The sequence below is a fragment of the Mercenaria mercenaria genome, unplaced genomic scaffold (assembly GCF_021730395.1).
Source record: "Mercenaria mercenaria strain notata unplaced genomic scaffold, MADL_Memer_1 contig_2167, whole genome shotgun sequence".
NCBI classification, from domain to species: Eukaryota; Metazoa; Mollusca; class Bivalvia; order Venerida; family Veneridae; genus Mercenaria; species Mercenaria mercenaria.
Window position 1 is genome coordinate 1 of NW_026460208.1, and position 66596 is coordinate 66596.

At 34.2% G+C, this 66596-nt stretch overlaps 1 protein-coding gene across 1 annotated transcript; it reads left to right on the top strand.

Annotated features, from left to right (window-relative positions):
- Positions 1–1140: 1140 nt before the first annotated feature.
- LOC128552216 (uncharacterized) lies at positions 1141–31126 on the top strand. The gene is made up of 2 exons (XM_053533247.1): positions 1141–1252; positions 27649–31126. The coding sequence occupies exon 2, from the start codon at positions 27722–27724 to the stop codon at positions 28571–28573; it is 852 nt and encodes a 283-aa protein (XP_053389222.1). The 5' UTR covers positions 1141–1252; positions 27649–27721; the 3' UTR covers positions 28574–31126.
- Positions 31127–66596: the final 35470 nt, after the last annotated feature.

A 66596-nucleotide genomic window follows, 5' to 3' on the forward strand; every position in this document is an offset into this window, starting at 1 on the left:
ATTCTAACACGAAATACTAGTATCAACAGTGTTAGAAAAAGTGGTAACGCTACGCACCTGGATCGGATGACGTTAATGCACGCGAGTGGTTTATTGCAGAATAACCCGACATAGATTTTGTTTTACATGTATGTAGTTTATTTGCTGGTCGTGTTAGAATGTTTTATAAATGCTATACCCGTAGTAAAATTTATCTTATCTTATATCAGTTCTATTTTACATACTATACTACATATACAATGCTTGAAGAGTTTGGACTGTTGTCAGTCCGTCAAAACTAAAACGAAATGACATAAAATCATCAGAACTGTTGATAAAATCTCTCAAAACAAGTTTCAGGCCTGTGTTTCAAAGAAATGTTGTGAAATACACAAGTTTTGAAAAAAAAGGGAAATATCTTGACATGGTAGCCATCTTGAATTTCTTCGTTAAGTCTTAACGAACATTTCAAAGTACCTCCTGAGGTGAATTAAAATTTGCGTTAAACTTATCGTTAAACTGCATAGAACTTTTGTACTAACATTTCACCAGCAACAGAATTTTTTAACGAAAAAAATTAACGAAATATTTAATGAAGCTGCGTTAAATTAACAAACTTTTTATTGTTAAAAGTTCTGAACAACCGAACAGTTTGACAGCAAAATTTAACAAAATAATTAACGAGCCTTCAGCTATTTAACGAAAATATCATCGTTAAATATTTAACGAACGTATTAAACAACTGGGCCACAGATTGCTAAAATATTACATATCTGGCAAAGACAGCGGTTTTCCCAATTTCTTGTGTTTCTTAGTGCCGCTGAAGATCTATTCTTCTTCGTCCAGAGTGGATACTAAGTCTAGATGTAAATGCTTGATGCTTGCGGTAAGAAAAGAGATTACAAACAGCAAAACAAGCATCTGATCATTACGATTTGACAGTTAGGAAAACAATACGCTGAGAAAAGGATACGAATGTGAATTACATGTTGATAAATTATACATCATTAGAGGAAACGAATAACGATGATATTGCTGTTGCTGTACGTTTAGGTTTATTAAACAAAATTCTGAAAATATCTGTCATTTTAATTTTCACTTTATCTAATGTTGTCAGTGGCGAGGAACATTGATATATTTACAATTATTTTACAGATGACCGTCGTCTAACCGCTGACTTCATTTGTAGTAGCCATACAGGTACGCAGTGCACGTGGTATTGTTCTGACCATGACATTTTTTGCTGCTCGACATGTAAAGATTCAGATCATAGGTAATATTTTTTACTCAAAATGTAGTACGCATCAAAAGAAAATAACTCTGTTTTTGCTTATTTGTTTGATTAGTTAACAAATGATGTGAGACTTTCTCAGTCTACAATCTATAATTAGGTATTAAGTATCTACATCAACAAAATAATTTATGACAAAACAAATGTTCAAAACAGTTATGAATAGAATTATAGGATTAAACACTTTCAGTAATCTTCCTAGTCGGAAACTTCGCGGCAAATCCTAGATATATATGCATAGATCTATACAAGATGTAAGGAAATGCAACTGCGTCCCACTGTTGACTAATATTATATCAAAATATACGCTATGCATATCTATTGCTATTAAAAATAAAATATTAATAATTATAAAATCTATACTACGTAGGAACATATGAAACTTTTCAATTAATCGCTTAACATTAATTTTGGGCCATGTCATTTTGACAATGTAAACTTCTATTGTCAAACTGAGTTCGTCGGAACAACAATGGAAACGATAGATCAAAAAGAAATAAATAACGTTGTGAATGTATCTCTTAGACTAAATAAATTATAAAGTATCAAAAACACACAAAAGCGTGTCCCCACAGTGCACTAGAAGAAAATGCAAAGACATTTTCGAGACATGTATTTGCTACTATACGTACTAGCTAGTATTTATATAAAATACATATTTATCAATCCAGGTTATATCAGTGTAAATGGGCATGGCGTTATTGGTCTTAAATATCGTTAAACTGTCTGACATAAATCACACTAGACTGGCATCAGTCGTTAGAGTCTTTAGATGTAAAGCACTTGGCCATGAAATCTATCCTCTCTAATAGCACTTTCTGAAAAAATATACAATAACTCTTACCTCTGTCTCTAACGACTTGACAAATGCGATCTAAGCTGGGCAGCTATAGAACCCAACTAAAATAATCACCATCTCATTAGAGATCACTGCAAATGTGTTCATGATGTAACATAACTCTTGATTGACTCCAGTACCCTGGATCATAGGATCATTAATGGTCTTCACAGTCTGTAAGTCACGGAGGGGGAACCAATATTCCCAAGTGGGCACCGCTTAAAATCATATTTTGTGCTTCCGGTAGTACATATGTGGTTAACATTTCACAGGAAAACAGTTGAGATTTTTATTTGTGAGTGAATTTTGTGAAAATGACATTGTTGTGCCAAAATATCGCGATGCAGAGCAACCGATTAACATTAGCATTAACAAGTACGTAAGTGCATTTACCTTACCTCTATTTGTAGAAATGACGGAGAAAAACTTATCCCCCGTGAAGGGGTATTACTGAAAACTAGCAGCATTTTTATCAACAGATGGAAATCTGTTGTAATTGCCCTTTGCCTGCATAAATTCTGCCCTGGAAACCTGCCGTATGCTAACCTCCACCCAGACGAAAAATTATATGGCAATTACTTTGCTAGAAAATATAGTTACTGGCGAAAAACCGGATGGGATACACACATGTGCATGGTCTCCATATGTGGTGCATTAAATTCTTTAAAACTCCGCAGATCTTGTGTTAAATGAAGGCCTTGTTGTCTTCAATTCGTTTCTTACACTCACATTCTCCTCTGCATCAGGCTAATGTCAATATTGATTGACAACTTCGAAACAATAATTTCATGGTTTAAGATTATGTTTTGATGAGATACTGGTCCCTTATCAAAATTAGTCTGTTCAAGGCATAACATCAATAAAAGAAATCATTCACTAGCATTTTAAATGAACGGACTATATTTTTGATAAAATACAGCAACTCTCTTAGTTATGAACCCCGGTACAAGAGAGTGCCTTGTTAATGTTGCATTATGTCAATATTTTCATATTTGTTAACGTTTTCCTTTTTTGTTACGGGTTTGCGATGTTTTAGCAAGTCATTTGAAACGTCAAAATATACAGCAAGGAGATCTACAAGTATAGTTATGCTTATGCTCCCACAAAATGGCTAGCATACATGTATAGTTACGACTTTGTCCGTCCTTCTGTCCGTCACAAATTTTGTCATAAGCATAAATGTTGTCATAGAACCCATTAAGACAAAGTGTTGTGTCAAAAAACATGACTCTATCTTTCCTAGTTTTGAGCTCACCTGAGCACGAATTTGTGACCGCCTTGTGTCCGTCGTTGTCCGTCGCCCGTCCGTCGTCAACAATTTGACTGTTAACACTCAAGAGGCCACAATTTTGATCTAATCTTAACTTAATGAAACTTGGTCAGAATGTTACTCTCAATTAAATATTGAAGGAGTTCGATATTGTTTTATCTGGGGTCAAAAACTAGGTCACCAGGTCAAACCTAAAGAAAAGCTTATTAACACTCTAGAGGCCACATTTAAGACTCTATCTTCATGAAAAATTGCCAGAATGTTAATCTTATCTTAAGGTCAAGTTTGAATCTTGGTTATGTGGGATCAAAAACTAGGTCACCAGGTCAAATCAAAGGAAAAGCTTATTAACACCATAGAGGCCACATTTATGACTTATCTTCATGAAACTTACTCAGAATGTTAACCTTAATTACCTATAGGTCAAGTTGGAATCTGAGTCACGTGGGCTCAAAAACTAATTCACTAGGTCAAATCAAAGGAAAAGATTGTTAACAATCTAGAGGCCACATCTATGACCGTATCTTAATGAAACTTGGTCAGAATGTCAATCTTGAGACTCTACCGGCCAAGTTTAAATCTGGGTCAGATGGGATCAAACACTAGGTCACCAGGTCAAAACAAAAGAAAAGCTAGTTACCACACTGTAAGCCACATTTATGACTATATCTTCATGAAACTTGGTCAGAATGTTGATCTTGATGATCTTTAGGTCAAGTTCAAATCTAGGTTAGGTGGGGTAAAAAAACAAGGTTAACACTCTAGAGGCCACATTTGTGACTGTATCTTACTGAAACTTGGTCAAAATGTTAACCTTGATGATTATAAGGCCAAGCTCGTATCTGGGTTATGTGGGTTCAAAAACAAGGTCACTAGTTCAAATCAAAGGAAAAGCTAACACTCTAGAGGCCACATTTATAAAAATATCTAAGACTTTATGAATCTTGATCAGAATGTGAATCTTGAAAATCTTTATGTCAAGTTTCAATCTTGGTCAGGTGGAGTCATAAACTAGGTCGCCAGGTCAAATAAAGGTTAAAGCTTGTTAACACTCTAGAGACTTAATTTTAAGTTTGAAACTAATGGGAACTGATTGTCTTGATGACCTCTAGATCAGGTTCGAATCTGGGTTATGTGATGTCAAACACTAGGTCACCAGGTCAAATCAAATGTTAAGCTTGTTAACACTCTAGATACCATATTATGACCATATGTTTATGAAACTAGGTCAGAATATTAATCTTAATGATCATAAGGTTAAGTTCTATTCTGGGTCAAGTGGGGTCAAAAACTAGGTCACAAGGTCAAATCAAAAGCAAATCTTGTTAACAATCTAGAAGCAACATTTATGACTATCTTTATGAAATTTGGTCAGAATGTTAATCTTACTGATCTTTAGTCAGGTTCTGTTCTAGGTTACGTGGGGTCAAAAACTAGGTCACAAGGTCAAATTGAAAATAAAGCTTGTTAACAATCTAGAAGCCACATTTATGACTGTATCTTCATGAAACTTGGTCAGAATATTAATCTTGATGATTTTTAGGTCAGGTTTGATTCTGGGTCATGTGGAGTCAAAAACTAGGTCACAAGGTCAGATAAAAGGAAAAACTAGTTAACACTCTACAGGCCACATTTATGACCATATCTTAATGAAACTTGGTCAGAATGTTAATCTTTAGGTCAATAGTTCAGGTGAGCGATACACGGCCTTCATGGCCCTCTTGTTTAATTACCTCTTTCTATTATATAAAATAATGCTTGTCGGGAGCATTGATTTCGAATTAAATGTATTGGACTGAAACTTCACAGAATGATAGAGACCATTGACAGTGCAGTGTCAAAAAACGATAACCATGCCGTACCTAGTTTTTTAATTATGTCCCTTTATTATGAAATAAGGCTTTCGGAGCATAACTTGAAAAGTATAAAAGGCATTTGGTTAAAACTTCACAGACATTGATAGCAAGTGAATTGTCATAGAACTATAACTATTCTACATTTTCTTTTTAATTGACACAGATATTTGGTCCTGTAACTCAGTTCACGTACATGATTTATGGACTGACAATTTCCACAGGTAATGGTACAAAATACCGCCGAAGATATATATAGATGCGCACATGAACGGGTAACACAAACATGAAAAGAACACTTGGTTCAAGAACATATTTCGCGGACCAATTTTACATGTATATTTTCGCCTTTAACAGGTCAACACACCTAAATGCCTTCGGATTTAGGAGAGACGCATTGACTCCTAACTGGAATGTCAAATTTAAGCTTAAGCTATGTTCGTTTCTAATTGTCCCGAGGTCCCAGGGTAACCCTTTATTACATATTTATATAATATTTGGAATGATGTGACATATACTTGATAAGTATTTCCAACTCGTTACTTAATCCAGGTACCATTTAGGCTCATTATCGGCGGAGTTTTAAAAATATTAATACACCACATATGAAGCCCATGCACAACATGTATCCCATTCGTTTTTTCTCCTATAAATATTTTTCTAGCAAAGTGATTTCCATATAATATTTTTTCTTGGTGGAGTTTAGCATATGAAAGTTTTCAAGGGCAAAATTTAAGCAGGCGCAAGACAATTTCAACATATTTCCATCTGTTGATAAAAAGGTTGCTCGTTTTCAGTCATACCCCTTCAAAGAGGATAAGTTTTTCTCCGTCATTTCTATAAATACAGGTAAAGTAAATGCACTTACGTGTTTGGTAATGTTTACTCGGTTGCAATAAATCGCGATATTTTAGCAAAACAATGTCATTGTTTCAAAATTCACTCACAAATAAAAATCTCAACTGTTTTAAGGTGAAGCACAGTATATGATCTTAAACAGTGCCCATTTGGAAATACATATCTTTTATTACCAGATAAATGAGAGAACTTTACTTTATTAGGCCAGACCAAATTGATTAATAGTTCTTCGGAAAATTTTCCAAAAAAATTGGAGCGAGCGAGCGAAAATTTTTTTCTCAATTTTGATTTTTTCAGAGGCGGGTAGATTTTACATGGAGCGAGCGGGTAATTTTTTTTCCTGCTTGGACGCTAAAAGGAGGCATAACCAGTTATGCTTTTACATGAAGTTAACATTTCTTTAAGAATAACACAGAAATCAAACATTTACAGGGTGATTAACACAGTAGATAGCTTTTTAAAGACTACATGACAGGTTTTGCAAATAAATTCTTGCCAAAACTCACCGAATCAGTTTGTTTTTATTTTGTATTTATAATTACTAAGGGATGAGTGTCTTAATTTTAATTTTGATTGTTCTACATTAATCTGAAGGCGTGCCCATTTAACGGCAGAGGATGAGGAATATTTAAGACAAAACGGGCACCAAAGTGGAATAACATATCTTCTGAAACCCAGTTAGATGGCTTCGACACATGAGCAACTTTGTGCCCCTATTGAAACTCCAAACGGTAGAGGTGAGGGGAAAGTAATAAATCACTTGACCAATGAGACCAAACGGAGTTGGGCACACAAATGCTTCGACATTGCTCAAATCCCATTGGAATAATTTCTTAACAGATCAGGCTAGCTTAAGTTTTTGTGGTAGAGGTTCATTTCAGTCAAAAATTATAACAGACGGACAAGAAAATGATCCCAATATGGCCACTCTTAAAAGTGTTATTTGTGTTGCTTTGATTGACCAAGAAATTTTGATTTGGTCTGTTTTTTCAGTTTCTTTCTTTCAATCAATTCACAGTCAATTAATATACAAACAGGGAAAATTGGAGTTACAATACAACAGAAATTGAATATATGCATTTTGATAGAATATCTGACTGTCGTACTAAAGAAGTTACGTTCAAAATGGATTGGGAGCCGAGACAATTAAATTTAATGCGATGGATCAGTCAGGATCTGTGAACAAACTTTTTTTTAAAAGAAAGCACTTTGCTTTGGCTCTAGATCTAACATATTGGACTAAACAACTGATAACAAATAGTTTGAAAACTTTATCTGAACAATATTTCTATGTTTAATCCAAATATTTTTAATTGAAACCCCGTGCACGTCTCCAAGTCGGGCTCTGTTCTTTTCACTGTATTCTGTATTGAACAACCGACGAACGACAAATCAATTACGTTTTATAAATGTATAATCGTTAAATATATTAATTACGATGTTGTATAAGTTAATTTTGTTCTGTTTAAAATGTAAGTTAAGTAGAAATGAGTACTTAAAACTAAAAAAGAGAGAAAATTGTATGGTATGCTTTACCTCTTAAGAAAGCTTTGAAACTTTAAAAATTACTGCCAGACTATAATTATGTTATTGAAACACATGCTCAGAGACTTAGTTGTTTTTTTAAATTACATGTTTTTACTAAAATTTACATTGGAATTTGAAAAACGTTTGTAACGTTTTACTTGGGGTATTCTGCCTAATTATATGATGTATTGTTAAAGACAGCATTGCAGTGACGACCCGGGTTCAATTTCCGACTTTGGAATATTTTCTTTTGAAAGAACATTTTAAAGACAGTTCAGAGACAACAACTCATATTCTAATGTTCATAACATAACCAGACTTCAGTTGTAAGATCATCTTAGCCAAAATTTGTAGGTCAGTGCCTTTAACAGGAGAAAGTTTACTAATGAAAGCACACAATAACTGGCGTTCATTATATTTAGTAGTTTGGTTTTGTGGTTTACAAACTTCGTATGATCTAGGGCATTGGTAAGTGTATTGATTTTGGTAATTTAGAATTAAAAAAAAACTTTTATTAAAAGAGGTTACGACCCAACTGTTTTGAGACATACCGCATGTTTAGTGTTCAGCCCGTTTAAAGTTGGACACTACGCTTCCCTCTTTGATTGTTTCTGACCAAAAAGGTTTAGGACTCTATGATAAGGAGTTTTTAAATCCAACAATGACTGGCCTGTTTCGTCTGGCCCTAAAGTGTGTTTCTCTTGTTGCTCTGTCATCTGAAAAGGCATTGAGTACGTACGTTTTGGTTCTTTAGATTTGTTTTTTATATATGTCTATACAGGAGCAATTATGTGTTTTACATGCCATGCCATCTCAGTGTTGTTATATTTTCTGGTCCTTCAGGATCATTAATTTCAACTCTTCTAGATTTGAAAATTTAATACTGCTTAAGCCGGTGCAAGGGGGCGTGGGCAGTGTTGCATTTTCCATTACTGCTCATGAAAAGACTCAATCAAACCGAGTCTGCAATTTTCACTGTTTGCATTGTTCTCGGTATTTCCGAGGGATCTACTTTTCGGATTATATTTACTTCACAACATCGGGTGTTAAGTGCTGTGTGGCGGCCGTAAAGAGTCGCCCCGACTTCATCTCAGTGATGTTATATTTTCTGGTCCTTCGGGATAATTGATTTCAACTCATTTAGATTTGAAAACCGAGTCTGCAATTTTCACTGTTTGCATTGTTCTCGATGTTTCCGAGGGATCTACATTCCGAATTATATTTTTGTTTCCATTACGTGTGTTAGAGATTCACCTGGAAGAAATTACTTTTATTTACACTGTCCCGTGTCTTTGGAACCAGTGGTGTTTTGGTTACTGACCGTTCCACGGCGGTGCCTCACCGTGTACCTTTGTTTGTTCGTTTTGTCCTCGTGTGTTGGATTTGTGTACGAGTGCGTGAGTGTGTGCGTGTGTTTGTGGTGTGCACATCTGCATGCTTTGGGATTTGTGGAGGCTGCGTTTTTGGTACTTGGTATTCCCTGTTTGATATTTATTTTGGTTTTAGCTTACCAGAGCACAAAGTGCTCAATGTGAGCTATTGTGACCGGTCATTGTCTGGCGTCCGTCGGCATTTTTCGTCTGTCGTCCGTCGTGCGTCGCCCGTCAACATTTTCCTTGTGAATACTCTAGAGACCACATTTGTGACCCAATCTTTATGAAACTCGGTCAAAATGTTAGTCTTGACGATTTCTAAATAACGTTAGAATCTGGATTATGTGGGGTCAAAAACTTGGTCACCCGGTCAAATCAAAGAAAAGCTTGTGAACACTTTAAAGGCCACAATTTTAAATCAATCTTTATGAAACTTGATCAGAATGTTTGTTCTGATGATCTTTAGATTTTGTATGAAACTGGGTCATGTGGGGTCAAAAACTTGGTCACCACAAATCTTGTCAACACTCTAGAGACCACAATTTAAGTTTGAAACTCATGAGAATTTATCAGAATATTTATCTTGATAATCTATATGTCATGCTTTAATCTGGGCCATGTGGGGTCAAAAAACAAAAGAAAGATCGCCCGGTCAAATCAAATGAAAAGCTTATGAACGCTCTAGAGGCCACAGTTGTAAATAAATCTTTATGAAATTTGGTCAGAATGTTTGTCTTGATGATTTCTAGTTGTAGTTCGAATCTTGATCATGTGGGGGTCAAAAACTAGATCAGTAGGCCAATCCAAAGGAAAAGCTTGTGAACACTCTATAGACCACGGTTGTGACTCAATCATTATATAACTTGGTCGGAATGTTTTTTTTGATGATCCCTAAGTCAAATTTAATCTTGGTCATTTGGGATCAAAAACTAAGTCACATGGTCAAATCAAAGGAAAAGTTTGTGAACACTCTAGAGGCAACATTTGTGACTCAATCTATATGAAACTTGGTCCGAATGTTTGTCTTGATGATCTTTATGTCAAATTCTAAACTGGGTAATCATGGCCCTCTTTTTTATCATACTTTTGCACTGTCTATATAATTTAAAGAGAGGTCTCCATGAATGAATGGTAAAGGCTCGAAATCTCACATGAGATGTTTGAATAAACCGTCCAGGCGGCTCATGGAATGTCGGCGGTTGTAACCTGATGTCTGTCCATGCCTTGGACAATGCCTTGAGGTGCACTTGATGTCTCCCTCTACCATTAAATGCCACCGCATGACCAAACTGTGACAGACTCTACTCCAAATACCGCCCATCCCCCCTCTAAAAAAAAAAAAAAATGAAAATAAAAAGTTCAAATATATCTAATAAAACAATACCGAATTATTAACTACTTCATCTGTCAAATTCAGAACTTTGTCAAATGTGTCTTTATTTTATACTTATGAAGTTTGTGTGGGATTTTGAAAGAAGGAATGTTTATTTATTTACAATTTATTAGATAATCAGGAATTTCTAATGAAACCATAAAAGTTCTATCTATTATTGGTTCTGTAAAACTCACATTACTAGTATTTTCATCTGAGGATTTTTAAAAGCAATTTTAAGGGAAACGAATCGCAAATATTAGAATGAATATTGAAGTTTCTAAGGACCTCGGACATTTTCCTATTCAGATTGCCTATCCGATTTAGGAAAAAGTGACATAGGGATAGACTTCTGAAATTGCATAGTTATGATAGTTGAAGACCATTTCTTGATAAATGCGACTTCATTTTACAAGTTTATGAACAAAAAAGAAGACTTTGTAGACATGTCTCATTCTCTTTTCTATTAAAATATGAACATAAATCATTTTTACGTTTTAAACATAATTCCCTCCAGTGACGCAACAAAACAGTTCACATGCCTTTTTAAAAAAATATTATATACGTATGCTGCAAAAATGGCACTTGGTCACGGGTGGGAAAGTGTTTAGAATTGAAAAAAACTGTGTACAGGGTGTCAGCAAATAAATTTTTACATAAATATTTGACACTTATTGCATGTGTTTCCTAAACCTTACATATATACAGCTTTATTCATTTTTGTAAATATTTCAAGCACAGAAAACACTAAACTAAATAAAAAGGGGACATAGAAAGTGAAGGTAGAAAGCAGACAGATCCTTATAAGTATATCTTATGAATTTTTCAATCAGATCTGTTACCTCTTGACAGTCTAAGTCCGTCGATGAGTGTCATCAGGATTGAGACAACTGCATCTGTCGTAAGTCAAGAACAAAGCAAGTGGCTTCGACATATTACACATGTGTCTTCAACGTAAACATGACAAAGAAATACAGACGAACTTCTATGGAATAGTGCCACTTAGGTGCAATTTTTTACCTTTTGTAGGACACAGCTGAAGCGAACCTAGAATGCATTTTAAGAGCAACATTTGCTTTTATTCGATCCAGCATCCTATACCCTAACAGAACTACACCAGACACCATCTCATTAACTAACCTAGTTGCATCCAGAACTTACACTGACACCGATAGAACTAATACTGACCCGCCCATAACTAACACTGACACCCCAGACTTAACATCAATTCGCTCACACGTCTGAAAGGTATTTCGAAGCCAACCGAAATACTAGTAAGGACCCCAAAGAACTAACACAGACACCCCAAGAATATCTATATAAATGTTGATACTAGCTAGTGAAGTTCTGTTCCACTGATATAAAATGCTAAAAGTAAGGCATCCCTGAACCCGCAGTGGAATAGGCAGTCTCCTGCACCCCTCCGTTTCAACTGAAAAAGGCCAACTACGCCAATGTATGGCCAGCTACACCACTGCCTGTATTCAATAATAATCCTCCACATAATGCCCGGTCAGTATTGTACATGTGTATAAATACAGTATAGCAATAGATGTAAAGAAAACAAACAATAGGATATGATCAATGCATCAGTGTTATCATGGGCACTCGGGTGGAAATAACTGAAGTACAGTTAGGGACCAAATGTTTTGTTCCACTTTTATTTTTTCCTTTTCGTTTATTTTCAAAAATGTCAATAAAACTGATAATCTGCGTGGTATCAGTTTATTTATTGTGTTAAAATATTTCATAGTAGACATACCTCAAATACCAATGCTTATTGTAACTAAAAATACACATTTTAAATTTTTCAAAAATATGACCCTTTGTTACAAACTGTTCAAATTTCAAGAAAACGAATATAAAATAAAACTATTTTTTGTGACAGTTTGATAGGAATATAACTTATTTATCAGTATTTGAAGCTGTTATATAAAACTATCAGCTACTGAAGTCAAGAAGTAGCATTGGACTTAGGGCAAAATCCCTAACATAATGTCCGATGTCTTTTTGTAATTTGCATAAGAAAAAAAAAAAGAAAGAAATACAACAAAAACGGAAATTAAACTGATCATTTTACATCTTTCCATGTAACAAGACTTTTCTAACGTTCACCTATTACAGTTTGCTACAATAGAATTATAGGAAATGTGTTTGCCGATGATTTTAATGTTATCTACAAGATGTTTCATTTGACGACTCGTACACTAAGGCTGATTACTAGCAGTTTTGAAAATCAGTGTGCAATTTTCCGAACTGTAATGAATTCAAACGTTGCTTCAGTAGCTGCCTCCGTGGCCGAGAGATTAAGGTCCCCGACTTTGAATGTCTTGCCATTTACCGACGTGGGATAAAAATCTCACTTGATGTGTAATATTCTACATGTAAGGTAGCCAACCAGCTTATCTATCGATGGTCGGAGTTCTCGCCTAAGACGGAAAAATGCTTGGATTGTTCCCACCAACAAATGCTCGCAAAAAACCATACGACGTTAATTGTGTGTTTTCAGTGTTACTCTTAACCCAATGAAATAAAATAGATAAACATTGTTGATGTTGTTTTGTTTCTTTTTATTTAGATAAATATTCAAAGGGATTTGAGCGTGAAAATAAATCACATCGACGATGAACGCAACATGCAATATTTTCACGAGATGTTTAGTGCTTTAAACCAACATGTAAAACAAATATATTTCCTTTATATCTATTTATTTCAGTGGCTTTAACTAGAAATTCCGATTTTTTATACCTCCTAATGTCAATAAAATATATATTCAATACGTAGATTGTCCTTGTGAAATTAGTGAAATTACAAGCTATATGTTCCAGTTTTATTATTCGAATGTTTCAATGAAAAAACGCTCTTCATTGTTTTGTGTATATGTACTATATTACAGTACAAACGCATTTATGCTAAACAATTCGTACGAGATCACTGTTCAACATGTCAACGTTGCGAATTAGTACATATACTCTTTCACTTGAATAATTGTCTGCAGTATACTCGGGTTTTATCATAGACACCTGTAGTTTAATTTACACTTCAGTTGACGGCGAAAGTACTTTATCAATAAATATAAACCTGGTATAGTCTGAAGAATCCTCTCATAAGATCTGTAAAACGATCCTTTGGAAGCAAAGAATGCAACTAAGAAGAATAATTATTTTAGCAGACTCGGTTTGATTGAGTCTGTTCATGAGAGGTAATGAAATGTGCAACACCTCTGTAAGACAAGCATAGTTAACAATGTGAATTTAGTGCCCTTATTGCCATGATATTCCATCTGTCTTTATGTATTGTAAAATTGCTTTTTTAACAAAATTGGAAAAGACAGGTACTTAGAATTGCAGCTTTCGGAATGATCAGTTAGTATTTTCAATATCATATGTCAGGAATACGCCTGCACGTGTAATTAAAAATATTATTAAAATTAATACTGCTATTTCTTTTGTTGTACTTCGCGGAATCATGGTAAATCTACGTGTATTATTCATCTGACAGTGTAAACCGTGCAAATGCGCTCTGCGTAAGCGCTTAGACCCTTGTCACATAATATACAAAAAAAACCGTACATATTGTTGACTTCTTTTTATGTGTAAAGGCATGTGTACAAAAAATGGCATTTTTTCCGACACCTTGTTTTTTTAGAAAAGTAACAATTTGAAATAGAAAATAGCGCTCAACCCATTTACACTTAAATAATCAACTTTATGATGCATGTTATAGTTTTTTTCTCCCTTTTATGACTAATGATACAGAATACTTGTATCGAAAATTGCGACACTAAAATACTAATAAATATTTCCCCTAGTCTTTTAATTCAGTTCAATACTTCATGGTCTTAACGTATTGTCACACTGTAATAAAGTTTGTTTTGCAGCGACTTTGAACTTCCTCAGAAATATTAGCCCACATGATTTATATATTTCCAAACGACATAAGGCCTTAAGAAAGGTACATCTTTAAAATTGACATGTTCAGTCTTAAAATTGATTTGTTCAGTTTTCTTATGTTTTAACATTTGCCTTAAAATGAAATTAGAAAGTATTCTTGCTCTTAAGAGAGACTGAATTTTTTGACGGTCAAGAAATGCATATAAAGACAGAAGCACAATTTATCAGGTATGGACATTGGTTTGTTTAGGACGTGCACTAGAGACAAGATGCCGTGCCATCGAGATAAGAAGTTGAACGAACAACATATATGATAAAATGTAGTGCGCCTACGTTAAGATGGCATTGACTCGAAATAATGATTATGCTGTATGCTAAAAATAATATGTCTTGCGCTCGAGATAAATTTCCTAAAACAAAATGTCCATTATGTTTCTAGATCAGTTACCTTAATTACCTAGGTTTTACTGCTTAGACAGATTTATACGTATTGATGTCAGTTTCAACCACAACCTGTCACGACTTTTCACAAATAAAATAGTGCAATATCTCTTAAAGTGTCCCATTAAGTATCTTTTGCAACATATTTTGTTGATAAGAAATAAAAACTACATTCATGGCGACTATGCTCTTAAAAGTATCAACGTTGTTGAGGATTACCAAATTAACAAGTGTGTGTTTGTATGAAATCGAACATGTGGTTTAAGACAAGACTAAATCAAATATGTTTGGTATTATCCGTTTTTTGAGATAGATAAATGTTTTTAAAATTTTATACAGTTTTATTCTCATTGGGAATAATGTAAAATTTGTACTTATTGAACTGGCATTACATATATAAGAAACCTACTTCTTTATTTGTAACGTATCTTTAAAATACAGCTTGTGTTCGGTTTACGCATCTTTTTTGCCGAATTCGTTATATGAAGACACATGTATTAACTTTTTCTAAAGTGTCATTAAAACAGCCTTTCTGTTTTAGGCATCTTTTTGACCAAATTGTAATATGACCATTTTGAACAGTTTTTAACTTTAACTTTGTACCTCTTATCTGAAAAATAACTATGAAAATCTGCAGTGTTTCACAGGGCAGGTTGGTTGTGTGTTTCTGAGGAGGAATTAACTATGTACTTGGGAAGTTCAGAGTACATGTGTTAATTTACATTTTCATTTAGCGAATGTAATGACATCAGTCATCCTTGTCCATAGTACGATGAGTCAAAAGGTGTCCAAATAGTCATTGGCATAAGCCTGCCTGTGTGTAAAGCAGAGAGCCTGCTTATGCATCAAAAACTGGTTTGCAGAGATACCGCCAGTGCCCCAACATGATCGAAAGTAAGGGGTTTTTGAAAAAAAATCATTTACATTCCGGCCTATTTGTCAGTATTTTCTGGACGAATATTGAAAAATGAATACAAATAGTGCGCTTGATATGTCTTACACTATCGACTAATTTCGTCGAGTTAGCGAACATAATCGCTTATAATTAAAAAGTAAACACTACAATACATAGTAAAAGCATTGAAATGTTCCGTGCTCTACTTATTTTTGAGCAGCACATATATAATCATGGATGGCAGCTCGATTTTTCGCTTCCTCTACCGACCTGGACAATGTTCATAGCAAAGAATAATCGGTGTCGACGCAAAGAAACCGCCAATATAGCACATTTGCCGATATGGATATGCACCGTGGAAGTCATACTATAATTGTGTGGGCTGTGTTCTACCAAAATTGTTGATACAAAAAATGTATATGAGTAACGCATGTTTTTCTTGTTTTTTTTTATGTCTGAGTTATTGCTTGGTTCCCGTTCGCAAATGTGTGTTATAGACCGTGAGCATTTACTCTTCTGTTAAATCACCCCCTTCAAAACGAAGAAAAAGAGTAGTTTTATACTAGAATATGGCTTTTTTTCTGCTGTATGTATTAACAGGCTGTAAATTGTTGTGTGTGGAAAATCCTTCAATTATAACAGATCGTCATAAAACATTAAAAGTACCATCCTCTTTGTCAAAGTAGTATGATTCTCAAGATTCGTTATGAAGGCTTTGTTAAAACGTTTTTAACTTAATTTTACTTTTGAGAAACAAGACTTCTAGTGGTCGGGACTTTCGTATGTCTGCATTCCACATTATACTTTTAGCATTTTAACTCGGGTACACGTTCTAGAACAATAATGACAATCTTGTTTTAATTGATAATTCAAGTTATCTCAAGTGAACGGCATTTATTCAAATACGCATGGCATCTTATCTTATTTGATCTACATCTTGTGTCGAGATCACATGACATCTTATCTCGACTGCACAATATTGTAACTTGAGAGCACGACATCATATCTCGAGCCCATGACATCGTATCTCGAGAACACGTCACCCTATCTCGAACGCAAGACATAATATTCTGAGCTCATGAATCTTTACTAGAGCGTGCGACATATTATCTCTAAAGCATGACATCTTATCTCGAACGCACGACATATTATCTTAAGCGCTCGATATCTTATACCAAGCGCTAGAAATAATTCATTTAAACGGGAGACGAAAACGAGGCCCCCTGATTTGATTTGTTCCAAAACCGAAGAAACCAGTACGGGGAATACGCTTCGACAGTTTAGAGGAACTAGAGCGTGCCGTGCAAGGGAATGTTCGACGGATCAACTTAGGTTGCCTAGCATCCGGCATCGAAGCGTTGCCAAGGAGATTGAATTCTGTCATTTAATTCAAGAGATAATACTTTTAGGGAATATAAACAATTAGATTGTTTATCATACAGTTGTAATAAGTTATTAGCAGTAATCAGCTATTTCAATGACACTCGTAATTACAATAACAAGTCTATATTTCTAAAATTAATGTTATAATATCCATTTTATTATTTGCTATATAATCATTGTTACTATTCGTAGGTGTGCAGTGTATTAAGTGCGCGGGTCTTTTTCTTTCATGGATTCCATTTTAACTTTTTGCTTATAGGACAGAATTTCAATAATAATAATAATAATAACTTTATTTTAAGAAGGTGACATATTAAGAGTACATAGTATACATACAACTTATTTCCAATATATGGCCTTCTACATAAATGTTAAAACACAGTATCTACAACAATAAGAGTATCAGTAGCACAATTTTAACGACAAACACACTTTAAAAACAAACTCGATTTGAAATGATTTTACCAGGAGAATAAATCAGTGTAATTCATTTTGCATACATGTACATTCATCCATCAATATCATAAAGTTTAAAAGCTACCCTATACGACATAAAATGCATGATAATTGATAAAGATTTGAGAAAAAAAATGAATAAATAAATAAATCAAAAAAACATAATCTCAGAATTAGTAACGTTGTTCTTGTAAGTTTGATGTTTGATGGAATGGAATTCAATAAATGTGTGGCTTTGTATGAGAATGTTTGTTTCAAGTAGTTTGTTCGGGGCTTTAACAAAGAAAGATCTTTACGAGTCGGGGAACGAAGATTATATCTATTGTTATGGGCAAAATATAATGATTCAGACATATATTTTGGTACAAGGTTATGGTCACATTTAAAAACCAGTACAGCCATGTGGTAATTGCATCTGTTTTCAAAAGTGAGCAGATTCAGATTTTTAAACACGCTACCTGCGATACGATTTTTGTTATTACACGAATTGCCCTCTTTTGTATATTATATATCTTATCAGTATCTGATTTACGGGCAAGCCCCCATACAGAACTGCATTAGTCCATGATTGATATAATATATGCATTATAATATAACATCTTCATTTCATCGGTCAAAAAGTACGAAATTCTTTTTAAAAGTGCAACCTTTGAGTTAAGTTTATTCACAACATTGCAAACTTGTGCATGCCACGTTATATTATTATCTATAAAAATTCCAAGAATATTTTGACTTGTAACGTTTTCAATTATCGTTCCATTGATAAACAGTTCAAGATTCCTTGCTTGTTTCGTTTTATAATTTGTACTTAGAAGCATACATTTTGTTTTTTTTTCCGGATGTAATGACATATTATTAATTTTGCACCATGTGTTAATGAGGCTAAGATTACTTCGGAGCTCTTGCTCTATAACTGAAATGTCAGTGTCGGATTTATGCACAGTGGAATCGTCAGCATACATGTCAATATTAATAGTGTCTGAAATAAATGTCATATCATTTATATATAATATAAATAGTAAGGGTCCTAAAATCGAGCCTTGTAGAACTGCAGACTTTTCAAACAGTTTTTTAGAATATAAATGTCTAATTTTAACTAGCTGAGTTCTTTTCGGCAGATATGATTCAAATAATTTCAGTGAGTTATCTGTAAAGTGATAAAGCTTTAGTATATGCAGTAATATTTCATGGTCGACAAGATCGAATGCTTTTCGAAGATCAAGAAATACGGACCCTACATATTTACCACTGTCAACATCTTTCAACCAAATATCAATTAAAAGTGTTAAAGCAGTATGGCATGAATGTGTAGGACGAAAACCTGATTGTTTTGTGTGTAATATATTTGTCTTTTTGAAAAACAATTGCAACTGTGAAGCAATATGCCTTTCAAATATGTTAGATATGGTAGGTAAAATTGAGATAGGTCTATAATTACTTGGATTCTGCTTATTCCCTTTTTTAAAAATTGGAATAACGTAAGCATCTTTTAATTTATCGGGAAAAACACCACTGTGTATGTTTTTATTTATTATAGATGAGATGGCTGGAGTTATGACATCTCCGCAGTCATGTAGCATCTTTGGGCTTATTCCGTCTATCCCAGTAGCCTTTTTAAGATCAATTTTAGATATGATATTTTTTACTTCCAAAGGAGTAATGAAATCAATCTCAAATTTGTGAAATGATAATATTTCATCCAGATAATGTTTTAAATTTGAAAAATTGTCACTGATAAATTTTGTTTTTTCAATTATATTTGAAATATTTATAAAATGTTCGTTTAGGGCATTTATTATATCAAGTTCTCCGTCTACTACTTCATTGTTTTCTGTTACAAGTGTATTTGGAATAATTATTCCCTGATTAGATTTATCCGTATTGGATATATCTTTTAGACTTTTCAATAGGAAACTTGGGCTTTTGTTGTTTTTTACTGCATAATTGTAAAATGTTTTCTTACTTTTCCGTTTTAAATATGACACTCTATTTCTGGTTTTCTTGTAATTGTCGAGGTCTTTACTTTTGTAAAAATAATCTCTTAGATAAATTGCCTCTTTTATTTCATCTGTGAACCAGTCAGGTTGAGTTTCTTTCTTAATTCTTTTTTCCTTAATCGGTGCATGCTTTAGAAGTATGTTATTCAATATGTGATATAGTAACTCTAAGGCATCATTTGGGTCTGTTATTGTATCAATTGTTTCAAGCGATGGGTTTGCCAAATCTTTTTGAAATAAATATATGTCAAATTTATCGAAACATCTATAAATTATTGTATCATGTCTATTCTTTTTCAAAAGATTACTTTTAGTTGATCTCGTACACGACACTGGATAGTGATCACTGATTGCATACTCGGGCACTATTATGTCAGTAATCAAATATTTCCTTGTGGTATAGATGTGATCAATGATTGACGAACTATTTCTACCATACCTTGTCGGAGTATTAATGACAGTCCAAATTTAGAAATAAATGATTCCCAACCTTTGTTACTGAATTTATTTATTTTATTATTAGGACTATATATAATGTTAATAACTCCGAGTGCATGAATTTCATATTTATTTTGATCTGTTTTACTGAACTGGCGCTCATACAAATCTGTCCATGTCTGAGTAGAGTTAGGAGGTCTGTATGCCAAGTTTAGCAAAAATGGCTTGTTTCTGCATAAATTTACTTGTATCCAAATGGATTTCATATTTTCCGTCTCTAAATCATAGCGTCGTATATATGGGATTTTATTCGATATATAAACTAGAACATCACCGCCTTTTTTCAACAAACGATCTTTTCGCTCAAAGACGTAGCCTTTAATATGTAAATTGCAATCGATTTTGTCTGATAAGAATGTTTCGCAAAGTCCTAATATATCAACTGGACATTGTTTTAATAAATATTGCCTAATTTCGTCCAGTTTATTAAGGATATGTTGTATATTTAGATTTACTACATGTAATCCCTTACTTGTATAAAAAAACGGCTTTTTATCATTTCTATTATCATCATCCCTCGTATTTGCATAATTATTTTCATGAGAAGAAGTGATGACAAACTGTGTACTTACTTGTTGAACAGAGTTCAAATTATTGTTATGTTGACACCGGAGTGTTTTAATGATATCATTTAAACACTCAGAAAATATGAATTTGAGATTATATAAATTTACAGTACTGTTTGAATCAGAACCTTTCGTTTCATCATTCTCAAGTATATCTAACCGACTGTGATATCGGTTCATGTAAATATAAGACTGTGAATAAATACATTTAGATGCAGACGAGAATAAATCAAACATTCTTATAAACAATTGTAATAATTGTGACCATTGAAATAATATTAAGTGGTTATACATCCTCCGATAATTATTTATATATATATTTTTTTCAAAATTACGCATATATCTTTACCCTGTGGAATATCAGAAGTACGTTTACAACTTACATTATTACAACATGAGTACAGCTGAGCTACATGTTCGTAAATGTTTTCATCTTTGACGCAGTAAGTGTGTTTGTCGTCTTTGTCCTATTGATTTCGGTGCAACATAGGTGTCGAACAACTATTGCCTCCCCATCCTGTTTTACATCGCATTTCAGGACTGTAATAGTCATAACGCGAGTTATTTTTGTTCCATGTGGTCCGTCCACACTCACTAGTGTGATGGTTATTCATTTTGCAGTGTACACACCACAACGGATTTCCCCGGGTATCTCGATTCGTACTTCTTGGGGGACGCTGATATTGTCTGTACCACATACTCTGGTTCTGGTAATTATTTCGGTTGCTATGCATAGGTTGATTCCGTCGTGGGGTACGGGTCTGTTTTCTACGTAGCATTACGTCTGAATGACGGGAATCTCCATATTGGTGTTCCTCGTAGACACGTGTATGTTGTTGCATTGCTGGCGGCCTTTTAGTAATGTTTACTGACTTGTCGATGTTATTAATGAGAGCGCTTGTACCCTTCCGAATTATGTATCAGGTCAGCACTATAATATTCTCCAACAACTGAGTCATCACCGTAAACGAATTTGCTGTAAGTGTTTATCAGTTTTAGCCCCAGTTCCTCACTTAATTCTTCTAACATCTGATTAGCGGGAATTACATCGCAGTCTGTAGAATCTAGGACATAATGTACAGAGAGAGATAGTGCACTGTGGATGACTCTTCTATACCGATAATATCCCTTCTTTTAGATCTTTTTACATGTCATTATTGTTACCACCACTAGCAATGTCATTACCTCCAATATGTATTACTATGTCGTTCAAGTCGTCAATAATCCTAGTCCTTAGCCTTACACCTACATGACAAACTTTACCTCCAGAAATTGTTCTTATCTCAACATTTTCATTCAAACCGTCTGGATTGATGTCTCTGAAGATAGAATCACCAAGCAACAATATTTTACCTGGTAAAGTGCCTTCTGTTAGATGATTTGCTTCATTGTGTATCGTTTTATTTGATTTCAAGCTTTTGTCAGAACCTGAAGACTGTTGATACGGACCGCGTTGATTATTTATGATTGTTCTTGATTTAATTTGATCAACAATTGTCTGAAGTCTATTTTGTATACTTTCGTTGAACGATTTTATGTCATAATGCGCTTCTTGCACGTTTGCTTGTGCTGTTTCTATTTTCCTATCTGTAGTATCGGTTCGCTGGGAAGACTGCCTTTTGATACTTACAACCTCATCGCGCAATCGTTCGAAGTTAGCACTTATACTTTCAATGTGATCGAATAGTGTATTTTTGATATCCGAAATATCCAACTGCACCTTCTTAAGTATTTGTAGAATCTCAATATCATATTGACATGCTCCAACACTGTCTTCTTTTTTCTTGTTTGTGCATTGAAAGATTTCATTATCACTCTCATCTTCGTGACTTTCAACACAGTCATTATTTTGATTATAAATGAAGCCAGAATTTTCTTCATTCGATTGCTCTTGTGCACGATCTGATGTAGTCGACGCTTCACTCACTGGTTCTTCTTCGGAGATGGATTCAGATGTCAAACATGTTATAATATTCTGTTTGATTTGTTCATTGAAAGGGCTAAGTGAACAGTCCTGCTCAAGAAGTTTATTCTCTAGTATTTCCAAGATTTCATTTATGTCAACACTCAAAAAGTGTTGAATTCCTTTTCCATTTATCAAAAGACAACACTTTGTGTGATAAAGATTGATAGTATAGTGAGCTGAATTTTCCGTTGATACTTCATATTTGGTTTCTACATTGTTTTGATTTTTTGTCAATAACGGACGTGCATACTGACTTATTTTTCATGACATCTGAGGTAAAATAATCATGTGCCGCGAATTTATACGTACCGATGTTTATACATATTTTCACTCCTCCTCCGGTGTGCATGATGGAAAAATCTTCATTTTCAGTTGTGTTCAGCTTTTTCCTTAAAGATCAGTTTTTGTTTAGCACATAATTTCTTTTTTCCGTATCATCCGTAAGATTTTTTTGAACTTCCGGTGCAGGCGCCGCAACATCGATTACTTTATTCTCCATTTTTTCTGCCTTTTTCCATTCAGTCTCAATGATATGTATACCATTCGAACGAGATTTCTGTTTTCTAACGACTTATAAACGTTCCAATAAAAACCAACGTTGCTGATTAAAGATTTTATTTTTTTAACGTTTTTAACGTAACGCTGTTAAAACACTTGTTATGACGGAAATGACGTCACTTTCCAAGAAGTCAAATAAACACATACAGGATTCAGCAGTTACATGTCTACATGCATTTAGTATCATTAGTAAGAAATCAATAAGAAACTTTAAAATTTAAGGGATTTTCAAACATACAGACAGTTTTACCTCAAGTGTGAATCGACCTTAGACCTAGACACTTAGAATTTGCATGATGCGCGTTCTTGTTTCAGTAGAAACAACTCAGTCTCTAACAAGTTATTGCAAGAAAAGTGTTTTAAGGGTATGACAACCATGTAAAGCAGACCACAAAGGATATTGCAGTCATGATGGACATTAGGTGCACACTTAGTACCAGTATGTGCTGCACTACAGGCCTGAAAACGTATTTTATAGAGTGCATAGCTATAAAGCGCATCTTGCTATATATAAACTAAAAGATGCGCTTGATAGACGGCAAAATGCGCGTTTTATACACTTAAACGGCTTGTAAGGTTTGTTATCTTCCGTTTCCGCTGTTGATTAGCCAACCAAAATGCCTTTTACATTTCTATAGCGTCGATAAACATTTCAGTAAAGGTTGCACATCACTAAAAAAAAGTTTTGCTGGTATTTAGTGAAGTCGTGAGCTCAATCCCCACACTAATTTAAACTATAATGTCTCATATAATTCAACTATGGTAAAGGTCTCAAATTAGCATTATTGTGTAACATCCGTTCCCGTGACTACCTCCAAATTAACCACATCTACCTGATGTTAAACAAGAGAGCCGTGAAGGCCCTGTATCGCTCACCTGACCTATTGACCTAAAGATCATCAAGATTAACATACTGACCAAGTTTCATTAAGATGTATTCATAAATGTGGCCTCTAAAGTGTTAAATAGCTTTTCCTTCAATTTGAGCCAGTGACCTAGTTTTTGACCAGACATGACCCAGATTCAAACTTGACATAAAGATCACCAAGACTGACATTCTGACTAAGTATTGTGAAGATACAATCATAAATGTGGCCTCTAGAATGTTAAGAAGCTTTTCCTTTGATTTGACCTAGTGACCTCGTTTATGACCTCACCTAATCCAGATCTAAATTTGACTTATAGATTATCACGATTAACATTCTGACTAAGTTTCATAAAGATATGGTCATAAATGTTGACTCTACAGTGTAAACTAGCTTTTACTTTGATTTGACTTGGTGACCTAGTTTTTGATTCTACATGACCCAGATTCAAATCGGACCTTAAGATCATCAAGATTAACAATCTTTCTAAGTTTCATGAGGATACAGTCATAAATCTGGCCTCTACAGTGTTAACAAGCTTTTCCTTTGTGACCTAGTTTTTGATCCTGGATAGCCCAATATCGAACTCGTCCAAGACTTTATTAAGGATAGCATTCTCATTAAGTTTCATTAAGATTAGGCTCAAATTGTGATCTCTAGAGTGTTAACAAGCTTTTCCTTTGATTTGACCTGGTGACCTCGTTTTTGACCTCAGATGACCCATTATCAAACTCGTCCAAGATTTAATTGAAAGTAACATTCTGACCAAGTTTCATTAAGATTGGGCCAAAATTGTGACCTCTAGAGTGTTAACAGTCAAATTGTTGACGACGGACGACGGACGACGACGGACACAGGGTGATCACTAAAGCTCACCATTGAGCACTTCGTGCTCAGGTGAGCTAAAAAATGACTGCATCAGAAGAAAAAAACATACACGACAAAGTTACAAGTCTTAATAAAGCCAGTGTGTTGATAGCTATGTAACTGAATAGCGTGTTTTAGTGGACATATTACTTCACACGTACGCACGCACGCAATGTTTCAGTTTCAAATCAAATACCTACTGACTCCTAATTGAATTTATATATTATACAGACAAGTCTAATTGAGGCTAATTGAATTGACAAGTTTCTTAAGAGACACGTGGAATATATAGCATCGTTTCACTGAACAAACAATTTATTTGTGTAATCCTTTCCTTTAAGTATTTTTTGCAGTTAGTTGCTGTTCTTAACGTGAAACTCACGATATTTAGTTCAGTCTGAACAGTTATAAGATTTTACTATAAAAAAAACATTTTTATTCTGTCTATCGCTAAATTATTTCGGTCTGTCATTGTCTAAAGTGTTATAAAGTTAGTGTTAGTATTAATAACTAATTGCTTAAAGTAAAGTACTTTTACTTCAGTTATCTGGAACCAGGCTTTGAGCGTTTGATTTAATTCTGTGACTGAAATAAGAATTTATATTAAAAATACTCGTTCACAGTTTGAAAATTGGGTGACAATTTTCAACATTTTCATGTCCAACAAGTTTGCCATAAATGTATATGTGACACTGAAATAATAATAAAGTTGGTGAAAATAAAAGTTAGATATTGGTAAGAATACAGGAAGAATGAAAAAATTCTGAATTATTTCGAAAGCGATTCTACCTTTTGCACAATAGTTTTTGTTTTTTATAAACCTATCTCTCAACATCGTATGTCAATAAGTTTGTACCACTGGTAACCTTTAGACTACTCACTGTGTATGGATTTCTTGAGAGAAACAGTTAGACCCAGAGCGTGGACAGTCGGCATCATTCGAAAAGTACGGACCTGAAAAAATGCCAAGTTTTCAGGAGACACAGGCAAAAACGAAAATTCGAAAACAGTGTATCTGCAAATAGAAATATATAATTTGAAAACAGTACTGGCGTCAAAAAGGCGTATATGCAAAACTTATCTTAAAACCCACACCATTCCGCGGCATGAATATGATTTAAATGACTTCCAAAAAGCTTCATTTATTGTATTTTTTTTTTTATTAACTAACACCCAAAAGTATGTAATTTGTGTAAAATTGCAATTTCATTGCAAATACGTCTTTTTCGCATGTCGATGAAATTTTATTAATTTCATGATTATACGTTCTTTCCTTACGTGACAATTTATGACCTTTGCGATTGGCTATTCTATACATTCTATCCGATGTCTTTGCAAAAGATGCGGGAACACTACGTTTTCGAAAATGAATTAAAAAAAAAATAGAAGGTCCGTCCTTTTCGAATAAGGCCAACTATACATTTGTCAAAGCATGCGCCTTGGACTTCCTTGAGAAAAAACACCTTGTAATTATAAATTGCGTGCACTAAGGTGACGTGACATAGTTATGGCACTATTATGACGTTATAAACTATATACCAATTTTATCACATATCTATTGTCGGGTGAGTGAAATAATGCCCATTACATGATAATTTTGAATAACGATAGTGTATTCAAGTTTCGACGTTATGTTATTCTAACAACTGAAGACGTTGGTCCAATTGACATATCTGTAGTATGTAAATAAAGACATAGTAGGAAAATTTAACCTGTGATAAAAGAATAATGCTTTTGTGTCTTTCCACCTTGAAGCTATCAAATTCGTTGAATAGAATTGATGAAATGTTTGGCAGAGCTTCATATTTTTCTTTTTATTCAACTCGTTTGATAACTTCAATATCAAAATACAGTCCTGTGATATACTCTACATATGTTTACGGTATAATAAATGTTCACCCTCGAGCTAACGCATCGGTCTATATTCATATATTTCGAGGTGAACACACTTCATATTACCTTCACAGGAATGCAACTATTATGTAATATATTAAGATCTCTATATTTATGTTTCTTAAAACTATATATAGAATGTTCATATTATCTAACTCAACATATATGGAAAAGAAGACATACATTTATAGGAAATAAGAACAATTACACCAATGTTTAGTTTATCTTAAAATGAAACACTTACTGACTTTCGAACAGTTGATGTTTCATATAAGTGGGACACGTATACATTCGATACTATAGATTTTTGTACATAAGATAACAGTTACACATTTGAACATGACTAAAAAAATATATTGCTTTCAAGCCCGTGCTTTAGCAACTGGCTATAGCTCTAAATCAACTACCAAGTTTCAACCTCGTGTCTTTTGAGTTTTCCTTCTATTTCTATGTGACCGCAACACACAAATATTCTGGACCTGTAAAAATAGTCCCATATTTATTTTTATAAATTTGGTATTGTGTGTGTATGTGAGCAACTGGAGACTACTGTTTTAAACAACTAAAAGAAGCAACAAATTCTAGAATAATTATGAACTTTATATTCACATTCAAAATACATGTATTCGGAAGCATACCGCTCTAGGGTTATGGTTACTTTTTCTGTTTAGGGTTAGGGTCTGGGTCAAACGTAGTTTTACATAGAGTTGTATAGGGAAAACATTTAAGAATGAGAGAGCTTATACATTTAGCATGTAGCATTGTCTTGTGGACCTCTACCAACATTGTTCAAACCATGGCCGTTCCATGCACAATGAAGTTGTAACGATTGAAATATCACTCAATAAGCACTGGCTATCAGTCCTTTCAGGGCTTTGATTAAGTATAAGTATTTAAAATATTTCTTTATGAATTAAAATGTGTATGTGTATACTAATATATGCAGGAGTATTGCTTATATTAGACAATTGTGTATTTACCTAACCTCATTTTTTATCATACTTTCAGATCATGTGTTGGATTAAAGCAAGTGATATCGGAAACGTCTTATGGGAAACGGAGCAGTCTTGCCGTTAATCGTATGATAGGAGAGTATAATTTACAGATAAAGAATCGTTTGATTAACAGAGGCGAAAATGATAAAGACGACTGTAGAATAAGGAGTATTCGTATGCTTCCTGATGGTAACATTCTTCTACTTGATGAGAGTAACTTGAAGCTGAAAAAACTGGACATTTCGTACAACGTGGTCAGTCACTGTGATATTTTCCCTTTGTCTGATTCTAGTAGTTGGATTGACGTGTGCTATATAGGTAACGATAGAGCTGTTGTCTGTTGTGACAATGGTAGAATTCAATATGTGAATGTATTGGGTAAGATGAAGCTTGATCATGATGTAAAGCTTGACCACAACTGTTTAGCTCTGGCTTGCCATGGTGATACTCTCTATGCCAGCGGTGGTGACGCAATATATACCTATACCATACACTGTCAGGGAAAACATCTTCTTTACAACATAAAAGTAACAGACCCGTTGTTCTCGTCCCGTATTGCTATCAGTGATGACGGTGAACGAATTTATATTGCAAACGGTACAGAAGGTCTTATAACAATAGATAACAAAGGAAACTGTCTGTTCACTTTAAAGCCTGACACGTGGTACCTAATATCAGATGTATGCGTTGTTGGTGATGGTACTTTACTTCTATTAGACGGTCTAGCAAGTGTGCATCAGGTTGAATATAGCGGTAAACAAGTTCTGGGAACAGTTGTTGATCAGTCATATATTTTATCTGTGCCAACCTCGTTGTGCTTTGATAGACAACGCTGTAGACTAATTGTTTCGACAAAAGGGAGGAACATTGTATATGTCTTTATGCTACAGCATCACAACAGCGAATTAACGTACTGGATGTCAGAAATAAATAATTAATTTTTTCCCCTCTGTTTAAACTACAACTAATGCATTCATTGCCTTTAGAGTGAAGAATGTGTTTAAGATGAACAACTTAACACCTCGCCTCTCTGAAATCCACGAAAAAAACAACAACAAAGTTTAACTCAGTTATAAAAAGACTTTATAGATTATTAATGATATTCATGCACTTATTATTACCAACCAGCCATTTATTATTACCAACCTCGCTGTTTTGTTCCCAAGGCTAAAAAAATACCTTTTTGGTCGAAAATTTGTGCTGCGCAAACACCTCGGTTCTGCAATATTCCAGTCTCTTCATAGTATACCTAGAAAAGACTATGAAAATGCCTTTAAAGATTGGATTAGAAGACTGAAACTTTGCATATCTCTGTTGGAGGTGAATACTTCGAGGGGACCAAATAAAATTTTCAATGAAATCTATCAAGGATACATTTTTATGTGCTTAGATGCATTCACATTTGAACAATCCTCGTAGGACATGCAATTACTTTCTATAAGATTAAGTTGTTTCGTTCGCAAGAGATAAGATGTCGAGCCAAATCGCATACAATCAGATCTCGTGTGCACGACATCCTATCTCATGGTAACACAATTTTATCTCGAGTACTTCACATATTATCTAAAGTACAGGAAATCTTATCTCGTACGCGCAACATATTATCTCGTGCATTCGATAAGTCACCTCAATCGCACAGCATCTTTATTATATCTTATCTCATATGCACGACATCTCATCTCGAGCGCACATCATTTTAGCATTTGTAAATTAGCATTGCTCACCGGCCTTCAATAGGCTCATTTAAATACTACAGTGATTTATTTCTATAATTTTAATTGTTAAAAAATTAAAATTGTCTGGCAAAAATGGTTACAAAATGCGTTTTATGATCGTCACCTATGCTCAGTACAACTGAGTGAGTTGGGTGGGGGTCCTGTTCCCAAGTGTCTGTGTACGAGTTTGCTCTACATTCATGTAAGATGTCGTAACCGCGAGATAATATGTCGTGCAACCGAGATAAAATGTCATGACCACGAGATATGATGCCATGCTCTCGAAGATGATGTGGTCACGCGCGATAATGTTAGATGACTCACGTGCAGTAAGTTATGACTAAATGCGTAAATTCATACGTTACTAGAGTGAAACAGTGCTTAAAGAAAAGCCCCGTTTTACTCTTTGTCTTCTACTAGCTGAAAAATATATCATGCAAGAAAAAGAATGTAACACTAGCTTAAGGTGCAGATATCAATTATATCTGACCCTCGGGTACCCTGTTTTTCGGTAACTCGGCAGCGTTACTACCTAAACAGTTCCTCACTTTCAACAGATGAAAGATTCTATAATCTGTTGGATGTTTTAACGATTTAACATTTATTTATTTACCTGTTCTGGGTCTCGCATGCAGAATTGATAATTTGGACGTGGGGGCCTGGAGTGATGATGATGATGCACTTTGTTGTTGGTGCTGTTGCTGTTGCTGTTTATGAAAATAAATACATGTCCTAAATAAAACTCCATACATACATATATTATGATAGAATATATTTTGTACAGACCTTGATATAGATTTGGGCAAAATACAGCTCTCGTGTTATTTCGTAGAAAGCAAAATAATCTATACATTTGACATAATTGCCTAGTAATACGAATACCTACTAAATGGTGCTTTCCTTGTAACAGTGTGAGGATCGTGCTGATCTGGTGTTAGACCGACAAGTAAGCAACGACAGAGATCAATCGAATAGTCTGTTTTAAGAGTAAGGTCAAGGCTTAAAAAAATCGAACATCACCAAATCAGAGAAAGAAAATGTTGTTTACCATTAAAATTGAACAGCATATAAATATATATTACATTGGTCTACAACAGCATCATCATTTTACACACATATATATTGAATTTTGGACAGGGACTGCATGAAGGCGTCATATGTCTGGACAGTTCACCGCCTTTAAAAGCTCACCAGTTTTAAAGAACTGTTACATGTCTTCTCTTCGTTATACAATAATGTTCTAGTGGTTAAACTTCACATAGCTAGGTTGAACATCGTTACTTTCACTTCTTTACAAATGGCTTTATTTTATTAAAGGATGTTGGTAAAAATGTTGCTCCGTTTAACAAATATTTCTGTAATATTGGTGATATACTGCTAAACCTTAAAACGTGAACCTAAAACAATTACAACTGTCGTCATTGTCAAGTGGAAAACGTTTAGGTGAAATGACGTGCTTGCCCTATTCGTTCTACGCTTTATAAATGTATGCTGTTCAATAAATCAATGGCTTTTAAAAATTGTGTTAAACGTAAATACACGTAGTCGTGGGATAGAATTCTTGTTATTTATGTTCTTTAGTGTATTTGGTTTATATATGTATTAGTTATTCCAGTTTTATATTTCTGTCGTACGAACTCTATTGATATCCAATAACATGGAGTCAATTTTAAATGATACTTTAGACGTAGTCAACTAAATTTACCTCCATGTCATATGTTTGCACTGATCTTATAATGTTGCAAGTTAGCCTGTATTGTTACATAATAAACTAACACAAAAGCCACACATTTTGTTTTTGCTCCAGTTTTTCCCAATACAACGTTGCAGTTGTTTATGAAATATAGACGGATACACGACTGTTTTGCAATTGGCCATTTATTACTTTCTAGAGGTATTATATAATTTTCTTCGGTTGAAAAGTCGTGAATTAGAATAACATTATTTCCAATATGTATATGCGCGAAGTTTAGACGCTGAACTTTAGTTGTCATTTAGCTTTGGGCGAGCGTAGGAACATTATTAATATCTTAACTTAGAGTTTATATTTGAGATGGAAGTAATTTTGTCACGTAACCAACTTAAAGAGGGGATTTATCAATTACCGAACAAACGAAACTTGTTTTAGACGAATTGAGAAATCAGCGACAAGAATTTGTAGATCTCTAACAAGAAAATCAGGATAATACGAGAATTGTTGTGAGTGAATCTAAGGACTTCCCCTATCTTGAGTTTTGAATGACCTAAATCTTGGGTGAACCAAAACTGTCTAGTAGCTGTCCCAAGACAGCGCAATTTGCAAGACCCCGAATAGCTGAATAAGGAATTAAATCTTAAATTTGGAAAAAAAATCAAAGTATATATTTTACATGCAATTTATCAAATTTTACCTAACATTTATACTATATTTTGCAATTACTATTTTGAAAATTCATTTATGGCAAATGTCAGTTCAAAGTTTCAATTCATGACTACGAGAATTTTCTTACTGAATAGGACTAAACTTCTCTCAAAATCTTTTTCAAATTTGACCACATTATCAAATGAAAAGAACATTTATGTTGCCATTGATAGCATACATTTAAGTACCGTTTTGCGAGATGAGGACACAGTTTTTTTCTATGTATGGTGTATTAAACTTCCTCAATGTTTAATACAAGTCTAAGACACAGAAGGGACAATATTTAGCGAAGATTCGAAATTTTATTCAGCGTTTGTCCAATTTAAGTAAAAGTTTATTATCCTTAGGACGGCCGGCACATTTTCATACAATACCGCCAGGCATACGTATGTTTTTGACAACACAGAAAGCGACGTCAGACGACCTTCAGCTTTTTTTAATGTTTAAGACAAGTCTAAGAAGCAGAAGGCATTAGATTTGGCAATCATTCGAATTTCAATTCAAAGTTTGTCCAGTTTGAATCAAATCTTATTATCCATAGGACGGCCAACACATTTTCATACAATCCCGCCATGTATACGTATGTTTTTGACAACACAGAAAATGTCAGACGTCCTTCAGCTTTTTCGGAAGTAAAGAAAATGAAAGTACACACTTGAAAACGAAAGTTGCAATTGCATTGATCTTTTGTCGTCAGGGTTTACATGAACGCGCATGGGTCATCACGTCTAAATGTTTGTGCGTGGATTTTTGGTTTTGTTTTTTGCCAATGGTGAGTCAAGTTTTCAGCATATAAGGCGTATAGTTCTCTGAATAATTCTAAAATGACCTATTTTATATTTTGTTTGTATCAAAGCCTTTTTATGTTTCCAAAAGCTCCCAGGCACTTTTAAGGCGTTGTTTCTTTTGTTCCTAAGTGAGCAAATGCGATACCCACCTAGCGCAAACCATTTAAGGTCCAAACGGTTTTTCAGAATTGTTTGCATACTGCTTTCTTATATGCAAGTACAGCTTGCTATATCGTTCATTGTCAATCCCGTACCCTGTACGGCAACAACTTTAATTTATTTACAGATGCAATGTTTGCTTTGTAAACAGAGGTTTTAGGCCAGAACGGATATCATCTTCGACAGATAATTTCCTAGCTTTAACCCAACTTAAAAGCTGCGCACTGAAATGGCCTGAGATCCAAATAAACCAAACAATTCATTAAATATCTGCTTTAAATCTATATCAAGCCTACAGCGGTATTCAATATAGCTTCGAATTTCAATCGTTTTCGTTCATTTGAAAAGTAATTTGCACGAAATAAAGGGATATCGTTAGGTATTGGACGCACCATTCAAGTGCAATGTTTCACAAAATTCCTGGGATAAAACTACGGAAGCCCATTAGTGACAGAACGTTTTGCAGGACCCTCGTACTCTGATGATTTAAACAGATTTACAGTTATTTGTACCAAAAATAATTTAAGCTGTGTTAAGTTTCTAAACTGACAGGTAGCAAATCGACATTTTAATGTAGACCCGGGACTGCAATCATAGATCATCATCAAATGTAGACCCGGGCCTGCAATCGAAGATTGGCTTTCAGTATAGACCAGGATCTGCAATCGTAGATCCACGTTCAACGTAGATCCAGGTAAGACGCAGACATTGCATATTGACATGAATAAAGTTTAATTCGTAGATCAACATATGAAAAATCGGCATTAACTAAATTCCAGGTTCGAAAAAATGTCGTAAATTTACATTTAAAAAGAACCTTTCGAATAAGTCTAGATCGTAGATTGACATTACAAAAATTTTGAGGTCGTAGATCAACATTGATGTAGACTGACCCAGGTCTGCAACTAGACGAGTGTCTAGGTCATAGATCGACATTCGGGAAAGTCCAAGATGTTCATGTCGCAGATCGACATTCAGTATAGTCCCTAGTCTGCAGTCACAGATCTAAATCAAATCAGAAAGAAGGTCTTTTATCCGTAATTGAAAAAGTCCAGTCCAGATCGTAGGTTGACATTCGAAATAAATCAGGTTGTAGATCTAAATAAGTTATTTGCTAGGTCCTAACTAGTCATCCAATATATACCTAAAACTGCAATCGTAGATTGACTTTCAATGTAGACCCGGGTCTGCAACCATAGATCTACATTCAATGTAGGACGTAGATCGACATTTGAAACTAATCAGGTCGGCGATCGACTTTCACTTCAGGTTTCAAAGTTGTTCATGTCGTAGGTCGATATTCAGTGTAGACCTAAGTCGAATATAAACATTGAAGAATGGTCTAGTTCTAAGATCGACATCCGAAACGATCAAGGTCGAATATCAATAGTCAATGTAACCCCAGATTTGAAATTGCAATTCAACATCCAGAAAAATTATACCTGACATTCGAAAAAGTCTAGAATGTAGATCAACATTTAAAATTAATCAGGTCATAGATCAATATACGAATTAATTCAGGTTGTAGTTCAACATTCAATGCAATCGTAGAACCTGTTAAATTTGCCCGTATGCATCGCCTTTGGGAGTCTGAAATTAAGAATGCTTAATTTTCATTTTGTTATGTCTTTGACAAAGTAATACATTTTGCATGAATATGCATTCTTAAAATACAAACCACTCAGCAAAAGTACATCTGTATGTGTTTTCTAAGAATGAAGTAATGAAAAATCCAAGAGTTGTCATGCTTCCGTTTGTTGCACGTCGTCGATGCATACATGTGTTAAAGACACTATATTCTGCATTGAATGAGACCGGTCTCGTCTTTCTGTGCCTATCTGTTCCTAGATGCAAGATGAAGGCTGAGTTACCCCGTACTTCAGCGGTCACGAGCCCCGGTGCGGCCAATACCTGTCTCGTATTCGTGTATTCACTTCTACCGGAGAAACCGTCGTCGGTACGTCCTCTAGATCATTGTTGACTGGTAAGTAGCCGGTCAGCGAGTTGCGTCGAAACCGGCCCTATTTGATATGAGCTCCTTATCTTTACAAGTCCATTTCTGTATTTGAACTGTGTTCCCCTATCATGAAAGTAGCTTACATGTAGCTCAATAGGGACAGTGCAGAAATACGGATCACAGGGTAGTGAGTTCGATCCTCTGTCTAGACTTATGTTCTCTGTGACGATTTGATCAAAGACATTGTGTCTGAAATCATTCATTCTCTTTCTCCATCTCTAATGTATTTGTAGAACTTGGCAGTCAGTAGCAAAGAACAGGTAAGTACTGGTACAGAATCAAGGAACACTGGTTAGGTTGAATGCCCGCATATAATGCTCCAACGATAACTTTATGTTTACAAACCTTACTATAAAATACTTTAAGTAGGAAAGCCATGTCTTCCCCAAAGCATAGTTATAATAGACAAGAAGTCAAAAGAGAATAGGAGCGAAAAACAAAAAGACACTGATGGAGGGATCAGTGACTCAGTAACTAAAATGTAATGGGGATCATCTACTCGGCATGTCCTATCATCCTTGATGTATCAACGGTCTTAAAGTTTGTCAAATGTTTCTCAAGTTACGGACTGAAAACAGTTTTGCATGTTTGCTTGACCTTTAATAGATCGATCCCAAAATCAAAAGAGGTCATTTACTCTGTATGTCTAATCATCTTAGGAAGTTTCAACTTTCTGGGTCAGGTGGCTCACAAGTCACTGACCGGAAACTGTTTCCATATTCAGGCCTTTGTGACCTTGAACATACATCAGGTGATCCTTATGTGTTATCAGCTCTGCATGCCCAGTTATCCCATGAAGTTTCAACATTCTGGGTCAAGTTGTTCTCAATTTACAGATCGGAAACGGTTTACTATGTTCAGGCCCCTGTGACCTTAAGCTTGGTGGACTAAAGTCTTATCACTGTCTTTTGAAGGTTTTAAATCAGATGGTTAATATTCAGTTATTGATTGGAAATGAAGTGTGACGGATGGTTTGACGGGCAGGACAAAAACAATATGTCTCCCAAATTCGGGGATACATAGTTACATTTAAATAAAGCACTAGGGGCTTCAACATTTTCTAATAATTATTAAAATCTAAATACTTTTTTATTCTAATAAGTAACACATTAGTTCGAATGTAAAGACTACTAACTAACATTAGTGCGCGTAAGTGTGTGTTGGCGTGTATGTGTGTGTGTGTACGTACGTGCGTGTATGCGTGCGTTTGTTTGTGTTAAGAGTGTGTTTGTGTGTGTGTGAGGAGGCGGGGGGAGTATGCCCAATTCAATCGTTGATCCTTGACAGTTGATCATTAACAGTATATAATAACAGTAAAAAAAACATGATACATCAATTACATCAAATGATACCGAGAGTTGGTGCGATTTCTATTGCTTATAGGGGGAAGAATTTTTTTCGGGGGTGGGGTGGGGAGGGGTATAAAAAAAAATCCGGGAAAATATGTGTAGGTTTTTCTAGCCTGTCCCCATCGGCCCCTAAATAATGTTATTAAATGCAATAGAATCAGCATACACTATTTGCTTAGGCCAGAAATAAAATTGTATTTGCCTATCGTCTTATAGAAGAAATTTGAGGATCTAGGTTTTAGGGAATTATTGTGCGATTTGCGAGCCTTAAAACCAGTTAAGAGTGTGAATTTAAATTAGATACGACAAAAGAAAACTGACATTGGCTAAAGCAAGGTATAAGGCATAATATTATCCTAAGTCGACGGACAGCATTTATGTAGAAATACTGACACATTATTTACTATGTACTGACACGACACTAATCACTTGTAATAGATACGTTTGGGACCGAACTTGCGGAGAACAGGTTTGTACTGGTACAGAATCCAAGAACACTGTTCAGGTTAACTGCCGACCGTTACATACTGTTGAAAAACGGCGTTAAAGCCAACACAAACAAAACGTCTGGGACCGCAGATTCGGAAATATTCGCGATGGTTATAATTTACGTAATATTAGCGGAAAGAGCGACACGCAAATTGAAAATACGGTTCGATTTTAAGCAGCATAAATATTACAAAAAATAAATAAACCAAAATAGGCGCACACTGTTTTATAACTTGAATATTCTTTTGGTTTAGTATATATCAAAAAATATATCAAAATATATACAAGGGAATAGGTCCAACAAGAAATGTCACATTCAAATAACGCAGCCGCCCATACAGCAATCTACATGAATGTGTATACACGTACACAGTGGCTGAGAACATGACCAGAGTAACAAAAACGAATGCAGTAATAACAAGGAAGTAAGAAACAGTATGGTACCGTTTAGTAACAATCTGTGTGTACAAATAACATCACTGGGGAGCTAATAAATTAGTCTTATTGCGCCAATCCTCACTCTTTTACCCCTACCATGTTTCTATGTTTCTTTATAACAAGAAGGCTACATGAAACACAAGCGAGGTCTTGGACCTGGTCTCACACATACAAGAGACTCTCATAATGGCCTGTACTGGTTCTTCCCAGAAAATAGTGGCTTTGCGTGTATCGGTGATATACACTCGGCACGTAAAACAACCATACGCCCTTTGTTTATCCTGCGAAAACCGAAATCATTGGAAAGTGGAATGTTACGAGAATAAAGCTTCTGAATAATAACAAGATAAGTCCTTGTATTAGTTCTGTTATATATACATACGATGTTTTAACGTATAAATTAGACACTTGTTTATCTTAAACTATACTGAGTAGCGCAAAAGTTCACAGCTAGAGCATGGATCAGATTGCAGTAACACACATATCGCACCGAAAGCAAATCCAACCGCTGCATCGGTTTGCAGATTACAAAGTTGTATTCATAAGTGGAAAGTAATTTTACATGACAAATATATACTTTATGTTATAGAAAATGGATCATAAACTTCATTTTGATTCCGTACCACCGCCGCAAGTACAATTGCAAAATAACAAAGTAGCGAGAGAAATTCAAGAAAATATAAATTCCACTTAAGAGCGTAAAATCAAAGTTATTAAACACAATTTACAATATGAATGAAAATAAGTTCAATGTTCAATTAATACATAAAAAGCCTTGTATAGTCGGCAGGACATGTGATGCAACCAACCACGCGGGCACTCAAATTTAAGCTTATTATTTTCATGAACATACAATAATTTCGTTTGCAAGTATGTAACAGATATAAGACGAAACGATCTGGTGGAATACTGGACTGTCCGAAGCGTAACGGCTCTTGGGTTTAAGCTGTAAATATTTATACTCTGAAATGAACATGGAAAACTCCAATTTTTAAGGAATATAAAACATTTAAGAAAGAACAGTTAAATGCCATCATGACGGACATATGAGAGTATAACACAATAGTTTGGTTTCGGCAAAAGGTACGAGGACACAGAATAGGCACTAGAGTTTTTAAATTATAATTTAGTGTTTTGAAACGCGTAGTTGTCTGATATTCTCTAAAACCCTTACTATATTTTTCCTTTCTACGGCAGTTTATCTGGTAGGTACATCGAATAAAATAAAGCATACATATTAAACAAACTTAATCGTTTATTCCACACAGTACTCAGAAATAAAACAAAAGAAAAACAATAAAAAATAATAAATAATTTGCAGGCATTAATTTAAAAATGTATCGTAAGCACGATTCGTCCATGAATGCCATTAAAGCTACATTGCACATGTACAGATAAGTTTCCCAACATATATAACATGAAATTTGATAAATTGTATTTTCGGATATGTGGACTGAGACATAAAAGCAAAGGGATGAAATGTTGTGCACCCGGTTTTTGTGAATTAAGTTATCGTTTTCTTGTCGATGTTACGTGTTTTGCAACCATTTATGTGATTGAAAGTATGTCGAAAAATTGTGTAGGTTGTAAAAAATCATTCCATCTGTTGATTTATCTGCAAGTATTCTTATTAACATGTACTTTTATATGTGCTTTTATATGTGGATGTTGTTTGGTTGACTTCGTTGTCATGGTTATTGGCTTTTGTTCTAAGACTTTGTCTTCGTTACTGTTATTTTTGTCCAGGTATTTTAGAACCATTTTATGTTATAAAAGGTAACTCGTAATTATTATATAATATTCACATACAGTATTATCAAAATTTTGTTTATCAAGACGGACTATTATCTTTTGATTGCCATGCATTTATTATTATGTTATCTATTTTATCAAATACAATGTAGAAATATGAATGCATACTTATGATAAAAACGCCTTAACATTTCAATATTCTGCCGATGTTTGCGTAATTACATGAATTTTTCGTCGTCGTAGGATTTTGCAATAAAATGGTATGTAACTTTTGAAAGAAAGTGTTTACATATCTTTATGTTTAGAGTTGTAATTTATCTTAACATTGTGAATAAATAGGCAGATTGACAATAAATGAAGCGAGAATGTTAATAAATTAGCTCAAAATCTGAAAATCTCTATATTAGTCTAGTATCTGGGGAATTTTGTGTGCAAGAAAAAGTCCCCCTCGTAATTTCACCAAAAATGTTTAGAGGAATGACTGAAATGTTAGAATATACCAGGTGATTGGCTGAAATCATGGTACGTTTTTCACATCCAAGATGGCCACCAAGATGGCCGCCAAAATTTAGAATTTCGCTTGAGACACATTATTCGCTGCGGTTGTTGGTTTCTTTTACCTTATATACGTTTTTCATTTAAATAAACACAAAAAAGCCAAGTTCCATTTTTGATAGCAAAATATTAATAAAAATGTGTTTTTATAAGAAGAAATGTTAATTTTAGCCTTAGCCTAAAAATGGCTAAAAATGTTGGGATAGGGGTCGTATTTGAATTTTTTATTCAGATCCGTGGTACCCAGCTGCTCTTATTTTTGTATTATAATAATTGTACACATTTGGGAAAGACGATCACACCATTTATACAACGAACGTTGCACTATTTTTACTTTACAAGCCAAAAATGTGGGTATGGTAAATTAGAATGTATTTAGAATTTCGCTTGAGAACAAATATTCGCAAGTGTTCTTGGTATTTTTTGTCTTATATATGTGTTCAATAACCTCAGATCCCCTTCCTAAATTCCAGTTTTCTCTTTTGGGGCAAACCCATTATTTTATCTGGGGACCAAACGCCGCTCTTCATGGAATTACACGCCTCAACACGTGTATCATTGAATGTTCCATGTTCACCGCCGTTTGAATACATCTGCGGATGTCTCTAAATTGCTTTTTGTACTTTTAGCATGTGTAAATGTTGAGTTTTGCTCAACCCGGGGCTAGAGGGCGTAGACGGTAGCATCCATTTCCTCTACCGTCCGTGAACAGGCTCAATCAAACCGAGCCTGCAACATTTTTGTTTTTGTCGTGTTGAGCGACCTGTGAAGTTTCCAATTTTCTCTATTTTATTATCACAGCAGCGTTGTTTGTGCCGGGTGGCGGCCGTAAAATGTCTCCCCGTACATTCAATCAGGGCTGCTGTATTTTGATCCTCTCAGATCGTTCAGCACGACTTTTATGTGGTGTTATTGGTACTGTTTAGTTTCTCAACATGACCATTTCGGCCTGGGCGGTTCCAATACTCCAGCTTTCATAGCCTTGGGTATTGTATAATCACCTCTTGGATATGGTGCCTGCTTTTTAATTTTGTCTTTTGACAGTGCCTGTGATACGCAGGCTCCATAACCTCAGATCCCCTTCCTAAATTCCAGTTTGTTTAGTTCTGCCCATTGTTTTCTCGTTTGGGTCAAGCCCATTATTTTATCTGGGGACCAAACGCCGCTCTTCATGGAAGTACACGCCTCAACACGTGTATCATTGAATGTTCCATGTTCACCGCCGTTTGAATACATCTGCGGATGTCTCTAAATTGCTTTTTGTACTTTTGTTCTGCTCAACCCGGGGCTAGAGGGCGTGGACGGTAGCATCCATTTCCTCTACCGTCCATGAACAGGCTCAATCAAATCGAGCCTGCAACATTTTCGTTTTTGTCGTGTTGAGCGACCTGTGAAGTTTCCGCTTTTCTCTATTTTGTAATTGTAACTACAACAAGCAAGACAAATTTTACTACTAGAAGCAAAACATACCAAACATTGTGGTTTTAAAATTAAAAAAAAAGCTATTTTTTTAGCCTCAAAATGCCCCAAAACTTACTCAATTTTCTTTTTCAGATTTGTCGTTTCTTAGTGTTCTCATTTTGTAATTATAATAATTTTACACATTTAGATAATGTAATTACACAATTTATACATTTAATAATGAAATTATTTTTAATTTACTAGCGACAAAAGTGGGTGGGGTATATCAACATACATTTCGCGCCTCTTTTTTACATAGCTTGTGTTTTCTCAATACACAATTTTGTATGATAAAATAAAATGATACGTAAATGTTCGTATTTTGATAGACGTATAACTGATATGTTTTTTATTTGTGATTTAAGATTTAAAATGGAGGCCATTTTCCAATATGGCCACCAAAATGGCCGATATTAACAGTTTTGTTAACTTGAATGTATGTGCTTAGTGAAATCACTATAAAACATTTCATAGTATAGTTGCATGTATATGGTGATAGGTTTATTTAGTCAATAGAAATGCACAAAAATTTAGAACAAAATCTTTTTATTGAAATCAGTCTCAATATATGTGGTTTAAAACAGTCAATAATAACAATTGAAATGTATTAAACAAATCTTCAATATTTCGTTCTTACACAGCTTAGAATAATGACCTCTCAAAGAACTGTTTATTCCATAAAATTACAATACAATCCTCACGCAAAACATTCTGAATTGACAACATAAAATACAAACATTTGGATTGTTTTACAATACTATTGTAACTGCAGGAACCACATTCGGGTTGCCGCAGATGTTCGTTCGGTGGAGGTTTTCTTTGCATTTACAAAAAAATCACAGTATCTAATGCCAGCTCAGCTTTCACTAAACAGTTTATTATTAGAAACTAACTTAAAATGTAGAAAATCTTCATAAAAAATATCAACTTGACAAAATAATACTAACAGTGTTTGTGGAACTACATTAACAATTAAGGTATTAGACCGCTTATATTAATGTTTAAAAATGGCATTTGCTTGGTATATTCTTGTAGTTGACCTTATTTCGCACTGTGTTGAATGTTTTAAACAACTTTTACTGAGCCGTGTTATATACATTTTGCATAGGTTAAGCTATTTCTTCTTACTCAAGTGGAGATAAATTTCAAAACGATGACCACTGTCCAAAACGTCTGCAGATAACTCATTATCCCATTATTTTTTATAAAAGAAACGTCAAAGCTATTGGTAAACAATTATAGAACACAAACTTAAACTGTCGGTATCATTCTTTTCTAGATTATCTTAAGAAAAAGGATTTAATGGGACAGAATTCTCACTCCAACATTGAAAAATTAAAGTCAAGTCAGGTCATCTAAAGAGTAAAAGCAAACTAGAGAACTTGTACCGCATGTAATTCAGTATTTCTAAAAATTTGTAACTCTGCCCCTTCTGGTTCAGAGGTACTTTCACTTTGAACAGCAAAACATCTCTTATTAGATGGAAAAAAATTCCACTATTGTCCAATAAATCAATAATAATTATTTTAAAAGGTAAAAACGTACTTGAAAAAAAATATAAAGGGAAAAAATGGTCTCACTAGGGCTCGAACCTATGTCCACTTGAAAAATTTAGTTAAAGTAGGTTTATGGTAGGAATCGAATACTCTTTAAAGTAGGTACACTATAACGGGCCTAATATCTTCTTTTGTTACAGTACACAGAAACCAGTTATCTGGTATATACTGGTACTGATGCTTGAGTGGTGTAAGAAATTTTTACTGGTGCATATCTTGATAAAATAATTTTTATACTATATTACAGCATATCTAAAAACCATCCAGTATGAGTTTAGCGCAGCTCTAAAGACTGCACTTTCCTCCTCAAGCTGTCTAACTTATCACTGTTTGGGGAAGGATGTTCCATAAACTGATAGTTTCCGGGAAAAACGACTTCTGGTAGTTGAGGGTCCGAGGAAAAGGCACCAGAAATCTCATGTATAGTTAATTGGCACATCCACTAATCCATTGACAACCCAGTACATCATGGTGACCTTTGCTTTTGCTCTCCGCCCAATGAATGAAGGCCATTGAAGATGATGTAGTATAGGTGTGACGCTGCTGGTTCGTCTGTAGTCAGAGAAAACCATGTGTGCTGTCCTTCGCTGCACCATCTCCAGTTTCCGTATATGTTCCTGTGTATGGGGATCGCAGATGACGGATCGCTAATTACTGTAGCGTATTACATAAATGGTCTCGTCAGGGGGTTGTATAACAAAGTTCTCTTGTTTTCTTTGGGAACTGATGCATAATTATCTCTCTGAATAAATAATCTGATATAGTTTGCTTTCTTTGTTAAACTGTTAATATGATGGTGTTCCAGTTGAGATTCTTATGAATGTTGACGCCTAAATATAATTTGCTGAGTTTACTCTTCTAAAATGTGGCCATGGATGGTATATGGATTTCTAATTGGTTTCCGTTCGTTGGGGACGTGCATTATTTGATACTTCTGAGGGTGAAATTCCATCAGCCAATCCTTTTCCCATTGCTGTAGCGCACCCAGATCCCTTTTCAATGCTTGTGCATCTTCCACTTAGCTAATCCTGTGGTAGAGCACACAGTCGTCGGCGAATAATCTAGCTGTTAATCCTGCAGAGATGTAATTAGGCAGGTCATTAATCAGACGAAGGAACAGCAGAGGGCAAATAATTCTTCCTTTGGGAACATCAGACTGAAATGGGGCTGAAGAAGTATCATCCAGGTTCACATGTTGAGTACAGTTTCCGAGAAAGCTGCTGATCAAACTATGTAATTTCCATCACACCATAGAACTCTAGCTTATGAAGGAGCCTTAAGTGAGGGACCTTGTCAAAGGCCGTTGAAAAATCCAGCGGAATCACATCACCGGTTCAATGCAGTCGCTTGTGCTGGCAAGGTCTGGTAGCGTGAGTATCAACTGGGTCTCACAGGATCTGTGTTTCCTGAAGCCGTGTTGAGCATCAGTTAAAACTGACTGGTAACCTTAAATGCCATGTAAAACAGTATTTGCTAAAAATAACTTCTATTTTCTTTTAGTGGTAGTGCATATTCATATTGTGCTTAGCAATAAAAGTATTAGGTGTGTTCTAAGACTGCATATAAACACAAACAGGATAGTTAGATAAATGTACTATTAAGCAATTGCTCGTATTTTAATATGAATTTAGTTCTAACATTGCTTTAATTTTCCTTTGAATATCTACTTTGACATCGATAAAACTTAGAAATTTTGTTCAATGTTTTGAAATAACAAACAAAATGGTCAAGATATATAACAAACGGGTCATTATAACAGTACCTTGATTTGAGATGCTGTATTTGGCTATGATGAACTTTGCAAGGCCAGACCTTATTTTGCGCTTGCGCACCTCGTGTTATCCGACCTGGCAAAGTCTATTCAAACATATAGCATCCAAGATAAAGCTACTTATATAATAACCTTATTGTCATATATAAAATAGTGGTTTACAAAGACATTATATTACTTCACCTCTTGTCTATCACTTCCATCAAACGGTTCTTTTATATACTGTAAATTGTGTCCATAGGACATGCCACCACAAACTGTGTCATTTTCAATATAGCAAAAACTATCAAAGCGTCATAACTGCGATAAAGACAGTCACGGAAAAACTTCCTCTATGGTCATCTATAAAGAGTTTAGAGGTCATAGCGTCTGCATTACTCCAATGGCGTATTTTAAACAAAGAGAATTAACTTAAAAAACAAAAACAAAAACAAAAAAATCTTCTAATCTATCAGTATACTTAATTTCAACAAATCAAACTCATATGATTTACCCGTATCTCAGAAAAATGATAAGTTTAATCTGATTCGGCACACTAAAGAGACTTACATAGGTACTCTGTATAATATAATACAATATGCTAAAATGCATAGTTATATATTTCACCATTGTGGCTGGTAAAATGAAAGTAATTCATTTTTCAACGTACAAATGGTGTAATTGTCTTTCCTAAACGTGTACAATTATTATAATACAAAAATACGAGCATCTGGGTACCTTGGTTCGAAATATAAACTTAAAATAGGTCTGGTATCCCAACATTCTTGGTGCATTTTAGGCTAAAATAACACGGTGGCATTTATTCTAATAAAAATGCATTTTTGCTAATTTTTCACTGTAAAAAATGAAACTTACCTTTCTTGTGTTGATTCAAGTATAATAAACCTATGCAATATAAAAAATACTAACAACCGCAGCGAATAATGGGACTTAAGCGAAATTCTAATTTTGGCTAAAATGCATAGTTAGATACCCCACCCACCTTTTAAGCTAGTAAAATAAAAATAATTCTTTTTGTGCTATATAAATGGTGTAAATGTCTCTCCCAAATGTTTAAAATTGTTTTTATACCAAAACGAGCAGCTGGATACAATGGAACTGAATACAAATTTAAAACAGAACCCCTACCCCAACATTTGCAAACGCATGTCTGTAATATTTTATTTTTACAATAAAAAATGAACCTTACCCTTCTTGTATTTATTAAAATGAAGAAAAAACATATATAAAATAATAAATACTAACAACCGCAGCAAATAATGGGTCTCAAGCGAAAATCTAAATTTTGGCTAAAATGCATGTACTTAGATACCCCACCCACCTTTTTTTGGCTAGTTAAATAAAAGTTAAATAAAACTTATTCATTTTATATCGTGTAAATGGTGTTATTGCCTCTCCCAAATGTGTACAATTATTTTAATACAAAAATAATAGCACCTGGGTACAATGGATCTGAATTGAAATTTAAAATAGGACACTACCCCAACATTTTGGGCCATTCATAAGCCATTTTTCTGAAGACGCATATTTGTATTATCATTTTTTTTTTCATAACAATGGATCTTACCTTTCTTGTATTGATTCAATATATAATTCAAAATACTAACAACCCCAACGAATAATTGATCTCAAGCGAAATTCAAATTTTGTCGGCCATCTGGCGGCCATCTTGGATTCTGGAAAACGTGATTTTAGCCAATCACCTGGTAGATACTAACACTTAAGCCATTCCTGTAAACATTTTTGGTGAAATTACGATGGAGCTTTTTCGCACACAAATTTCCCAAGATACTGTACTATATTCAGTAACTTTCAATTTTACATTCATCAGCACCTGCACACTCAATATTTTGCATTTTATTTATCACTGAACGTACCTTAATGCAAACTTTAAAATTATAAGCATGGGAAACCGATTTTTAAACTATTCTGAAATTTAAATAGACAAAAGTGTCGTCCACAAAAATATAACCATGAATGCTGTGAATAAAGCTGGACGTCTACAACTGTTATCATCAATAAAGCTTTCCTTTTTTGCACGTCCTAAATGGTTAAGCTATATTTCCTACAAAGTTTCGATATCAGCAACAATCACTTATTTCAGAAAGACGATAAACATTAGGTAGAAAACAAGATACATATTTTAGTTATCATCAATTTGAATAGTTCTTATCAATTGTTTTTAAAATATATCGTTTTAACTTAACAAAGGTTTTAAAATTAATTTTTTTTTGCGTAAATATATGTATGGAATTCATTAAGTCGTTTAAATCTATGTGTCTATCGATTGAATCACATACCAAGGTTTATAAATCTAGCTTGAATACTTTTTTGAGTAAATTTAGGGACCAGATTTGCAGACGGACAGACGGACGGTCGGTGTTCCGACCGGTATGGGACTTATCAAAACTGTTGTTTTGCAGTATCAGATGACCGGTCTTTTTGTAGGTCATACACCTTTACTGGCTGTAATTATGTCTATCGTTGAAATAACCGCAATGGCACTCGACGACTGGCGTTTCTACGGTAATATTTCTTTTGTAGGCGTATTGTATTTGGCAAGCTTACGATGATACAGGCAAGTACAGCCTAAACAAACTTTACTCAACTCGTTTGCTCTTATCAATTTAAGTATAGCTTATAAGTATGTTAAGATGTTTATCATAATAACTAGCGTAAGGTATTTACTCGCGCCTTTTCCATCCAATAATTGTTTGCAATTGCTCGATGTTACTAGCTAAATTGTAGTAGTATTTTGAAAAGTGTTTTGACTATAGAACATCAGTCAGCGTTGAAGTTGCAATGACTTATATGTACTTTTCTGCATCAGTTTGAGTAAATAGTTCATAATTAATTTTATCAAATCATTTATTTATATTGTAAAAATGTGGAAAGAAAAAATGAACGTTTAATGTGTTCTTGGTGGTATATATTTCAAAAAGTGTTAATAACATATATTAGTCAAGAGTTCTGTAGTGGTACATTCTTAAATGCTATTTCTCTTTTATCAGATATGAGAATAAATTTTGAATGACAGTGATCATTCCAATTGCATCAGAACATTTATATTTTTATAAACAATGATTTTAAGTTTAAAAAGTTGCCCACTTATCAAAATACTGTACGAATCAACGTTAATGAAACAACGTACAAACTGTAAAAAGTTTTAAATCTTGCTATTTGTCATGCTTTTAAACGATATACTAAGACAATTTTATTGGCCAACTTTAATGCAGAATTATGGTATTTTCTTTTAAAAGATGTTATTTACCTTTTTTTAATTCAGGCATTCCGTTGCAGAAACAAGGCTTTACAAAAAAAAAAAAAAAAAAAAAAAACACACAAAGATATATATAGAAAATATCCATGTTTCTGAAAGATAAACTAGATGCTAAAAATTTGAAATAGGATCAAATGAACAAAATGATGTGTGAAATAATGAGAAATTCAACTGGCGGCTTCAGAGACTTTCAAGTGTCTGCTGTCATACAAACAGAAATTGTAAATCTTACCCATGGCAGTTCAGTTTCAGGAAAATCGCGTTATTTTGTGGGCGTTTGATAAGGGTTTTTATGCTTGTCGTGGTCAGATTGCAGAATCCATCGAAACCTTTTGTGTTAAATGGTGTCGTCGTGAGAACGCTGATCCCAATGCATTAACGTCTTGGAAACGAAATATTTTTAACATTGTTGATTCTCGAATAAAATTGTATCAAACTAATGAACACCTACTTCCACCAAAACCCAAGTTTACTTTAAGACATTTGAAAAAGGAAATCCAAGAATTTCATTCTAAGTATGTCTTAGTTCCAGCAGACAAGGCGGCCAACAATATTATCATCATTTGACGCCTACATTATATTAATGTTTTACAAAACGAACTAAATAGCACTAAAACTTATACATTGAGTCCTTCTGTTGAAAATAAGTTGGTTACTGATCACATCACTGAAGTTTCTAATTTAAAAGTTCGTATGGACGATCAACAAATTAAACTACCGACCATGTACTGGATTCCTAAATTACATAAACAACCATATAAAGCTCGCTTCATCGCTAATTCAAGCTCTTGTACAACTACAAATATTTCAAAACTATTAACCTCATGTCTAACTGCTGTGAAAGCCCACGTGGAAAGATACTGCGATAAAGTATACGAAAACTCTGGTAAACACTTATTTTGGTCGATTAAAAATTCTGGCGAAATCCTGGATAAGTTGAAATTTAATAATTACAAGGTACCTACAGTCAGTACATACGATTTTTTTACTTTGTATACCACTTTACCACATAACTTAATAAATGACAAATTAACTGCCCTAATTCAAAAGACTTTTGCCAGAGAGAATGCTACGTTTATCGCTTGCAATTTTGATCAAGCTTTTTTTACTAGCAATATTATTAAACATTATACAATGTGGACCTGTGACGAAGTTTGTAAAGCCCTTTCCTTTTTATTGAACAACATTTACATCAGGTTTGGGAATGCAGTTTTTAGACAAGTTGTTGGTATTCCCATGGGAACAAATTGTGCACCCCTTGTCGCAGATTTGTTTTTATATTGTTATGAAAGAGACTTTATGTTGAGCCTCTCTCCAGATACGCAGGCAGATATTATAACTGCATTTAATAATACATCACGCTATCTGGATGATATTCTTAATATGGATAATCCGTTTTTTGGTCAATTGATGGGTACTATTTATCCTAGGGAGCTTCAGTTAATTAAAACTAACAATTCGGATACTGATGATTCATTTTTAGATTTACATCTCTCTATTTATGACAATTTTATACATACCAAAATTTATGACAAGAGGGATGATTTTAATTTTAGTATTGTAAATTTTCCCCATTTGGATGGGGATGCACCTCAGGCTACATCTTATGGGGTATATATTTCTCAATTAATTCGGTTTGCCAGAGCGTGTAGTCATGTGAAGCATTTCAATGAACGTAATCAATATATTACGGGTAAGCTTCTTCAGCAAGGCTACCGTTATTACAAATTGCGTACATATTTTGCTAAATTTTATTATCGTAATTCTGATTTAGTTTTAAAATTCAATAGTAATTTAAAGACACTTCTGCGAGAAGGTATTTCTAAACCCGTTTTTTATGGGGATGTGGTTTACAAACTTCGTAAGATGTTGGGTCATGGTAATTTTCCAAATGTATTTGGAAAGATTATCAAACGTTTTATTAAAAGAGGTTACGACCCAACTGTTTTGAGACATACCGCATGTTTAGTGTTCAACCCGTTTACAGCTGGACACTACGCTTCCCTCTTTGATTGTGTCTGACGGAAGAGGGGGAGGACTCTATGATAAGCAGTTTTTAAATCCTACCAGGACTGAACTGTTTTGATATTTGTCTCCTGGCCTGTTTCGTCGGGCCCTTAAGGGTGTTTCTCTTGTTGCTCTGTCTTCTGAAAAGGCATTGAGTACTTACGTTTTTGGTTCTTAAGGTTTGTTTTTTTATATATATTTATACACGAGCATTTTTGTGTTTTACATGCCATGCCTTTTTGTTTCCATTACGTGTATTAGAGATTCACCTGGCGGGGATTACTTTTATTTACACTGTCCCATGTCTTTGGAACATGGTGGGGGTAAGAGTGAGGTTAGGTGCACCATAAACCGGTTTAAGCTCCCAAGTGGTGTTTTTGCCACTGACCGTTCCAAGGCGTTGCCCCACTGTGTTCCTTTGTTTGTTCGTTTTGTCCTTGTGTGTTGGCTTTGTGTGCGTGTGTGTTGTTCGTTTTGTCCTTGTGTGTGTTGGCTTTGGGTGTGTGTGTGTGGTGCACGCGTCTGCGTGCTGGGGGTTTCGTTTTGAGGAGGCTGCGTTTTTGGTGCGTGGCATTCCCTGTTTGATATTTTTCTTTGTTTTTCATAAAAGGAGCATTTCTGCAAAGTGTACCGAAAACTTGCAAACATGTTAAGACTTTTTTTTCGAATATTTCCAAAAAAAAGCCGTAAAGAAAAACCCTAACCCGAATGGACATTGTGCCCACGTCTTTAGAAAAAGATCCAACAATCATATTTAAGTTTGTCATAAACCATACCGTTAATTGTAATCACCATTTGTGCGATTGTATATACGCAAGCTTTGAGTATTCGACCACCTTAAATAAACTATTTTGTTCTATCATTGAACAAAAATGTTACGTTTGGAAGACATTGTGAAGTTGCCAGAAAACTATTGCCAGTTTCCTCTTATATATGTGGCGCCATATGTTTATACACTGACTCCATGACATAAGTTTACAACTGAATCATTACTTTCTACGATGCAGTTCAAATGTATGTAACCTACTGTATTACATTACTAAATAAACCTTTTCAGGTAAAAATATTGCGCTCCATAATAATGCCATTCAGCAACCTGCAACGTATTGTGATCCGGATATATATCACAAATGTTATCCTGCCAGCTTGGCTGTTGATGGAAATACTGACGGTTATTTTAAACACGGGAGCTGTAGTCATACAATCGGGAAGGCAAGCGTTGATGCATCATGGACGGTGTACTTTAACAATTCGTTTAACGTCACTGGAATCGTTATCTACAACAGGGATGGGAAGTATCATACGTTATGCTTAAGTTATACCGAAAGGGAAATACTGTTATATTTCATCAAATGAAAAACAACAATTATTTTTCTTCAAAATACAAGAATGAAAAACCTTTTTATTAGTTATTTAGACAGACTCTGCTAAACATGTAATTACTATACAATCGTTGCCTCTTACAGAGGCTGATATGAGGATTTGTCGACCTCTCCAAAACGTTATATTGACCGAGGGCGAAGCTTTGAACTATATAATAACATAACTTACCGCTTACTAGCACTCACATTTTTAGCTACCATTTCTTAAACCGTTGAATATTTACATGGATTATGAATGTGTAGACGATGCGTTTAATGGCAAGGAACATTAAACTATTGGTTATCACGAATGGTATCTTGAGTTCTGATAAAAATGGGGCCAGAGGGCACGGACGGTAACAAGCATTTCCACTACCGTCAATCAAACCGAGCCTGCGACATTTGTGGGTTTCCACATTTTCTATTTTATACTAGTAAATGATAATTGATCAAAACTTCGAAGTTGGGCCTCTTTTATGGCAGTGATATTGTTCTAGAAAGATAAATAAATAAGGTTTATGAGAGAGAGGTAGATAGGTTGTTCTACCTAGGGACCAGCTCATTCCTAAAAACAACGCCCGGATAGCACTTGGTTGTATTTCATCATTTTCAAGAGTTGCAGTATGACCTCAGTTCTATTCGTGTTACTCTTAAGTTTGATAAAAACCAAATCAATCAACATTAAATATTAATATAACCTGTTCTTTTTTCATACATTAAATTTTTGTTCTCTATCAAACTCGTTTGAAATAGTGACAATAATTTTTGCAATGTTCACAAATATATACAATTATTAAAAAACAACTGTATAACCAGATGTGTGGACATATATTTTCATACTTGACGCTTTAATTAATCAATAAAAAATTGCTGTTACATACAAGCGCAAATTTACCTTAATGAGGAGAAAAGATCAATGTTATCATATAGGCGCATTGTTTAGGCAACTGACGCTGTTGTAATCATTATCAAAGACCATGACAAAACAAACGTCTAGTAAAACAAATAAAGTCTTCCCTCATACTTACAGACGGAATGGTGCATACTTGAAATAAATTAAATCGCTTAATATTTACTTTGAATTCATAAGAGCAATTACTATGGACAAAATTAGATAGGAAGAATTTCATGTCCAGATTATTGCTCGGACAATTTGTAATATGCTTTCGCTACATCACATGTAGTCATAATACGACAAGCATACATGCATAGCAAGATTATAATCTTTTTATGTTCTTCCATTGGCTGAGTCATTTAGTAATTTAAAAAGATAAATCACTAATCTATATCTTGAAAACAAAATGCCTGACAATCGTGCATTCGTGACAATATTGAATTGTCTGCATGACTGACTTTTTTCGCATTTGTTGAAATAATGAATTTTCTGTCTTATTGACGACGATATATTTCGATATCTGTCTAATGACAAACTACTTTTCTTTCCTTTTTATGCTAATTTGTTAGACTATGACAGAATAATTTGTATTTTTGATGCATTGGAAACGTGAAACATAAGCACAGATAGTATTTGACTCCCTTTTTATTCAATCATTGCTTTGATTACGGTTGAATTGTTGTAAATTATTAAATTTGGGTCATTTATGGCTTATTTATGTTAATCTCAGTGATAGATGGATCCCAGTATCACGCATTATATTGTATACAATAATTACTTTTTGTTAGAGCAAGTACTCGTTGTAAAATACTATGTTCGAATGTTGACCAATCAGAACAGAACAAAACAGAACAGAACAGAACATGACTTAACTCAAGTTACATATGCAAGATGTGAGTATACAGACACAAGTAAATTATTACAAATTTTCACATGACATGGTGTTTCTATGAAAGTAAGCATGCGAACACTATTTCTGTTTCATTATAACATTATAAACAGTGACTATAAAAACAGAGAGAAGAGTAAATGGTTGTACTTCAAAAAATGGGGGTGGGGGCAGGGGGAGGGGGGTTGGGGGCATGGGGGAGTTGGGGGATGCCCGGGTAACATATTAACCTTCGACCTGTACAACGTTTTGCGTTTTCGACAAAAATGAAGTTTGTGCTAAAAATCTCATTTTCATTAATATTTCGCCTGTGAGTGATTACAAATTTCAGAAAAGGTGCCTTGCATTTCCCAAAGTGTTTAGATGATTTTTATTTTTCAAAGGAGTTTCTAATTTGAGGTTCTATCATTATTATTCCATGTAAATATTCTTAAAGAATGTTGCAGGACATAAACAGCCCTAAAACGGCCATTAGTAATGCTATTAACCGAGAAGAACAGAAAGAAACATAGAAGAAATAATTTAAAATTTAAGAAGGAATAAATACATATACATGTATGTAAGGACGATTTCAGAATTCTTGTATAGTCTATTGAAAATTTAATACATTTACAATAGTCCAAGACTAGCGTAAAATAGCATTCTCATTTCTTAAATAATATATATAAGAATGTAAGATGTAATACAAAAGACATGCCTTTCTGTGACAAAGATATAAATGATAAGCTAGTAAACATAATATACTTTTCATACAGACTTAAGATAATGATTGATCTTGGGCCAGTTCACGTTTGCCGTGAATACAGTCCAAACACATGTCGCGAAACGGTGAGATGTTCAGTTGTATTACCGTAGCAAATGTAATAGGGAATCAATCCTATTGATTTTCGTCGGGATCGAACCCTCTACGGGAACATGCGATATACCGAATGAGATATATACTATCGAATTAAAAAATGTGTACTTCCGGCACGTGCACAGAGCGTCTGACTGCAAATTATTGGAATAATACGCCTTTTCCTTGAGCGTAATAAGAGTCCACATATTAAGTTGTCCGAACCGCAACGTCTTGCACATCAGTACAAATATGGGCAGTGTTGTTGTTCCAAAATCTACCTTTAAATTGATAGGGAATCGATCCTGAGCGAAGCGGCGAATGTCGGGATCGATCCATCTACTGTAACATGCGATATACCGAATGGGATATTTACTATCGACTTAAAAATTGAGTCATACGGTCCATGCCGTCATTAAACAGTTCTTTTAAAATGTTATGGGATGAGTTGAAGTCGGATCGATTCCCGATTGAGGCAGTGCCTTATTTGTATTAAGACAGTTTTATCATACCAGATAACTGGGTTTTTTTTTTTTCGATATTTTGAGAAAATACAATGGGTTTTGAAGAGGTGGATTGAAAGAAATCCTGTACAATAATTATTTATTTGTTACATGTCTATATACATTTGCAGTTGATTAGGTGCCTCCGTGGCCGAATGGAAAATGGTCGCGAACTTCGAGTCGTCACCAATGTGTTTCGAAAATTCTCTTAGAGTGAGTGTAGAATATTTCATAAGAGGATGCCATCCATGATTATATGATTATATAAAATGTTAATTTTATTGCAAATATGCCAGTGAAATTTGAGTCAAAATTAAACATGTTTAATAACAAAACGTGTAGGGTTAACATCTTCACCCTCAAAACAAAAAGTCACAAACCGTACAATACCGACGGGTCCGTGTTTTCAGTATCGCGTGTGTCCCCCATTTGCAGCCATCACGGCAAGACACCTCGCTCTCATAGATACAATGTAGTTACGAATATCACGCTGCATAATAATTGCCGAAACAGCTGTTATGTCACGCGAGAGTTCGACGAGAGTTTGCCGTTGTGGCACGTCCCTGGCCCTCCTCTTCAGTACGTCCCACACGTATTTTATAAGATTAAGTTCGGGACTTTTCGCTGGCCATTGCAGGATTCTTACGTTGGTTCGTGTGAGCATATCTCGGATACCCCGAGCAGTATCGAAAGGAGCGTTATCCTTGGCTAAAACCACGGTTGTGCTGAACAAGTACGGGTTGGATATTGCGATTCCCTTGTATATTGACTATCGAAGTCTGGTGTGCAAAGAAACCTCTGCCCACACAATAACTCCCCCAACACGATCAATCTGTATAAGACAATTTGCGCTATCCCACTCTCTCCCGTCGGCGAAAGATGCTAGTTCGGCCGTCGGCACCACGGAGTTTGATCAGAACCCCATCGACAAACAACACGTTTGCCAAGCCAGCCCTGGTAAATCTTAAGTGACGCCTTGGCCATTCTAACCTTGTTCGTCGGTGCCTAGGGGTGAGAATTGGAACCTTCCGTGGACGACGGGATTGCTAACCGACGGTCCTGAGGAGATTATGGATTGTCTGTTGGTCGAAATGACGGTTGTGTGGACCTACGATCTGCCTCGCTGACTCAATTGCAGGTATGAATCGGTTGCGTAAGTGGAACAGAATAATGTAACTGTCTTTGTGTTGCGGTGTTACTCTCCATCATGGACGGTGTGGTTCATTAACAACACTTCCGGTCCGTTGACATTTTGTCTATAACTGATGGATGTTTGTATGATGCCTATTGAAGACTCTTGCAACCTGAAATAGTTAGAAAAGAACGTGTTAAAACCACTCAAAAACAAGAAATTTTCTGTAATTTAAAAAATTGATTACAAAAGGATTATTTAATAACAAAGAAAAACGTACCTGTTTGACTGGCATGCCGATTTGGAACATTCCGACAGCTCTACCACGTTCTTCGGTGGACATTCTGGCCATGATTAATGTTTTATTTTAGTGCATAAAACAAAGAATCGATTGAAATATTTGTGTTTGTGTCAAATATTTCAATGATTTGAACGTAAATTTCGAGCCAAAATATTCCTTCCGTTTGGGCTCCCGGGCCGCGTTACCTGTATAAATTATATCAATTTTCTTATACTGCATTTATGTAGCACTTTTCCCTTTCATATATATGCATGACTGCTCATTTCAAAGTGCCTTTAAGAATATTTTTGATTAATCAAACATGAATATTACAACAGGATATGGGTTTTAAAACGACCAAAGTACTATCTCCCTCCATGCTGACTTAGAATGGCCTACATCACTGTCTTATTAACGAGGGACAACTTATGACACTCTGAAAGTGTCTTGTGACCTTAGCCTATACATTTCCATCATGTCCCTGGTACATTCAGTCCCTCTTAAATTGTGGTAAAATCCGTATTTCACAGAGAAGCAGCTATAGCTCTTGTGGACTTGCTAGTGATGCAAACTGCAGAGTTTCAAAGCCATACTCTAACAAACTGTAAGGACATTTATCTAAAGTTGAATTTCATAATTAATTGTGAAACTTATATGACTTATTCGAACAATACACATATACGTAAGTTAATATAATAATGAAAATGTTAAACATCGCTGAAAATTATGGTAAATGTATTGTCAAAGCTAGACGAAGTTGTACATGTAAATATACGTTAACAAGACCGGAGACTCCTTAACACACGACATGATATTGTATCGAGGATGATTTAATTTTTGTTTATATGTTAAATACATAGTGAGAAAATGAATCCGTTTGTATGAATATTTCGTAAAGACTTTAAACATTTTATGCAACAGAAACTTTATCTCGACTAAATCCTTTCTATCATGAGGCAGACACTTCAAATGATGTATTTTATCAAGGTAAACAAAACGTTTGATAACACAATGAAGTTCATAGGTTTCCCCATGTTGATGATTATTTAACTTTCAAATTTTCGTTTTGTCTGACAACGCTAATATAGGCAAATAGTAAAAGTTCAACATAGACTAGAGGTTGCGAGATGTAGGAAATATGTTTATCACAATTTTGAAAGCAAAGTGACAAATGACAAAATATTATGAGGGATAATAATTTTAGCTTAGATTGATGGTAAGTATGATCACAATTAAAGAAACAAATAACAGTTATGCTATTTATAAAACTTAATAATTTAATTTCAATAATGACAGTATTATGATGATGACAACAAAACAAAATAGTGTCAAAAAGAAGATAGTGGTATAGTATTTAAGACACTTACAACATTTTTTCGAGCATTTAAATACCTATTACTCTACCGCAGTTGGTGACTCCTCGCGAACACTTCTGACGAACTAACTATATGCAGTTCATACATGTGTTATTCGTGTCTCCCACTTTAGTAACATAGAGCTGTAGAAATGGGCAACAAACAATTAGTTGATAAAAATGCAAGTTGTACCATGAAGCAGGTTTGAGATAGAATGTTATACAAAAATATAAAACGTTGGAAAGATATTTTTCATTATGTAATAAATACATCACCGCCCCGTTGTGTCTAGCCGCGTGACACCTGAATTGTGAGTTTCCTCAATTTACAATATAGCTTCTTCACGATAGCTGATGACTTCACAGATTGATAAAGGTATGTGATTTTCAACTAAATGTAATGTTTTTCCACGCTTTAAGTACGGTATTTCGCCAATTTTGTATATTTATTACAGATAAATATTATAAAATAGAAAACATTTGGTTAGCAAATTGCTAGGACGTAAGGCTTAAGGTATTAGATCACTAATAGAGAACCTCCATTTTGAAGAGTATTCAATTCCTACAATAAACCTACTTTTACTGCAATTCTTAGGGGGCGTAGGTTCAAGCCCTACTAGGACCAAATTTTTTGTTCCTTATTTTCCTTTTTTCTAGTAAGTTTTTACTTCCTTCAAGACTTATTATTGATTTCTTATACAAAAATGGAAAAAGATGAGCGATTTATTGGTGTTCAAAGTGAATTTAAATTACTACTTAAACATAAGGGGTAGAGTTACACATCTTTAAAAATATTGAGTTACATGCGGTGAAAGTTCTCTATTTTGCTTTCACTCTTAAATTATATATTGTGGAAGAAATTTAGGTAGGTTTTACGTCTGTCCTTAGGTTATTTTTAAATAAAGTAAGCAAAATTAAAAACAGAAAGACAGCATTCGACCTTATTTTTTTAATGTTGAAGTATGAAGTCTGTCTCATTAAATCCGTTTACTTGAGGCACCATAGAAAAAAATGATATTGACATTTTTATTTTGTGTTTTATAACTGTCTACCAATAGTTTGATGTTTCTTTTATTAAAATTAATGGTAAAATGGGTTCTCTGCAAACGTTTTGGATAGTGGCCATCACTTTGAAATTTGTCTCTACTTGAGCCTGAGGAGATACCATAAGTTATACAAAATTTATAAAAAACGGCACGGTAAAAGTTGTTTAAAAATTGCAAAATAGTGCAAAACACGGTTACCTTTCAGAATATACCAAGCAAATGTAATTTTGTAAACAATACTATTAGTGATCTAATACCTTTGGTTATGATTGTTAAGTTATCATACAGAAATAGTTGATTTTTAATTGTTTCAGTGTTAGATCGAGTTATCCTTCACCAAATGAACATCAGCTGCCATATTTTCACGAGAAGCGTTCGCTAATAAAATATGCTCCTTATTTTACATGTAAAACAAGCAGGTCTTTTCGTGATATTCAATAATTTTAACCAAGCTATATATATATAACTGATGTATTTCACATAATTTTTATTAATACTTTTGACAGTTGAATTATTAGACATTTTGCACCTTAATTTATCAACAACTAATTGAAAATCATGTAAAAAAAATCAGTGTTTACATTGATTAAATCGATATAATCTCATTTCAAAAGTATTAAAGTAAATGTAATTTACGTTTTTTATTATTTTGCTGATAAAAATGTGTTTATCACGCTTGAAAATGGTATACAGTAGGTAGTTATAGTGTTTGCAATTGTCTATCAGTTTGTACAAACTGGGGGATAACACCTGGTCAGGAAGTCCTCGAGTCCCTATTTGTGTGTTAAATTTACGTTTACGAGTGTTTGGAACATATATTTTACAATAAAGGGATTTCTGGTGGACGATTCTAGATTGCATAATATGTATCTTAAGCATATTGATATGTAGAAATTATAATCTGAATTAATTGTCAATTTTGCATATTTGCTTCATTTTTTCTCTTTGAAAGGTCAGGTTTAAAAATATTCAAGAAGGTGCACAGTTATACAGTATTGTGAAATACAAAGCTGATAATAGTAAAAGGAAAACATTATTCTGACAACACTGATATTGGTATTATATCATTAAAGAATGTCACAAGCCAAATTATTGGAATACATTTGACTTTACACCGAACATTAACCAAATCCTGATATATATCCTGATAAACATTTTGTCATGTGATCTTGACATTGGGAGCGGTACTTTGCTTATGACGATGCCATGTAGCTGTAGAAAATAAGGACATAATTATGCTCACATGCATGAAACGTGTGAAATTTCCTATTATTGATTTAAATATTTAATTTAGAGGTTTCTAAATTCATAATACATTAAGATCATTTTCCAGATATTTGCGTCGGATACCCATAATACTATCACCTGATTATTTCAGTTTCGTTTGAAAAGTTCATATATTGCATATGTGACTTAATATTATGTTTTCATTAGTTTATGTTTGTATAAATATATGTGTAATTGGAAACAATCATTATTTAAATCAAGTTAAACATGCTTTAATATCTAAGGACATATTAAGCTTTAATAAAATGTTATCACAATATCTTCCTACTTTTTCTATGACTTTTCATGGTAAGATATTAGTAATATTATAGAATGACTCAGACAAAACCTGGCCTCAATTTCTAAGTCTGTTATTCCAAATGCTTGTTTTTGCACTTTATGCATCTTCAATGTTGACTTTTTCATCTATATCAGAACCGTATATGACTATTTCATAGGTCAAAACACAACAATTTTTAACTTTACAGAAACAAAAGTTATAGAAATAAGAAATAGACTTAAGCAAATACTTAAGTTCGTTATATCATGCTGAAATATAAATGTCATATTTGTGTGACTGAAATAATTACTGCAGACAAATATTACTAACCATAGTATAATTTATAGAAAAATATCAACTCTAAATAACTTAAGCAATAGCAAATTTAAAATAACAGACTTAACTTAGTAATTACTGAAGTATTTTGTGAAATTGGGGCCTGAATCCCAGTAGTCAGGTGACCTATTCTGGGACAGGCAAGCCACTGTAGTATATTCTAGTGTAGTTTCTTAAAATAGTTTCATTATTTCTCGACATCAGGGTTTGATCATTTCAATTAAAGTAATGATATTTAAAGTATATTCCTTTAAATGCGAATTCTTTTACCTGACTTTATTTTGCTAAGGTATATAAGACTTAAAATGTAAATGATCTTGATAAGAGTATACTAAATATCAAAAAGTAGGAAACTGAAGTAAAATCTTTTTCTGTTTGGACAACTTACGGAATATAATACAACCGATATATGTTTAGCAGCTTATGATGTGTAATGATTGGTGTCGGAATATTTTTTACAATCAAAATAAACTTTAATACAATTTACTTGCATCTGCAGTTAAAGGATAATTGATGCCATGGAAACAGTTTACCTTACCCATTTTATGCCTGCCTCAGTGAATCACACGTTCACGATACCCTCTTGAAGGTATCATTGAGTCCGAGATTACTCCGATGTATAAACAAAATGCAGTAAAACTGAGTGTTTGTTTGATACATGTATGTCCGATACATAAGTCTTGAAAGGTTTTATAATTTCCACAAATTGCAAATTAATAAAACTAGTGCGTGCCAATTAACATTTCTGTTTGTGGAGCTACAACAAATATCTTTTGTTTAAAATAACTTGATGGTACGTTCATGAAACACTGTAACGTCCGAATATCGCTCGCATTTCATTTCTTCCGAGCTATACCTTCAAGTGAAAACCTACCGCTAATTCTTACAATCAATTCTGAAAATAATAACAGAAGTGTGCCTCTCCCTAAAAAATTACATTATTATCGTTTTTGTTACATTAAATCACACAAATTTACATTTGAAGTCAAGTAGAGTTTAAAGTCACAAACAACTTTCCAATAATATTTTAATGGAAATACTGGAGTAATGTTTACAAAGCAATGGCTCGAAGAAACGCATTTTCTATTATAAAATGAATAAACGTAAAACATTTCGCTTCGCAAATATTCGTGTAATATCAAAATTGTGTAGGATACATAAGACAAGTTAAATCAAAAGTTAAGTCTTTTCTAGTTACGACTTTTATGCTTTCGTCTGAAATTAAACAACATAAAATGCAAACGATGTCATGTCCGTTCGTTCGGATGCATATATGATATATTGTACATGTATGAACTGAAGAAGAAAAACCCCAGTATATCTATATGTCGGCCTTTACAATATCTACCTGAATGATATACGAGAAGTATTAATAAAAGATAAACACAAACACACAAACACAAACAAATAAATACAAAGACAAATAAATAAAGAGATAATAAAATACTAGAATAATGACGAGAACTTATAACTGCTTCTGATGTTTACAACCTTGTTTGCATATATATGGCAATGAGTCTTTACATCCAACATATTAATTCTTACGTTTGTTGATTTCTTATAATATGAACACCTCTCTCTCTTGCTCTCTCTCTCTCTCTCTCTGTCTCTCTCCCCAACCCCCCCCCCCCCACTCCCTCACGCTCTCTCTTTTTCTCTTTCTCACTCACTCTCTAGCAGTAAGCGTAATGCCAAATTTTATTGTGTTGTCTCAATGGAATGTCACAACATAGACACGTGACATGATACCCCTGTTAGGTAGCACTTGGTCTGTGTACCTGAAGATTGTCTTGAAACAACACATTAGGACAGTTCTAACATTTTTATTTACTACGAAGAGCAATGCACATACTTATAAATGTTCAGTCTAATTTCATGAATATAATCAATGTTCAATAAGTCTTTTAGAACAGTTCTGTTTGCTGATCTATTTAACAACATTTCTTAATCATAAATATATTTCAGCCTAGCTCTTAACATTGCTTATTAAGTTTCAGCTCATGAGAGCGGGAACAAGTCCCGTCGCCTGCCGCTTGGGCAGCCTCTCCCCTGATCACAGAGTGTATTGAGTTTATAAAGGATTATACAGGAAAACACAGCAGACACATTATCTAATTTCCCGATCACTTAAGGATACGTACAAGTTCAACAAGCCACAAGCTACTGAAGATTGTCAAATCCTGTCTGACTTGTCAATTTATGAAATGTACAGTTTTCATCTTCTATAATTTTTAAAATCTTAAACTTCTGAAAGAAATACCCGAAATAAAATACAAAACACCTGAACATTACACTACAAATTCCTTCCTTTCTTCACGAAAAAAAAACATTTAAGAAAAAAAGGTTGACATGTCTTAATGATCAAAATAAACAGTAAAATTATAGAAGTCTAAAAGATCCAACTAATACGGACTATTAAGTTATATATTGGGGAATTGAATAATGTGTCAATATAACAGGGCACGCCAATCAAGGAGACAGGAGATGTTCCTTTAATCGTTCGTTCCCTTGCATACATCAATGAAATCAAATAAACAGGAATCCCTACTTGTTTAGGTTTCAGAAATTAAGTGATATGATAGATTAACATAGCTTAAACATACAAATAAGTAATCATTTGAACACAGAATTCAATATAAAGGTTACATAGTAAACATCATTTCACAGGTGTACGTAGCATTCATTATTCGATATAGTCCTATTCGCAGTCACAGATTTGTACGTAATAAAAGTCATTTTCATTCTCCATATTTAGAATGCTCCAGTTTGCGTAGGGATTCCATTCAAAGTCTGTGTGTTCACGGATATTCTGAATCAATAGGTACAAATACATCAAATTCTGAAATTAGAAAGCACAATTAAAATTCTGTTTAACATTGCATGAAACTCAGATATATGAAAGCTCATTAGTTTGTATGTTAACACATTTTTCTGCACGATAACATATTTTTAGTTTCCTTACTATTAAAATAAACATTCTTGAATATTATATTAAGAATATGTGATTTCTTAATCATAAGCAATGTACTAGTCTAGGATGAAAAAAAAATCAATTGATAAAGTATAACAACTTGTTTTAAAAATAAAAGTGATAAAAGAAATAAAGTTAAACAAACGCAATGAGAAATTTTCCATTGGTGTTCCCAGTTGGCTGGTGGAATTGACATCTACTACACATAATCATTGATCCAACCGTAGTATAACGTTACACGACCATGGTATCAGCAGTCGGTAGTTCTCGATCCGTCAGCTTCTTAAGAATGTCCACTGCCATCGTTCATTGTTTTGTCAAACGATATCCACCAAAGGAGATGTTATCATGATCGTCGAATCGCCAAAACTTCATCGTACCATATCCAACTCGATAGTCGTGGTTTCATTTCTCTGTGTACTAAAATTTTCTAAAGATCTGCGATTTAATGTCATGTTAACTTTCTGTTGTTTCAGCTTGTCATTCGATAATATGCATTTGATTTAATAATTATGCTACTGTGCATGCTAAGTCCATTCATAACGTTTTAATCTGAATAAAATAACTTCGTAGTAAGAAATTCTGTGAAATGTCCTTTCTTTTCTATCAGTTTTAATGTGAATGTTACAAGTATTTTATCACTATTTTTTTTCTAAAATGCCATGTTCATATTATTTTGTAGTAGGTCACTGTTTACAAATGTTGTGTTAGAACTGTCTTTAATTTCTAAATCCTTTACTAGAATATTCGCATGAACATGTGAGCATAAGCTATCAAGCCTTTTTAATCTTCATAGTTCTTAATATTAAGTACAAGCTTGTATCAATTTCATTAAATTCTATAGTCTAAAATAGGAAAAAAATCAGTATCTCACACAAGAGAAGAAACGCTAGCAAAACGTCAAATATTATACCGTATGACACCTTACATAGAAATAAACAAATTTGCAAGCAAACAAAACACATACTGAACTCAATATTTACACAGATTAATGACAATAATCAGTTATGCTTCTACATGCATAACAATGATGGAGTACAGCATCTCTTTTACTTCACGAACAGCTGAATATTTATACCTATGAATGACCACAAACTGTTATTTTCAATAAAAACAGTCTACATACTGAACCTAGTATAGTGGCGATTTTAACATTCACAACAAACCCCTGAGCCTTTTTGTATTAATATTACAAATTAATATGTACTACAACATATTACTCGGAGTAATCAACTCCACACCTGAAGGGATTTTTATATTATATCACAACACATCGTCTTCTCTAGACGCGGTTGACAAGCCTGCCTTGAGGCTACGAAACAAATATATCAATTCAGCTTAATTAATTTTAAACACTCAAATCATTATAACTGTACTCCGATGAATCTATATACATATACAAAAAATGTAATGAAAATGATGTAATAGTCAATAAAATTGCTCCCCAGAAGTGCCTTAAATAAACGTGTACTTAAACGATCAACTTGTGCTTTTTTTCGCACAACATCTCTATAATTTTAATTATTAGTATCCATATCGAAAATGGACACATTATAGAGGATACACCATTTAATACTATTAAAATGGTTTCAAGGAACCTAAGCTTCCATAGCTTTTCCTTTACAATTACAATTTAATAATGCACCATTGGGTATCAATAAAATGACTATTTACAGAATGATATATGCATAAACAACAAAAAATAGGATCTTTATATCATACAAATATATACATTTGAGGTTCCCTTGCGTTTCTTTTATCATTTTGCTATTTTCAGCATTTTTCAGCTAAATAATCGTATCTTAATAAAATTTCTCCATGATTCCTTACGAATCTCAGCTGAATATAGAAGTTTGTCATGTACATTTTTGTTTAATTTCATCTCAAACTCTAAATATGAATAAGTTTAATTTCTTGTTTTTAAAACCGAAAAAGCTTGTATTTTGTAAGAATTATGTATGAAAATAAAGGTCTTACTGTTAGCGGCATCACATCATTCTTGGCGTGTCATGGTATAGTGGTGGCACTTGCACATTGATCTCGCGACAACCCATTGTAGAATCCGACATCCTGTCTGCGGCGCCATAAAAGTGCTTGTAACGTAGCACTTGGTCTGTGTACCTGAAGATTGTCTTGAAACAACACATTAGGACAGTTCTAACATTTTTATTTACTACGAAGAGCAATGCACATACTTATAAATGTTCAGTCTAATTTCATGAATATAATCTATGTTCAATAAGTCTTTTAAAACAGTTCTGTTTACTGATCTATTTAACAACATTTCTTAATCATAAATATATTTCAGCCTAGCTCTTAGCATTGCTTACTAAGTTTCAGCTCATGAGAGCGGGAACAAGTCCCGTCGCCTGCCGCTTGGGCAGCCTCTCCCCTGATCACAGAGTGTATTGAGTTTATTAAGGATTATACAGGAAAACACAGCAGACACATTATCTAATTTCCCGATCACTTAAGGATACCTACAAGTTCAACAAGCCTTAAGCTACTGAAGATTGTCAAATCTTGTCTGACTTGTCAATTTATGAAATGTACAGTTTTCATCTTCTATAATTTTTAAAATCTTAAACTTCTGAAAGAAATACCCGAAATAAAATACAAAACACCTGAACATTACACTACACCCCGACCAGTCACATTATACGACACCGGGCTGATCAGTCCTAGTACTATCCTCTTAATGCTGAGCGCCAAGCGAGGAAGTTACTAGTATCATTTATACGTCTTTGATATGACGCGTCTAGGGATCAAACACACGACCTCCTGCACACGAAGGGGACTCTCTATTACTCGGATACAGAGGCGGTTCTGTGCATGTTTATAGGTAAAAATCTAATAACCTATAAATAATCTATAATTAATGAAATTAGCTCATTGACGCTGAATAATTATAATAATAATATTTTTCACCATGTGAACATCAGGTGCAATATTTTATAGAGAATATTCGTTATTTTTTACAAATATGATATTTATACGTCACTGTAAATGGCGACTATGAATAATTCACGAACGCAAAAATAGCGAATTTTCTGTTTACTAAAATAAACAACTAAAATTTAATGATGTCTTTTTATTTAAGAATACAACTACAAACCGATTTTATAAACGAATTTTAGCATTTAGTTATCAAACAGTATGTGAGGCCGTCACGTACAATAGAAAAGACATCTTAATATCAGAATCACTCAAAACCGGAAGTTGTCAAAAATTTATGTTTCAACATCTGAATGACGGAATTTCGAATATGGAAAGATATGAAAAGATCCATTATTCGATTCATATCGTAGAGAAAATAATCATCTATTTTCTAAATTAAGCGGTGCTATTGACTGTATAAATGTTAACCCAGGTCTTACCTTACATTTGTTTGGTGATCCAAATTGCAACATTCGAAACAAATACTTCCCTTGGCAGTGAATTTAATTATGTTTAACATAACATTCAATCCAGATACAAAATACAAGGTTAATCCATCCCGGTAGAAAAATGATATTATCCAGAAACAATTTATATAAACTGAAATGTTTATGTGCAGAAATTCGCTTCATCGTATATTAAAGTGTGGTTCACACAACCCGCATGAAGGAAAAACAGCTCATCAAAACAAACCCTCGCTAATCTTGGACACTCTATGACACTTCGCAACAAATCTGACTTGTCAGGTCCACGGTACTATGAATTGCCTAGTGTATGTTGCAACAGTGCGATTCTGCAGCTTAAATTAGGTGAAGACAATTATGGTATAAAGAACACCAACTTCAAGGCCATGATCCAAGAAACATCCCCAGAAGAAACCGGGACCAAAGTGTACACTGATGGATCAGAAACTGTAGCTATCCAGGATAAGGGAGCTGTACGCACATGGTAAGATCAATGTGTGTTACAACAGGAAACTATAATGCAGGCAGTGACAATTATTGAAAAGTTTGATGAGGAGTGCTCTCTGATGGTTATCCTGGCAGATATCCTGTCAATCCTGGAAGACCTCCAAAATGACAAACTTCCTTCTCTCTCCAGACAAATATAAAAACTAGCATCGTTAATGTTTCCAATA

Excerpts from the sequence above, each read along its gene's own strand:
- LOC128552216 (XM_053533247.1), top strand. The coding sequence starts at position 27,722 with ATGATAGGAGAGTATAATTTACAGATAAAGAATCGTTTGATTAACAGA.